General features: G+C 36.2%; 1 long non-coding RNA gene across 1 annotated transcript; it reads right to left on the bottom strand.

The window, feature by feature from the left end:
* Positions 1 to 28,803: 28,803 nt before the first annotated feature.
* On the bottom strand, positions 28,804 to 60,463 carry LOC123000463 (uncharacterized). Its single transcript, XR_007188743.2, has 3 exons — positions 60,310 to 60,463; positions 39,373 to 39,657; positions 28,804 to 29,125 (listed from the first exon to the last, which is right to left on the bottom strand). It is a non-coding gene; the product is annotated as an uncharacterized LOC123000463 (long non-coding RNA).
* Between the last annotated feature and the right edge of the window lie 11,626 nt (positions 60,464 to 72,089).

Below are 72,089 nucleotides of genomic sequence, written 5' to 3'. Positions count from 1 at the left end.
TTTTAAATTCCTTTTTTTTCTCCATGATTTGTTTGGGTGTTGACTTGTCTTCTAGTTTACTATCCTTTCATTTTTTTTACTGTTAAAACCATTTATTTATATTTTAATGTCATATATTGATATTTTAATTTTATTTTTTCAACTCTAGAATATCCATTTGAGTATTTTCATAAATAGCAATTCTGTATTAAAATTCTACATCCTTGCCTTTTATTTCTACTTTTCCTCAGTTGTCATTAACATTTTAATTATAATTAAAGTTACTGCCAATATGTAAATTATTGTGCATCTACTTGGATTATCTTTTCTTTCTCTTTATATTTTTCTGCCCCTTTACATGTTTAGTAATTTTTATGATATGTTGAAAATTGTGATGAAGGAACCACAGAGTCTCTAAATAATGTTATCTTCCATCAGAAAGGGTTTGGCCCTTTCCTTTGTTAGACACATTTAATGAGGAACTGGTGACCTCAACCATTTAGGGATTGAAATCTTTCAGGGTTGGGTTGAAGTTTTGGTAAGACTCAGTTTACCTGTTGGTTAACCCCTGCTCCTAAGGCATGGTCTCCCCAGGTTTTCGGCAGAAAGTCTGGCAAATATCCTTTCTTCATCCCTCAAAGACTTGGGAGATCAAGCTCTGCTGTTACAGGTTTCAAGGTCAGTTCTTCAGCCACTTAACCTTCAAATCCTGGCACTTCTATTCAGGGGGAGATTAACTGTGTGTTTGAGTAAATTACCCTCTTTCTTTGGTGATTTTTGTTTTCTTAATCTCCACAAGGCTGCAGGAAATTTCACTCTGACTTTTTTGACTTAGCTCCTCAACCTCTTGAGTAGTCCCTGAACTCAGCCATGTGTTAAGAGTTCTCTCAAGTTTACAGTTCATCACTCTAGCTTTCCAAGATACCTGAAAGCTTTGTTGATTTCTTTTTTCCTAGTAGTAGCCCTCTACTTGGACTGAGTTGATTCTCTGCCCTCATTCAGAATTGACCAGTGCCTTAGGGAGTTAAAACCACCTGATGATCTTCAGATCATTTCAGAATGGCTCTACCCTCTCCGATATCTAGTCCTTATTTTTCTATTATACCTTTACAAATATTATTTTTGTAATTTATCTTCCTTTTTCTGATAGCTATAATGCCAGCTGTGGATCGGGGCCCACATAGGAACAATGAATGAACAGGAGATTTCAGGCTTAAAATCTACAGTGAGATGAAACCTCTGCTTGCACTTACTTGCACATGGATTTGACTGAGGCTATTACATTTTTATGTAAATTGTCTTTTCTAAAAAACCACAAGGGAGATTCACAAAAAGGCTGTGACTTTTCAACTGTCAAAGCAACCTCAAGGTCACCAGATCTATGCTAGTAGGAAATGGACTGTGAAATCTGTATTTTTCCAAAGGAGGACATACATTCCAACACTCACTTAAGACATGGCCATGAGGAATAATGGATAAAAACAAACAAAAAACTTCCCAGATGGAAAAATCTAGGAGCCTTGAAGGACAATAGATAAAAATAATTATCCCCAGAAAGCAAAATAGTTGTGATCAGTTTAGGAAGATCTAACAATTCTTGCTTAGCAGGATTTGATAACTCCAATGAACTAGTGACATTATATAGTCATGGATTTTCTGAAAAAGAAAATTTTATGTACTATTCTGTCCCATTGTGTAAGAGTTTGTATGTAGAGTCAGGAAAGAGGTAATTAATAACTCTTCCTTTAGTTTATGTGCTTCTGGATCACAATTTGCTTTATATCACCCAATGAAAAGAATTAAACCCCTTTGAGCTTGATCAAGTAATTAAAAAAAGACTTTGTATCATCTCATGTGGGGTGGAAAAAGTGTATTTTAAATATACCAAAACAAAACAAAAACAAAAACAAACAAAAAACCATGGCTCATGGGTATATGGGTGATCAGGCTATGAGAGAATGGTATTTGTCAACCAATATCCACTCTCTCATTCCGCTCTTTTAGTAACAGAACCCCTAAATATTTAACTGAATGTATACCTGCTAGGAGAAATCATGTAAGTAAGAAATAGCCTCCAGAATGTGAACCAAAATGGTGTGAAATGTGAGCAGAAAAGTACACAGCCTTGAAAGGAAGCCATTTGTCTTCAACTTCTTCCTCTTTTTCCTTGTGCCAGTATATAAGTAAGCCAGTTTTGTCTATGCAGACAAGAGAAACATTCAAGGGAGTGATAAAGTAGAAACATAAAAGAAACTTGGGATGCTGAACGACCTCAACGAGCAGAACATCTCTGTCTGTCCCCTTTCTGCAGCCCCCTCCCCTGCCCCTCAAGACCACAACCACAACAGATTGTCATCTTGGACTTTTACTGGAGAAAGACATAAAGTTTCTGTCTTGTTTAAGCCATTGCCCATTTGGTCTCTGTTAAAGCACTGAAACCAATATTCTACTTAATATATTAGCTTTGTAAAATTATATGCTTTTAAAAAATACGTGCAATTACTATTTATTATTTTGATAAAAGCTGAAATTATATTTTATAAGAAAAAAAATGCTAACCTGAAAAAATCTTGAATACATCAAGTATTTCTAAATTATATATAATTACCTTAGTGTTATTTTGGTAAAGTTAAATAACATTTTTAAGTTCTGTTTATAGAGACATAATTCAAAAAGGACTTTCACATATGTCTACTTAAATGTGCTAGTATCATTTATTAAAAATTATGATATTCGTGGCCATAGTCAAGATTGATAATCTTGAGAAAATTCCCTATTGTGGAATATCTAAGCTCCAACTGCCGTCAAAGGTAATATGATGTTAGTGGAAAGAGTGAATGTCTTGGAAGTCAAAGGAACCAGGCAAGTTCTAACTCCACCCACCCCATTCTCTTCAGCAGTGTGCCCAAAGGCAAGTCACAGATTCTCTTTGAACCTCAGGGTCCTCATCTATATTTTGAAGATAATAGTTGCCTATCATTTTTTAATGTCAGTCACGTTCAAATGAAATAATATATATGAAAGTAATTTGCAAGTGTTGTAAATCAAACATTAAAAGCCTTAGAAAATAAGTGAATAGTAACTCAATAGATGATGGGTCTTTTATAACAAGTTACTTCTAGAGTAGAATGAGGGATAATCTGCAGCACAAGAACAAGAAGAAGCAGTCAACAAAGCTAGGTCTAAGAGTAAAAGTAGGTAATGTCTAAATTCAGATAAAAAGCTAAAACTTTTTAAATGCATTTACTACAAATAACATTAAGCTACGTGGAGTTAAACAGCATTTGTTTCTCAAAATAACACGAATAAGACATTATAATACATTTTACTGAATATCAAATATATTGCAGAATTTGGAACTTGCTGGGAAAACACCATCACTCTCCTGAAAAATTTTGATCTAAGATTTAGAGGAAGGTCTTTTCCCAGCAGTTCCTTCTGTCTCTGAATAAATCATGGACACTTTCTTGAACTGCTTCTCATCTCACAAATAGTCAGGCTCTGCATGCTGACTCAAGTCTTGAATCTCCCAGGGCAGGAATGACCACTCCCGCTTCCCCTCTGCTCTTCTCTCCCATCCCACAGCTTATAAAAGCTGGTAATTCTATTGTGATAAATTCCTTTTAAATGGATAAACAGGCATCCTTTCACCTGTTGACTCTATTCTCACATTCTCCTAACATTCTCCAGCTTAGTGAGAGACCATGTCCAGTGTTTGATGCTGAAAGGCTAAGACCAAAATGGCTGGTAAAATTTTCTTCTTAATGGGTATTGCAGAGTGATCTGAAGGGATATCCTAGTTTCTTTTAGAAGGAAGGTTAAGAAAGGGACTGGAATTGGTTTACACTCCCTTGATTCTTTCTTTTCTTCCCTCAATATTTCTTGTTTTCAATTTTGACAGCAGAGCTCTAGTAGGTACTTAATAACTTCTGATAAAGATAATTGCAAAAGGAGAATCTGTTAGGAACCAACCACCTTGCAGCTAAAACTGTGCCATTTAGCTAGTCAGGGTAACACTGGAGTTAGTTAATTCCAGTAGATTTTTCCCCTTCACTATGAAATAAATGAAATATGATGAAATAAATAAAAAACATATATGAGCATAGAGAGAAAAACAATTATTAGAATGGTGGCAATTATTATGAAAAGTATCTTAGTAAATACATAATGGTGGCAATTATTATGAAAAGTATCTTAGTAAATACATAATCCTCTTAATATAAAAAGGAGTTATAGGATTATTGGAGGTAACAAAACAAAAGCAAAGTTAAACTTGTTAAAGTGAAACAAGCAGATTGCATTTTTTAAAAAGTATGGGGGCTCCTGGGTGGCTCAGTCAGTTAAGCATCTGACTGTTGATTTCCACTCAGGTCACGATCTCAGGGTCATGGGATCGAGACACAGGGTCTGTGTTGGGTGTGGAGACTGCTTGGGATTCTCTCTCTGCCCCTCCTCCCCCAAAAAATGTATGAAGTGAACAAATAGATGAAAATGTCTTTCTCCTAAAAATCACCCAATATACAAACAAAAAATATATTACTTCAAAATGCAAATACAAATAATGAAATTGAACACTAATTAAAGAACTTAAAATGGGCGGAAATTACTTCTCAAAGTACTTTTTCTAAACTATATAATTATCACTGATTCTTTTAAACCTAAAAACAATAAGTTTTTATTCATAATGCATAAAGAATCTTGGCATATTTATTCTGGATGCTTTTGTTCCCTAAAACAGACTTAATATCCAAAAATCAATTTGCTTTCAGGTAATTTTAGTCATAGCTACAGTAAATATGCCAGTAAGTCTCAAAACCAATACTGTACTCACTCACCTGAATTTAATTATAATTTGGACAATTTAGTTTCATTTCTTTTAAAAAGAATACCATGGAAATAATATTAATAAAGAAATGAGAAATTATTTCTCTTTTTAGATATTTTAAACCCTTCGAACTAAGTTTTCCTGAGCAAATTTTTAAAAATTGAACACTGAACATTCACGTTCTGTATTATCACAAACAACACTATAATATTTCCTGTCATCATGTTTTTAGTGATTTCACTAGATATGTTGCAATGATATAGGATTGTCTCTCCTCCACACCACAGATTTTTTTTCTTAAAAAATGATACAACACTTGAGTAGTAAGAGAGAACAAACTAGAGGAACATTTACCCATCAATGCAAACTTTTACCTTTCTCTTTTAAGCAATACCCAATTATCCAGCAATGTGTTGAGACAAATTGCTCTGCCTTGGAAATCAACCCCCAATTCAACTATGTTCCATAAAGTCCAAGCTACCACCATGAAACACATGCCTGTCCCAAGCTACTTACCACAATTAGCCTGCTAGCCATTGTATTGGTCTGCTGGGACTACCATAAGAAAATATGACAGATAGGATGTCTTGAAGGACAGAGATTGATTTTCTCACCATTCTGGAGGCTGGACATATAAGATAAAAGTGCTGGCAGGGTTGGGTTTTTCTGAGACCTCTCCCTTCAGTTTGCAGATGGCCAGCCTCTTGCAGCCCCTTCACACGTGGTGGTTCTGTGCCCATTATCTCTCTGGTGTCTTTTCCATGCATCCTAATCTCTTGTTCTTAGGACACCAGTCAGATTGGATTAGGGCATATCCTAATAGCCTCAATTTAACTTAATTATCTCTTTAAAGGTTCTATCTCTAAATACAGTCACATTCTGATGTTTGGGGGTTAGACCCTAAGGTACGCATTGTGAGGGGAAACAATTCAGTCCATAACATGTACACACACACACACACACACACACACACACACAAAATACACTTACACAGAGATGATTTTCATTATTTGTGATAGTTACGTACTACAAAGATGCTGTAAACACTTTATTAGCATATATGAAACCATTGCTCCTAGGGGAAATGCAGAGTTCTATTCTTGCATGCCTCTGGTCACATTTTCGTCAATCCATAAATACATACTCTTGTTTCATGTGTATTTCTGTATAAAGACACTTTATTTAACATACATTTCTTAGAGGGGTTCCTGGGTGGCTCAGTCAGGTCATGATTCCGTGGTCCTGGGATCCAGCCCTTCACGAGTCTCCCTGCTCAGTGAGGAGACTGCTTCTCTCTCTCCCTCTGCCCCACCCCACTCCCACCCCTCCCCCTGTGTGCATGCTCTGCTTCTCTCTCTCTCTCTCTCAAATAAATAAGTAAAATCTAAAAAAAAAAAAAAAAAAAAAAAAAAAAACAACCCATGTATTTCTTACAAATAATTAATTCCATGGTCCTCGAATGACTTAAAGCCAGAGACTTTGGAGGACTTCTGAATAATACAGGTTTGTTTGCCAATGTCACTGTAAAACAAACCAGTGTCAGTAGCATCAAGAACCTATTCTTCCATGTAATCCTTTTCCTGTATAACTTGTAGTAGGTATTTTTAAAAATTCCTAAGCCTCCTGATCTGTAGAAGTTGCTTTGCCTGCAAGTTTAAGATTTTTTTACACCACATTTCCTTTTGAAATGTGTGAACCAGCTAGCACTAGCTGAGAAGGGTTTAACATTTTCCTGACCCTGGGTAACATGACTGTAAATTTCTGTGGCCTTTCACTTCCCAACAATCCTGTCTACCATGGCTTTTTTTTATTGCTGCCATCTCATTAATCCACAAATTGACTTGTCATCTTTTCCATAGCTTCATCATGCCCTATAGATGTTACTTAACACTTTCCAGAACTGTCTCACATACAGATTGGCAAACATCCTTCTCCTTTTTCTGGATGCTTTGTACTGTTGATTCCTTAACATTTAACTCGCAACCGAGAGCGCTGTAACTCATACTGAATGGAGCTGATCTAAAACATGTATTTCTTCTATAAGGCACATCATGGCTCTCTTGCACTTAGTAACACCAGAAAGCACTTTAGCACTATGCCTGGGACCAATTTTAAACAATAAAATCACTAACAAAAAGCACAAAAATGCAAACAACATGGCACCAAATAGACCACAGAAAGGACACTTGTTTACTGTACAAGAGCTGAAACAGGAGAGCAGAGAGAGAGTTCTCTTATTTGACCTCATATGGGCACAGTCCACAGCATACATTTCAAATTTGTTTGCCATTCTGAACAGGCACATGTCTGTGGGTTACTGGGGCTTACAAATAATTTTACCAGGCACGCAAATTCACAAATAGGAAACCTGCAAATAGTGAGGATCAACTATATATATATAAAACTGATTTAACCCTCACCTCTGCCACCATAGTCTATATTGAATACAAGAGCCAGATAATTCTAAAATATAAATTAGATAATGTTATTTGTCAAAACCCTCAGAATAAAAGCCAATGTGTTGACAATGGCCTATAGGGTCCCCCACAACTAGACCCTGCCTATTGCTTTGAGCCCATTTCCAGCAGCTTTTTCCTGTCACCATGCTGGCCTCCCTGCTGTTACTTAAACTTGCTGAGTACCCTTTGGTGTCACATCCTGTCCTTGCTACTCCCTGTGCCTGCAAAGTCTTCCTTCTGAGTATTTGTGTGACTCTCTCTCATCTCATCTTTTTATTCAGGTCTTTCTAAACCATCCTGTTTGAAATAGCCCTTCATCCTCATTCCCTTTTCCTCTTTTCTGCTTTCTTTATTCTCCAAAGCACTTATCAGCATCTGATCGGTTATAGGTTTTACTTTTATCTACTCCCTTTGGTCCACGAGGGCAAAGAGTCTTCCTTCTTTATATGCCCACTGCCTAGGACAGTGCCTGACATATTGTGGACACTTAATAAGTATTTGTTAATAAATAATTGAAGGAATGAGATGTATTTGGTTAACTTTATTTAAAATTGTAGATAAAAGAAGAAATACAAAGTTGTGGAAAATATGCAAACTTTCATAAATTTTGTCTAACTTCCTTTATATACTAAGTTTGCTTTAGATCAAAATTAAAAACCTTTCTCGTTAAAATAGAAAATAAAAAAGTCAGAAAAAATTGGCCACAAAAATATTTACTGAATTGTTGGGAAAATTTTTCTTTGACTTTCAAATCAAAATTTCATCAAATGAGTTCAGCTTTTACTTGAGTACCATATAGTCCTCACTTTTCCCTCTTTCCTGTTGTTTTAGGAGGATAACACCTTCAGAAGGCCTTTTTCCGTTATAACCAGTAAATCAAACGAGGAACCTCCCAGTTTGTATTTATAACTAATAAATACAGTTCCTATAACTTACTCATCAAAACACAAGCACTGGATGAGTTAATTCTCTAGACTTTTGGGAAAAAATTTTTCAAAGATAGTATCTAGAATGAGATATCTGTTGTGGTTATTGTGACACTTTACTTGCCAAAATCATTTTGCTGAACAATCTGGTTGTAGCTTGCCTTCAATTAAATTGATAAATGTATTTCAGCCAACCTCTCTTCAACCTGATTCCTGCTTTCTTTATTTTGGGCTCTGTAAGAATCAAGAAAATCTATTTGCTTGATTCTGTTTCAAAACAAACAAAAAAAATGAAGTACTGTTGTGTAAGTTTAGAATAAAAAATACTCAGGATACAAAATGCTTCATACAGGAATAGCACATCACCTAAAGGGATTCTTAATTATGTTTGACAAATACATTAAATGTATTTGTAGGAACTTGATCTAAACCCCAGTATGTATATCTGACATTGTGTGGCCAAGCACTGTAGATTGACATACTGAGTTCCTACTACATTTTTTCTGGTACTAAGGATTTTTTATTTTATTTTGTTAGAAGAAAGGTCTATATCAAGAGGGAGATTTATTTTCATTGTATAGCTAATTGTTTATGTATTAATTTCTCAAGAAAAATAAAAAATAATAAAACAATACATAAGGCTTTGAAATTATGTGTCTTATAATTCTTTTTCGGTTGATAATCAATGAGTGTGTGATGAGAAAGTAAGTACAAGTTTAGAAAGAAAAAAGAACGTGTATTTTAAATCTTTTCCTCATACTATAACATTGAAAATCTCAAAGATTAAAAAAGTATGAAATAAAGAATTTACAGTTCTACCTTTACTTTTGCCTCAGAAGTCACTTCTGTGAAATGAGAAAGACACAAAGTCAAGATGAAGAAGCAGATCTGTTAATTTTGCTGTTTTCCTACACCGAGAATTTAATGAAAACATTGGCCCTGTGACAGCACAGGGCACTCACTACATTGTGGAACGAGGATGATTCAAGAAGATGGAGGAAATGAGGGCCCAAATTTCTACCTGCGACTTAATTTTGATCACATTTTAGCTGATGGAATAAAAGAAACATGAATTTTAGGATAAAACTATTATGTCATCTTAGATTTTTGTTATTCAAGAAATTCATTCATTCATTCATTTCATAACGATTATTCACCAATATGTCATAGTATGAAAAATTGAAGGCAATTTTTTCTGACTATATGACATTGTGCTTATGTCTCTGAAGTAGGAGATTATTACTAAGCCCATTTGTGGGAATGGAAATTCAGGCTGAGAAAAGTCTAGTGACTTGTGCATAGGAATAGAAACAGAATTTCAACTCCGTTCAGTGCGCCTTCAGAAACAAGGTCTGCCCTTAGAGCACTGTCTCTGTGTATCAGCATTAGGTTCGATGGTAAGCACAGAAAGATGGTCACATAAAATCCTACTTCAAAAACTTACAGTCTGACAGGGAAATACTACAGTCATTGTGATCTAAATTTCAGGAAAATATTTAATCATTATATTCTTGTAGACAAGATTGGGCAGTGTCAGCTTAAGAAGAATACAGTTAGGAAGACAGAGCAATGATGAGAACTCATAAAATACTTACTATATGCCATGCATTTTACTAACTTAGCTTATGTAATTCTAATAATAGCTTCTGAAGCTTCTCCCTTAAAGACCAAACAAAAAACAAAAAGCTACAGATGATACACTGTGGTAAAGCACATAGCAGTTCACTGATTCTGGGGGCACACCATGTTTTACACCCACAAATGTGTAAATGGCTGGGTGGCCCTTCCTACGAGCGTGGGGGCCAATGGGCAGTCAGTGAGATGTTTCTAGTAGCATACTGCCAGTCTTCATCTTCTATCTTGATGCACTTAAGGATTCATTAGTCCCATTAAATAGGAATGGAAGAGAGCTCAAAAAGGTGATGAAGGAGATGCAAAAATAACTTATTTGGAGACAGAGTCAGAGATTAGATTCAGTAGTCACAACAATGATTCAAATCGAAGGAAGTTAAATTTAACAGGAACAATTGTAAAATTCAGCTATTAGAATTTGGAAAACAATACTGCAAGGGTACAGAAAAGCATCATAGAGTGAGCATGAATGATAGAGTTTTTACTGGACTTCAAGTTCCATTTAGGCAATAATATGACATGTGACGAAAGGCAAAAATATCTAGTACAAACCGAAGCTAAAGATATAAAAAGAACAAAGAAGGCAAAAACTCCACAGTCATAGGCCCTTGTACTTCACCAATGAGACATTTATTCAATTTAGGACAGTTTTGCAAATAAGAATGATCCATCCTTCTACAGAAGAGATTTTTGCATTCTGAAGACTGCTGAAATTTGGTTTCTGAGGTCCCTTACAACTCATAATTGTGTGAAACCCTTATGCTGTGGAAAATTCTGTTCCTTTGTTCTCTCACCAGAATGTGAAGTGTTACTTCCAAAACTCTAACCTAATGGTGTATAAGTAATTCCCTGCTCAGTTTCAACCACTTCTTCAATCACTCTGGATTTAGATAAGATATAAGAAAGGAAAAGCCTATCACGTGATAATCTGTGCAGGTCAATTTGGGAAGACTTGTAGTGTAACCCTCAAATCAGTGACCATCTGAAGAGGATGAATGATGGCACTTGACAAAGATGATAGCAAGGTGGAATTCTCTTTAAATATTTTTTGGTTTATTAGTTATAAGTAAAATATTAAAAAGAAATGTTTCTTTAATCTTATACAGTGAAACAATATTAAAAAATACAAACCTCTTTCAAGGCTTTGCTTACATGTCACCTACCTTAATCACCCTATTTAATGCTATAAACACCCGCTCCAATTCTTTTTTCTTAGTTCTTATTACCTCCTAGCATGGTATAAAATGTCCTTACTTTTTTCCGGTTAATTGTTTATTGTCCGTCTCATCCCACTAGCATGTAAGTTCCATGAGGTGATGGCTTTGGTCTGTTTGTTACCAATGACTCTCAGGCACATAGGAATGAATACATTTATAATACCAGCTGACACGTTTTGAGTGCTTACTATGCAACGAGCAGTATTCTAAATGCTTTACTTATTGTATTTGTTATGCATTAGTTACAGAGAAAGGAATTTACACCTTACATTTTAAACCCCAAATGATTTATTGCTGGGTATTAAATGGCTTACAGAATCACCAGGAAGGGGAAAAAAACCACACTTTATGTTGAACGTTCAGGAAGAACTCCTAAAGCCACTGTTTAGAACTAGGACATGAGAGAAACCATTGCTCCTTCTACAATAGGTAGTTGCCTGGCACGTTGGGAAGCTTTCAGTAGCTTCCACTAGCTTCCAGCTAGCCCCAAAACCACATCATCAAAGACATAATGAGTTAGCCACCAAGATTAATAAACTGACAAAATCAGAGTCATTACCAACAGGAAACCACATCTGCTGTTGCTGGATTCAACGCTGAATCTTATTTGCTAGATTATCCACAGCGCAACCAGGAACTTGTTCTCTTTCTGAACTGTTAATATTCCTCATTTCTTCTCCATCCTACTCATCTGTTCTGTTATTCTTTGCTGCAGAGTGACTTTTCTGTCCCCAATTCACCTATAGGAAATTATGGCTTTTAACAGCTCCTGAATTTTACACACCCCGATCCAGGCACTCAGAAAAACTGAGCCGGCTCCCAATCCCAATTATAAAACCAAGGGAAGAATATCAATTGGGTAATATGCTCACTGCTGATTAACACTCACCTCTGTCTTCACAGAGGCCATGCGATAAGCAGGATTATGTTTTAGGAAAATGCCACTATGAATGGAGAGGAATAGAAGGGGGAAATTCCAAGACAAGAAGGTACAGTGGTAAACAATAAAAATGTGGATGCCTGCTACAATAACATCTGCCAAATACTGCCCAACACAACTCCCGAAGCTACAGGTGGCAGAGATAAAGTTTAGCATGCCTTCAAATAGCAATAGTTAAGCTTTTGAATCCTTTTTTATTAAGATTATGCGTTGACTTGCTCTTTCTCTAAACTTGACGCAAGCTCATCTCCTGACACTAAGTGGCCAAGACTTCTAAATGGCTCCAAGGAGAGCACTAGCAAACCCAGGGGAGGGTAACAATCATAAGGAATGTGACGGAAAAAAATTTATCATCTTTACACCTTCAGAGAAATAAAAATGAAAGCCATAATTGTGAAATAGAAGTGTAAAGGCTGGGCAAAATATAGAAAAGCATGAGATAAGTTCTTTCAATCTACATGGAGAAGTTTTTAAAAAAATAACCTTTTCAAGAATTCCTTCAAATTGTCATAATTATTTTAAAGTTTTAGTGCAACTCAGTCAATTCCTAACTAACAAATGACTGTAAGAAGGACATGTCATCCACATCAAGTATGAGCTCAAGGGTTAAACAGCAAAATGCAAGAACTGGACCTCAACAGCTGTAGATTTTTGAAGCTGTTTGCCTCTCTGTTTTTTCTTTAATTATAAAAAGCACTGAGAAATAGCCCTATTTTTTAAAGTGATTTTAGAAAAGACAATAACCACAGTTAATATCAAGAACACAAGTAATACATGACTTTAGGAAGTCAGCTCCACACCAGATATATCTGGGTATCTCAAGATTAGAGTGACACACTTCTGCCTCCAGTCAAATCCTGGTCCAAGATGGACTATAGAGGAGCCACCAAATAGTTAATGGCGAAACCATTTAGTTGAAGTGCTGGAGGCTAATATAAATTATATCCAACACTGAAAGCTAAAAGGCGCAATAGCCAGCTCAAATATCCTAGGGAAAAAAAGCATGTATGCAATCGCATACCATTACAAATACTGGATGACTTTGTCAACCATCATGATGAATCTACCTTAAAGCCTATGCCACAATGTCCTCAAATTTAATGAATCCTACCTGTCGAGCTCAGGTTCCCATTTCTTCAGATTTCCAAACATCCTCCATTAACATCTAAAGCTTTTAGACAGTCAGCTACTGCTTAATGGGTTTTACAATGATGAATCTTGTCTAATAAATGAAAATATATCTTTGCCCAGAGGCAGAAGAAATGTGATGTTCTATTTTAAACAAAGCAATACATAAATATTTTTAAAAATGCAGCTTGTTTCCCTATATCTTAGAGTATACATTAAAATGTCTAATACGTGAACCTCTGCCCCCGAAATAGCTACTATGACAGATTTTAAAGGAAAATTGTCACAAGTGTAAATTACTTCTAGTTAACAAGTAGAATGACAACATCCATAAGTAGGAAAGAGAAATATTTTCTGGGCTTTACTTTTCTTATACAGAACTACTTAATTGCAGGCTATGGAGAGAAACTTTTCTATAACATGCTTTTATAGACACTGCTTTAGCTTATAGCTGCTAATTAAAATATAATATTAAAAACTGGAGAAAGAGTTCTTTATATGTTAAATGTAACTTCAAATGAAGTTCTTTAAAAGTGTAATAGAAAGGATAAAAGCAACTAATAGACTTTGTGACACAAATTCCAAGGGCAATTAACAGTGAGCTTGCTAAGATACATTTTGACAAAAGCCTTCACCAAATCAAAATCCAAAGTTCAAAACAAATATTCTTGATTCATAAAAATATAAGAGAAAGAAAGAAATTCAATTGTATGGTTTTCCTGAATAAATTCTGCTTAGTAATTATTATGTCTAAATATCAGAACTTTTAAAGTAAATCAGCCCTACTGACAGTATTTTGAACATAATAATTTCTTGATAAAGTTCAAAGATTAATATGTATTCATTCAACAAATTTACCCTGAGTACCTATTCTGTACTGGGCATTATTCTAGGTACTAGAAATAAAGCAATACACAAATAGAACAAACATTTCCTGGTCCTGCAGAGTGAGTAGAAATAGATATCAAATATTCACACACACACAAAGCACATATGTATTGCATAAGTATAAGTAAGAAAGGTAAGTATATTTTGTGAAACTCTGTTTTAGGAACATATGTATGTGTATTTATGTATCTACACATGTACTGAATGATGATGCAAAATATATTTCTTACTGTGATCAAAAAAACTCAAAAGGTACTGATCTAATAAATAAATGTGGGTAGATATGTTTGCAGGAAGAAGACCATGAATATTAGACATATTAGGAATTTCAGGCAGACACCAAACGTTTTTAAGCAGGAAGCAATATTATGATCATATTTCTATTTCTAAAACATCTTTTACATGTTATGTGGAAAAGAGATTATAGAGGAACACGAGCAGTAGTAGAAACACCAGTGAAGACATTACCATTCAGGCTGAAATGACAGAATTTAGTAGAGACAGTAGAGATGGTGGGAGGTGGACAAATTCTGTATACATTGGGGAAGCCGAGATGAAAGGATTTTATTAAGAGATGCACACGCTGAAATAGACACACACACACATGCACACGCACACACACACACACACACTGAAGGAAATGAGGGAGGAAAGTGGAAAGATAAGGAGAAAAATGGCAAATCTCAATATCGTCATACTGCCAAACTTTGTTTAGCGTAGACCATAATAAGATCATTCACAATAAACACCCTCTGGTTAATATTAATCATCAGCTATGGGATCCGCACAGCAAGGGAATCCTTTTCAACTCTGTCAGAAATGACCTATTTTGGGGCACCTGGGTGGTTCAGTTGGTTAAGCACCTGACTCCTGATTTCAGCTCAGGTCATGACCTCAGGGTCATGAGATCAAACCCCACATCCAGCTCTATGCGGGGCATGCAGTCCACTTAAGATTCTCTCTCTCTTAAGCTTCTCCCTCTCCCTCTATCCCCCTCCCCACCCTGCTTGCACAGGCATGCACTCTCTCTTTCTCTCTCTCTGTCTAAAAAAAAGACCTATTTTGCATCACAGTGGAAAACATCTATCCCTACATCCCATGTTAAGACAGTGGCAACCATAGCTTTTGCCATAGCTCTCTCCATCACAGACAAACCCACACAGTAAAAAATGGAGCTACCAAGAGGGTTATGGAGGAAAAATGACAACATGTAAAGCCACTGCTATTTTCACAGTCCCTGGTGTCCTCACCACAGACAATAGCATCAAGGTTTAAGAAAACACTGCATGAAGCCCAAAGCTTACTCCTTTTCTACTGCCTGTTAAACAAGATCCCAAGGAGAGGCAAGGACCCAGACTTTACTAACTAGAGGGAAAAGAGCACTGAAGGGACTGGTCTTTCTGAGATCGGACCTAAAAATTATAAACCAATTTTTTCTCTCTGAGACTACACCTTGATTTCGGAATTTGAAATCCTCTAGAGGGGTCATGACTGAAAAAAATTCTAAGCATGCAGATCACTGCAATAATTCTAATGAAAACTGATCTGCTCTGAGAAAAAAAAATTCAATCATGTTATATAACCAAACAATGTGTACCAGGTGTTGTAACCAATATGGTTACTAAATTGCTTTGTGAGCGCTAAAAAATAAAGTCGTTCTCACAATTAGTGATAAGGACTGCTGGTTCTCAAGATAAGCTGTATAGGCTAATCTTCTGATTAGTTGTGTGACCTTTATGTTTCTAAGCTTCAGTGTCCTCATCTTTAAAATGGGGATAAAGATTATTCCCCCATCACGGTTCACTGTGAGAACTAAATGAGATTCATTCATAAACACCTAGTCTAGAGCTTGGTATATAAATACTCTGTAAATGTTAGTTATCAGTAGTAGTATGATAGTTGTTATTATTAAAATAGAATATGACATGTGTTCATTTAATAAGTATTTATCAAAAATCTGCTATTGATAAGAAAGCTAAAAAAATATGTCTGCTTTCAAAAACTATTGAGACAAGTTTACGAGTTATGAATCATTCTGATACCAGCAAAACAAGTAATGCCATTTTTATACATTATTTTTTAAAATAAAATTAACTCTAGGGGCTCCTGGGTGACTCAGTCGGTTGGGCATCTGCCTTTGGCTCAGGTCATGATCCCAGAGTCCCGGGATTGAGCCCCATATCGGGCTCCCTGCTCAGCGGGAAGCCTGCTTCTCCCTCTACCCTTCCTTGTGTTCTCTCTCGCTGTTTCTCTCTCTGTCAAATGAATAAATCTCAAAAAATTAAATTAAATTAACTCCAAATCATAACCACAATAGCTTAGTGTATGGGAAGTCCAATACTGATCCACTTTCCCTGATCTCCCAAAAGTCATACAAAATCACAGAACAATCTCAGGTCTATGCGATCCAGGATATACAGAGGTCTATGGTCTCAGACCATAGCCTCTGCCAGAACTTCTTCTTCTTCTTCTTCTTTTTTTTTTTTGCATTCATTGATTGATTGAGGTATAATTGGCATCACATTATATTAGTTTCAGGTGTACACTGTAATGATTCAATATTTGTCTATATTGCAAAATGATCACCACAATAAGTCCAGGCAACATCCGTCACCATACATAGTTACAAAACATTTTTTTCTTGTGATGAGAAATTTTAATATCTACTCTCCTAGCTACTTCCAAAGGTGCAATACAATATTTAGTAGTCACCATACTGTGTGTTACATCTCCATGACGTATTCACTGCCAGAACTCTTGACCTAGATCCATACGGAGGCAGGAATTGTCACTCATGTTTTGCTCAGCCCTGAAGACCATCAAAGACAGATATCCTGGTGTTAAGCTTACATTGGGTTCTGACATCTCTGACACCTTATTCACATTGCCTCCAAGAACCTAAAGCCTTTCTTCTCCACCAGCCCAGAGAAATGTATGTTCCTCATCTCAGCAGCGGGTCTTCCATTTTTACTGCTAGAAGATTCACTCCTTCCCATTCTTTGGTAAGATACCTTAGTTCCCCTTCAAGAGTTAAGAAATTAAAAATCAAAACATGGTTGGGGTTCTATCCCAAGTGGTCTATTCTGTCCATCAATCCCTTTCTCTTTTTCCTATGCTAGAACATAAGAACACTTTTATCTTGTCTCTGGGAATGAGGCAACATAGAAGTGACCACCCACCTAAATTGGGATGGGGGAGAGGGAAATGTCATTCTATTCCTCTCAAGAAGACAACAGTGATGAGTAATGAGAATTTAATTTTTGAAGGTTATTCTCTGTAATTTTTTTTTTGCTGAAGTTGCTATCTATCATACAAATATATGAATGAGAAAACTTATTTTTAAAACAATCATTTTTGATGCTTTTGGAAATATTACACTCATATGAAAAATAATATAGTTATGAGGATTAAGTAAAATAATCTGTGTAAAAGAATTTAGTCAATATTAAAACATTAAATAAGCATTAAGTGTGTATACATGGCTACAATTATTCCCTTCCCTGATTATAGAGCTGATACAGTAAAAGGTGAAAGAGAGTTTTATCAAATTGATTCCACCAAATTTTTGAAATCCATCAGAGAAATATCAATGTCCAAAGAGCCAAATGATTTGGAAAAAAAAAAGGAAAATTATAATCTTAAATATATTTGAGTATGGAAAAGTACAGCCATCTTTCAGAGGTAATTGTTCCCATCTTTCTTTCATAGTTTAAAAAAAAGAACCAAACAACTCACTATGGATGGTCCAAGGCAACCTAAAGGTAATTTACTTCAAAGTATATTGTAAATTATAAATACTATGTCTTCTGAACTGGTGTTTCCAAAGTATACATAGTTTGTACTCTTTGATTAAAAATAATCATAATAGCTAACATTTACTGAATACTATGTATCAGGCACTGTTACAAGTAATTTATATGTACTAAGTCAATTGAGTCTCACAAGCAAACCTGTGAAGACCTTTTATTTCTCCTTTTTATAGACAGAAATGAACATGTGCAAAGTCAGGAATGAGATAATAAGCATGAGGTACCTTGTTATGGCTGGAGAATCAAGTGCAATGAGATGAGGTCAGCAAATAATGAAGGACCAGGTCATTAAACTATACAGACATTTATCATGACTTTGGACTTCACCTGGAGGGAGCCATTGAAAGGTTTTAAGCAACAGAGAAGCATGACCATATTTGCACTTTAAGAAACCTTTTTTTTTTTTTTTTTTTTTTTTTTGGCTATGTGGATACAGTTTGGAAGGGAGAAACACAGAAGCAGAGACCCTGGTTATGAAGATGTACCAATGCAAGGCATGATTCACAAAGTGTGCCACAGAGTCTACAGGAGTCTACAGTTTATAAAATTCTTTTATAGGACTTTTGTTTCTGACCAAGATAATGAGAACTGAATTTGCCTTCCCAAATTCATCAACTAGAAAACCAAACAGAATAGGTACAAGACAAGAGTTTTCATATGTTGGACAACAGCTAATGCAGGAGTGTGATACACGAAAGAAGAAACATTCGAGGTGCGATCTAAGACTGTTGTGGCTTATCTCCTGGAAGTGGATTCCAGGTCACAGAGCAAAGAGGGTAAACTCAATTACAGCCTGACAGTCTCTCTGAGTTGAGGAATGAAGAGTTGAAATTTGGAGATGTCACACAGGGTAGAATTTGCGCAAGGAGTTACAGAAAGAGAGAGACCTAGAGATGTACAGAAGGGATCTCCTTGAGTCTTTGGCTAAGTACTAATCCATGCATGCATGAGAGGAATCTATGAAAGACTTGGGGGGGGGGGACACTCAAAAGGATTGAACAGAACAAGTCCTAAAACTCACAGGGGACTACAAATAAATTATGTTCCCACCAGCCAGAGTGAAAATTCCTTATAATACACATGAACTGGGCAGAGTCCTCAGAAGAATATCATCTTGGTGGTGATAGATACTGGTGCAGGAATAAGTATCTAACACCAAGCTTAAAACTATATAGAGTCCAACTGATTCTAAGTAACTTAATACTAGGCAAAAATAAAAATGCACACATTTAAAGTACTGCAACAAAATCAAGCCACAAACGACATGAAAAGAACAATATTTAACATCTGCTATGAACTGACTGCACAGCAAGAAGGTGGCAGTTTCAAGCCAAGAAGAGAACTCTCGTCAGAAACAGATCCTGCTGGACCTTGAACTGGGGCCTCCAGCTTCCAGAACTGTAAGAAAATAAGTTCCAATGTTTACGCCATCCAGTCTCTGGTATTTTGCTATGGCAGCCTGAGCAGATGAATACAACATCCAATAAAAAAAAAAATTGCAAAGCATGTAAAAAGCAGAAAAATATGACTCTAAAAAGAACAGAAACAGACTCATAAATGACAGAAATTTTGGAACTATTAGAAAGCATTTTATAACAGCTCCATAAATGTATCCTGTATGTTCAAGATAAAGAAAAGGGAGTGCGCCAGAAGGAGTCTGAGCGAAGTACCTTGTCCTCAGCACTGAGGGGAGGGGCCTCATATCTCTTCCCTCTCAACCATGAGCCCCAGGGGTAGGGGGCTTCTCCTCTAGGCCTGCCCAGGCCCCTCTAAAACAGCTTTCTTCCTGCTGTTCCTCATTCCCAAGCCCCAAGAATACTCACTTTTCCACCTCCCCCCTTCCAAGTTCAAGACCAAATCTGCTAACTGCCCCCTGCCCTTCCACCATTTCCCTATGTGTTTTCTGAAGCTGAATCTGCCCCCAGGAGCCACGAACCCCTGGGCTTGGTATAGTTGGCACCCATCCCTGTTAATTCCTGGAGTCTAAAAGTGATGAACAAGAAAGAAAAGAAAAGAAAAAAGAAAAGAAAAGAAAAGAAAAGAAAAGAAAAGAAAAGAAAGAAAGAAAGAAAGAAAGAAAGAAAGAAAGAAAGAAAGAAAGAAGAAAGGAAGGAAGGAAGGAAGGAAGGAAGGAAGGAAGGAAGAAAAAAGAAAGAAAGAAAAAAGAAAGAAAGAAAGAAAGAAAGAAAGAGAGAGAGAGAAGGAGAAAAGGAGAAAAGGGAAGGGAAGGAAAATAGAAGCTTTATAACAAGAGAAATGGAAAGGATTTTTAAAAGACATGAATGAGACTTCTAGAGGTGAAAATACTATACCTGAACTGAAAATTCACTGGGTATAATTAACAGTATATTATACATTACAGAAGGAAAAAACCATTGAATTTGAAGGCATAGCAATAGAGACTATAAAGTGAAGCACAGAGAGGAAAAAACACTTTTTAAAAAGTTAGTGAAGGGGCACCTGGACGGCTCAGTTGGTTGAGGCATGGGATTCTTGATTTCAACTCAGGGTCATGATCTCAAGGTCCTGAGATCAAGCTCTGTGTCAAGCCCTGCGTTGGGCTCCAAGTTCAGTGGGGAGTCAGCTGGGGATTCTCTCTCCCTCTCCCTCTGCCCCTTCCCCTATTCACGTATGCACATGTGTGCGTACATACACTCTCTCTCAAATATTTTTTTGAAAAGTCAGTGTACAGAGAAGTGACCTGTGAGAAAATGTCATGTAGTCTACCTTATATGTAACTGTAGTCCCAGAATGAGAAGAGGCAGAAGGAACAGAAAATATAGTTTGAAGAAATAAATGCCAAATTTTTCTGATATTGATAAAATTCATCAAACCACAGATTCTGAAACCTCAACAAATCCCAAGCAGAATAAAAGTAAAGAAAAACACAATTAATATAATAAAACCACATCGATGAAAGTCACCAATAAAGTGAAAATCTTAAAAGCAGCTGTAGAATAAAAGACGCATAACATACAAAGGAACAAAGATAAGAATTACAGCAGACTTCTCCTAAAAAATTATTTAAACCAAACACAATAGAGAGAACTATTTCAAGTTCTGAATGGAAAAAAGAACTGCTACCTGTAATTCTTTACCCAGAGAAAGTGTGTTCAAAATGGAGGCAAACTTAAGACTTTTTTAGAGAAACCACCACCGAAGGAATTAATCACTAGCAGAACTGCACTACAAGAAATGTCAAAGGATGTCCTCTAGGCAGAAAGACAATCATACCAGAAAAAAAAAAATCTGTCTGTACAAAGGAACGAAAAACAATGGAAATGGCAATCAAGTAGGAAAATATAAACATTTTTATCATAAAAAGTAATATAATGCTTTAAAAATATATTGTGTTGTTTATAGCATTTGGGGAAATAAAATGTTCCACACGAATAGCACAAAGGGAGAGTATATACTGTTAGGGAATAGAAGTGCACTATTACGGGTTCTGACTATGCACATGACCTGATGTAATATTAATCGGAAGTATATTGTTGTATGGAAAAGATGTATATTATAAACTCTAGGGCAACCAATAAAAATTAAAACAGAGATAAAGCCAAGAGTGAAAATAAAAATAATTTTAAAAAATTACCCTACCTGAAAGAAGGAGAGCAAAAGGGAAAAAAAAGGAACAAAAACCAGATGGGACAAGTAGAAAAAATAGTAACATCATAGATGTCAACCCAACTATACCAAAATTATATTTATTGTAAATTTTCTGAACACTTCACTTAAAAGTAATGAAAAACCAGGGGCACCTGGGTCGCTCAGTCAGTTAAGTTTCTGACTTTTGATTTCAGCTCAGGTCATAATCTCAGGGTTGTGAGATGGAGCCCCTCATCATGCTCCACACTGGGTGTGGACCCTGTTTGGGACTCTCTCTCCCTCTCTGACTGCCCCTTTCCCCCACGCTCTCGCGCGTGCTCTCTCTCTCTAAAATAATAAATAAATAAAGTAATAAATAAATAAATCTTTAAAAAAAAAAAGTAAGGAAAAAACAGAGATTGTCAGATAGACTCAAAAAGCAAGACCCAACTATGATATTGTCTAGAAGAAACCTACTTTAAATATAAGACATGCATAGTTTAAAAGCAAAATGATTAAAATAAACATGCCAACCAAACAAAATTTTTAAAGAAGCCAGGATGTCTGTATTCATATCAGACAGAATAGAGTTTACGATAAGGAATGTTATGTAAAGAATGGCATTCAAAACAATAAAGGGAGCAATTCATCAGCACATATAAAAAAGCCTAAATATGGATAGACTGGTAACAGAAATCTAAAACACATGAGGGGAAGTGGGTTACTTTAAAAGTTAATCACGTATTTACCATACAACCCAGCAAGACCATTTCTATACATTATGTTCACCTATGACATATAAAAACTATATCCACACAAAGACTTGTACTTGAATATTCACAGAAGCTTTATTTTTAATTGCCCCAAACTGGAAATAACCCAAATGTCCATCAAATGATGGTATATTCATTTAATACCGAATACAGCTTGGCAATAATTAGGAATGAACTGTTGATACCCTCAGTGATGTGGATGGTCTCAAAAGCACTACGTTGAATTTTAAAAGCCAGACATTAATTACTATCTCCTGTATGATTCCACTTATATGAAATTCCAGACAGTGCACAACTATAATAGAGAATGTAAATCAACGGTTGATGGAAGTGAAGATGAGTGAAGGCTGCTACCTAGAAAAGAACACAAGGGAACTTTTGGAGGTGAAGGAAATGTTCTCTATCATGACTAGGGTGATGGTTCTATGACTGTATGGATTTGTCAAAACAATAACCTGTACACACAAAATTTTAGTATTTTATTATATATAAACTCAAAAATAAAGCTGATTTTTTAAAAATCTGTTTATATAAGAGATCCCATTTAACCCTTATAGTATTTTTACAGGTTAAATGTTATAAATATCATTATGTAACTAGGAAATTAAGTTTATATGATATATATCTATATCTATCTATCTATCTACCACTCTATAAAATGACAGAAACAGGACTATTCCTTTTAATATGCTGTTTCTGTCTACATTGGAATATAAATCAAATGCTTAAATTAAGTTAAATGCCACCTACATGCCACTGATACAAGAGGTAAAAACAACAACAACAGCAACCAACAATCCAATTAGATAAACCTTATTTCCGATGCCCCCCACAAATAAGCAGCACTAGATCTATCTTCTTAATTATTTTATATCATTTAATATGAACAAAAAATATATATGAATTCAAGGAAATTGGTACAATATATAAACAATCGGTTGTAATCTGCTTAATTTCTTTAATTTTACTAAAAATACAATCTGTACCAAATAAATTAATTCTTTTTTTTTCTTTCAATTACATATTCGATAATTTTTTTAAAAATAACTTCGTTTGGCTTCCTCTTCCTAATCAGAGATGTGAATTAATTACATTCTGAAGTATGAAACAGAAAGGGAATCCTTCTCCTTTCCTACAAATCCTGCAAAGCATATTAAAAGATCATACAGGAATGACATCTGCACAAAGAAAATAAGGTTCGTTTAACATGCTGCTTCTCCCTAGTCTCAACAAACAAGCCAATAAAAAGCATTTTTTTAGTCCTAACATTGGCTCCATAAGTTCTATTTATTAGGATTACCTTTCTTGAAGTTAACCTGTCAACCTAAGATATTCACCTCTTCTTTGAACAGCAGGCTGCTCGGTTCTCTGGAAACTGGAGTTACATTGTTATCTGAAGTGTCAGAGCAAAGAACTTCAAAGGGAGACAGCTGCAGAACATATCTTCACGGCTCCTTGATCTCTGGCTTGGAGTGTGTACATACACTTCTAAATTGTCTAAAGGGAAATTTAGAGTTTACTTTTGGAATGTTTAAAGGTAATTTGTTCTGATAAAGGTGAAATGGGGAGACTGTTATTCCAAGAGATAGTATCCATTTAATGTGGCCAAATGCCAGCATGTTAAACTTCAACCCAAACCTATTTTGACAAGTTTTTGTTAAACATATATGATAATATGGAAAGCACATAATAGTACATTTATCAAAGAGTATCCATCATTTGGAGATTAATGCTTAAACGTGTAAGGATGAAATGATAGGATATCTGGATTTACTTCAAAATAATATGGAGGAAAAAATTAGACGGGAGTACGGATAGGATAGAACTGGTCATTGGCAGATGTTTGCTTGGATTAAGCTAATAGCTAAATAGTGGTTTAATATGCTATTACCCACTTTTGGTATCTTCAAATTTTCAAATAAAAAATAAAAATTAATATTACTAATAATGAAAGCTACATTTAAAAACCACTGTTTATGCCCAAATGAAAAAGTAACTATTTCTAAAATTCCTTGGTAACTGGAAACTAGACCACATTTTTCATTTGATGTAATATTTTATATACATGATGATTAGGCATCTGCGCCAATCCACAAAAACTTATAAATTTTAATTTTACATCTACTAATCACTACCGTATAGCTCAGTTATGGATTTTAAAATCTTCTGCAGGCTGGCCTGGGCATCTAACATCCCCATATAATGTTATTTTCATGCAGTGATATATTCCCCAGAACTGAGAAAGGAAATCTAGCTATACACAATACATGTTTTCCAAACAATCACCGATCAGTCTGGCCCCAAGGTCATATGATACAACGTACTGTCCAATTTCACCCAATCTTTGAATGGAAGGGCATGCTAATATAATGACCAGACAATGTGCATAAACGGAGACTGCCCCAAGCAAACCAGGATATAACAGCCATCTTTATAAGGTGCACACGTTTATGTTCTTAGGCTGAAAGAGCTCATGTGTCATAGAACTTAATTGATTTTCTAGTTACACAACATTGTTACTTTAAAAATAAAAAGAGAACTATAAAATTATATACTGATCTTTTAAACCGCAAACTGTAAAATATTACAGATTTTTCCTTCTCTTCTTATAAGAATTCCTACTGATTATATTTGGTGGCTAAAATAATTCTACAGGTTCTGAACAATTTTCCACATTTTAGTCAAATTAAAAATTATTTGTACAATACACTAATTTCAAGTCTTTTCTAGTTTTAAGCAATAACCTGTCTCATTCAGTACTTGCTGGAAAGCATCTGAGCAATGACAAGGATTAAACTAAGTCAGAAAGTTAAGTTAAATTATAAAACTAAATTTCATATATTCCCTATATTAGTCAAGAAGGGCCAGATTACACTATGGGAGCAAATAAGCCCTGAAATATTAGTGACTTGTGGCATACAAGTATTTCCCCTTCAGTTCGTACTCAGAATATTTCTGTCTCTCTGTTTCACTTCAGTATAGCTCCTTTCTAAGCAGTCTTGGGAATCCCGGTTATTTCTGCCTTAGGGCTCTGCCAGGTCAGTACACTGCCCCACCACTATTATGGCTGAAAGAACACGGAGAATGGGCACAGGGGCTCCTGAAGGCTCTCAGAGGAAGTGATGCGATGACTTCTGATCACATTCATTAGCCAGAACTATTACATAGCCACCTAATTTCTAGAGCTAAGAAATCTACTCTTCCTTTGTACTCCGGAGGAGAAACGTAAAATGGGGTTTGGTAAACAGAAGTGTGACTTTCACAGAGCCATAGAAGGTTTTCAACCAAGTAAGTGGCTATTCCAATGCTTTCTCTATTCAAAGTAGGGAGGCCGTTACGTTCACTGCCCCCCAACTCAGCATGATGATGTCCAAAATACCAGCAAGTGAAATAAATGATTTGCAGAGGAAAGGATTTACACAAATGTTTCTAGGAACCCACCCTGATAGCAGGATTCATGAAATTATTCTAAACAAAATGCTTCGAATTATAGTTAAACCTTTCTTTAGGGTGGTCTACTTAGAGGTGGTCAAAAAGGTCATCGCCATTCTCTCTAAAAAGAAAACAAAACAAAACAAAACAAAAAAAACCTTTACATTTTGAGGAACAGTAACAATCTCTTTGGGGGAAACATTTCAAACAGTCACTTAATATTTGTTCATTATCAACCTGTTCTGAGGGGAAAAAAAAGGTTTTATAATCTACGATTTGCTATATTAAGTGTATTCAATTAAAATAATAGAGGACTAATGTGGAGAAAAGAGTATTTAAAGATCTAAAGATATGATTATTTGAGAGAATTTTGGGCAATGACTTGGATGGAAAGATAACTAATTCCCATACATTTAAGTAGTGGTGTGAATTATTATCGAATGATAATTAGAAGACTCAATCTACCATTTATGCATAAGAAATTGTGAGTGAACCATCTTTAGAGCTCTAATCTTGGAATTTTCTCCAATATTTGTAATGTAATACAGGCAAGCCATTTAAATTCTTTTCTAGCTTTACAATATCCTTATTAATGAAAATGATATTCTCTTTTCCACAATGCATTAAAGAAAACTGTATCTAGTGGATGAAATTGAACTAATAAGGTAGGAACTTGAATTTAAAGTTAGCTTTTTTCTTTAAATTCTTTTTTTCTTTATTCTAAGGACTACATAATTGGCAGTCCATACAGCTCTAAATGCCTGTGCCCCACAACCTCTTCCCGAGAAAGTGACTTTGGGCAATACTTTTCCAATTAGCTAAATCTTGTGCCACATGACCTTGGCCCGAAGAGCAGGAATTAGTGCTCAAGGCAAACATGACTATGTGTTCAGGTAATACTGTAATTTATCATCCTAATTGGGAAAACTGTAAGAGTAAAATGGGGAGCTGTTATTAATTTCACCTGGAAACAGGCAAAAACTTAGATCTTCTCCCCTGAACGTTTTAGGCATAAACTGCTTCCAATGAGATCCCACCAGCTTTATGGAACTGTAGTCAGAGACTGCCCATAAAGGATGATCTATGTAACATTACAACAAATCGACTCAATCAGTTCTTCTCTCTTGAAAGTATAAATAAGTCATGCCAAAAAAGATGAGCAGAGGACAACTTCCAAGGGCCCAACATTGGCAGGAAGTTACCACAGCTGTTGGCCCTGGAAACCCGCTGAATCTTGAAGAAAGGAGTTGTTCTGTCTCTCCATAAGGCTGCTATACACTCAAACTTGAAAGTACTTAAGCAATCTCCTGATGTACCTCGCTTCCCTAGTTATCCTTATTATGAACTTCCATCACCTAATATGACCTGAAAGCATATCCTCCTTGCAACATTAATATGCAGCACAATGCACACTCCCATGATCACCGGAATTTCAGTGCTCTGCAAGTGGGTAGGTGATAGGGTAGGAAAGATGAGGAACCAGGTCACCATCACCTTTGGGTTAAATATTAGGCTTCTAATAAAGCTGGAGAATCAAGTGGTATTACTAATAAATTTAGATGCTTAGGTAAATGTATTCATTTGAATATTATCCAATTTTTAAGCAATCCCCACAACCAGAGCAAGTAATATTTTACCAGGCATCATACTGTTAGGACTAACCAGTAATTCCACAATGTCTTAAAAACAGGACAGAAAGCAAGAAAAAATTAAGAGGCTGGTCAAGTATCTTAAAGTGTGAAATATGAGAAAATGGAATTTTTCTGAAAGTTTTGTAAGTTATCCAAATGTGCTTAAATATTGGACCCAAGATCGTTGATTGAAATTTTTAGAACAAAGATTTGATCTACTGCCATCTAGTGGAGATTTAATTTCTATTTATCAATCAGCTGCTGAGAAAACCTAAAGCAAAAACAAAAACAAAAAATAAGTCTAATTTCCGGGGCACCTGGGTGGCGCAGAGGTTAAGCGTCTACCTTCGGCTCAGGGCGTGATCCCGGGGTTCTGGGATAGAGTCCCACATCAGGCTCCTCTGCTGGGAGCCTGCTTCTTCTTCTCCCACTCCCCCTGCCTGTGTTCCCTCTCTGGCTGGCTGTCTCTCTGTCAAATAAATAAATAAAATCTTTAAAAAAAAAAGTCTAATTTCAAATCGTACAGAACCTAAGTGATTATCTACTCCAGTGGCCTCAGTCTCATGGAGCTCTGAGACTGTCGTCAAGACAAGGGCACCACCTGAAGTTCAGGAGGCGGGAAAAACTAAGGCTCTGAGGTCCCACCCTTAATCCAACCAGGGCAGCTGCAATATTACATATTCTAAATGTTGAGCCACTGACTTGATTTCATTTGAAGAAAGGATTTCACTTTGAAAAAGAAAAAAATAATGCTGAAAGACCTTATCTGACATCATGACCATCATTCTATAAACTGATATACCAACAAACATTGGTTTTCTTTTTATTTTATTTTATATTTTATTTTATTTTATTTTATTTTATTTTATTTTATTTTATTTTATTTTATTTTATTTTATTTTATTTTATTTTTATTTTGTCAGAGAGAGAGAAAGAGAACAAGCAAGGGGAGCACCAGGCAGAGGGAGAAGCAGGCTCCCCACTGAGCAGGGAGCCCGATATGGGGCTCGATCCCAGGACCCTGCGATCATGACCTGAGCTGAAGGCAGATGCTTAAGTGACTGAGCCATCCAGGCATCCCAAACATTGATTTTCTAATGTCACACAAATGGCTAGTTGCACAACTAGCAGAACTAAGATCTTTGATTCCTGTTCTCATTCAAATAATCTTGGATAACTTCAAGTCCAGTAGACTTCAAGTCTGGTGGTCTTTGTTCAACAGCACCAAGAGCTTATTTCGTTTAAAAACAGATTATTTCCATGATCCTTATTTAAAATAATTTGACTTTACTATCTCCCTTGTATCATTAGAAACATGAGTTGGTATAGAATCCCAAAGTAAATCAATGGAAATGAGAGCATAACTGTAAACTGTAATTATATCATGTCAAATACATATTTAGAATTAATCTAGAACTCCCTTAACATAATAATGAGAATGTAACTTTTGAGGGATATTTTCTCTCCTCTCCTTTAGAGTCACTTAATTTTAATGGTGAAAGAGACACCACAAATCATTTAATAAAACTATCATTTTAAAATTATTTTATGTTTTATAAAGCATAAAACTGGGGCACCTGCATGGCTCAGTTGGTTAAGCACTCAACTCCTGATTTCAGATCAGATCATGATCTTGGGGTTGTGAGATTGAGCCCCACGACAGGCTCCACACTCACTGCAGAGTCAGCTTGGGATTCTCTCTTCCTCTCCCTCTGCTCCTCCCACTTGCACACACGTACGCTCCCTCTCTCTAAATAAATAAATAAATAAATTCTTTAAAAAAATAAAAAGGCATAAAATTACCAACTCTCTGGGTTGCAGAGAAGTCCCACTACTAGTTCCAAGTTAGTCGGCATGTTTCTCCAGCTCTCCTGACCTCGCATTCAGCAAAAGGATGGCTGAGTGAGAGATAAAGAACAGACAGGTTTATGGGAGGTGGTTGTGGTTGTTTTGTCTGTTTATGACAGGTAAAAAGTTGCGGATTTTTGAGCTCTGGGAGAAAAGAGCTGGTTGAAGTGAGATGATACGGGAAAAAAGAAGGATCATCAGTAAAGCAAGTTCCTTAAGGATTTGAGAGAAAATAGAATCCAAAATGCATGTGGAAGAGATGTTACTTGCCAGGAGGGAGATGGGGCATTCAGATCTGCAATAGCATTGTCACTGTGATAGATCTCACTTGAATTTGCCACCAACAGATATTTTTATCAAATGACATCAGGTTTTCATATTATACATTTGTCCTATTACATCTCATTATAATTTGTAAATTTGTAATTCAAAAATCTAGGGTTTTCTCCTGTATCTATGTTATAAGCTACTCCCTCCATCTTTAATCCAAATGTACATTCCTCATATGATATCATGTAATATTATGTTTTCTTTTAGCATTTAAAAGTAAGATATACGATTGGTAATAAGGTGAAACTTCAGTATTATTCAAAAGATGTATATATTTTTAAATAGAGTTTATGTAACCATGGTAACATATAAAGTTAACTAGACATTTTAATTTTCTTCCATATCCTTCTTGAATTTTTCAAATTTATAACAGATAAAGAATCACTTGTATAAGCAGAATTCTTTTTAAAAAGAAACATTAAATAAAATCTTGGTTCTCTTTCTGAATCTATTCTGTGAACGTAGGCAAGTCAAATACCATTTCTTTTCCATACTTCCTGTGCCCATTTGAAAAATAAGGGAATGAAACTAGATCATTTTATTCTACTTCAAATGCTAAATGGTTCTGATTTTACGATATGATTATTCCCATTTTGAATAAGGATGCTTATTTGGTATATAAATTGCTGATTATTTCTTTTATGCCCATAAGTCAATAAAATTTTAAAATATTCATGGGATTTATGAAGAACTAAATAACAAGAGAAGGTGCTTTCTCTAAAGAGAGAAATCATTTCAGAAGCTCTGGGATACATTTTAAAAGATGAATTATATATGTTAGTAGAAAATGACAATAACCCATCCCTCCCCATAAGGAAAAATAAAAGTTTTCAAAGACAAATGAAGTAATAAGTTTTCTATATGCCCTTACATATTGACTAGAACATGGCAGATACCAAGACTAGCGGGAATTTGATTTTCTGTGTTTCTTCTTTATTAAATTGTCACATAAAAGTCATGGGCAAGTGGCACATCAACTCCAGGAGGGCCTAAGATGTCAGGTAAGCTATTGAGTGAAAGAAAAAAGAAGGTACCCAGTAGGAATTTATGGTCTAAAGTTAGCCTCGGTCATGGAGCCATCTTATTAAGAATGCGCCGGGTTTTAAATGAAGCTTTCTATTTCTCAAAGCAATTTGTATAAGAGGGCAAAACCTCATCAATGTAACTTAATGAATATATATTATTACCATATAAAGGATTTCTAGAACAAAACTTCATGAAAGCATAGGATTTTGCCTATTTGCTTTACTGCTATGTCCTTCATTGCTTATAGCAAATTGGCACAGAGATAGTGCTTAAACAATATTTGTCAGAAGAATTAACATTCAGGACTCCATCCTGATTTCAGTGGAGACCAGCATACTAATGAAATCCGATGCTCAAATGAGAGTTTAATTCAGCAATTACTCATTGAGTGTCTAACACATGTTAACAAAATGACCTATCACTATTGCAACCATACTTTCAAAACCAAAACTCGGTTTGCATGGTCTGCTAAGTATAAATAACCTTATGAAGACAACAGATTAGAACATCTGTTGTTGAAAATAAATTTAGGAGTTAAATTTAAATTATAGAGGGCCACATAATGTCTAACCTAAAAAGGGTCACTATGGAAAATGAAAGGGGGCATCCTCAATATTTACCCTGGGCTATCATGCATTAACTAGACGTGTCCCTGGGGAAACAGTGTGTATAGTTTCTTTAATAGACTCCAAGCAAAGTCTGTACCTAGTGAAAAGGTATGTTTCTACAATGGTAAAACCTCAGTCAATTCCAGAAAAACAGTTATTAAATAACAAAGGTAAAAAACTAAACTTAATGAAATTTGAAAGAATCTGAGACCATCAGGGCTAAGGTAAAGGCAAAGTTTAACTCCATTGCAAAATGAATAGCTTCTAAGAACTGAAAAACTAAGTAGATCCTAGTCCCCAATGACACTGATACCCAAGACTATTTTTGGTGATATTCAACAGAATGTTAGCTCATTGTTGTTTAAAAGGACAAGGGGGCCCAGGAATTATTAAAAGACGGCATTGCTATAAGATACCCAAAACAGAATGTGTAATTTCTTTGTTTTTTTATGCACACAGTTTAAGCAATAACTACCCCTACAAGGTATCATGCCACAGTTCATCTAATTGCCATCCTCATTATTGACACCATGGAAAAAAACACAAAAAGAGCCTGAAGGAAGTAGTAACAAACCTTAATGATAAGATGGAATTATAAAACATCACAAAATTGGCACACAGGAGTTCAAATATGATACTGCATATAGAATATCATCTCTTCACCCTAATGATACTCCCGACAATTTGTTGCATCTAAAAATCTATATGCCTTTGAACATGCCTCCAACTCAATCACCGGAAATCCTTTCTGATTCGCTTCTCTATTCAAATATGTTAAAGTCCACTAAGAGAGAGAGAAAGAGAAAGACAGTGACAGAGAGAAAAAGAGAGAGAGAGAGGTTCTTGTACTTCTTTTTAAAATGCACCAATCTTCAGTCTCAGTCATCATTCCCAGGTTAAGATTAGAAAACAATCTGATTTAATAAGTTGCATTAACAATCCCCTTAATTCAGCCAAATTGATGGGAGCTTTTATTTGCAATGTAAACAAAAGCAATCTTATTCGCTAATCTAGAACACATAATACTAGAGGTCGTCTCCTGAGAGCCGGAATTTTATTGAAATCATACTGATCTTATTGACATTTACACACACACTCAAACAGGGCTCGTAAAGTCTACAGAAGAAAGAAAATGTTACTCCACAGGTCTTCTTACTTCACCCGCACAACCTACTTTCCTTGGTAGTCATTATAATTATCCCTATTTTATAATAAGAAAAGTGAGGCTTAGAGAATTTACACAGGGTTCTAACTAGATTAGAATCAATTTTTTTCTTCCTGAGCATAATGGAGATTACTATAGGAAAATCCATGTGTATCAATTATCTGATTGATGAGCATTAGACATTTGGACTCTGAGTTAAGCTTATGGGCAGAATGCCACTGATTAGGAAGCTATCCATTGATCATTCTAGGGTATCATGATCTGAAATATTAGCTCTACCACAGAGCTCTGAAAAAATAAAAATAAGTGGTTTCAAGCATATTTACATATGACTTAGGAATTTTTTTTTCCCTGACACATCCAGCCAGTGAGGGAGAGAAAAGGAGAATCAAGGAACGAAATATTATTAATTGCCTGTAATTATAAAATTATACCAGTATAATTAAAAGATGATATGGTTTTTTAAAAAACTTTTAAAATGAAGCCAATATTTGATGAGATAAATCTGATAATTATATTAAAACCATAGTTTGATAACTTGGTCAAATAAAAGAAAAAACTGATGGAATAGGTAGAGTGAATAAACAAAGTATTTATACAAGCATGAACATATCTGTTAAAACATCGAACTACACTGTCTTAATATTTAAACACACACACACTCGCTCACTCACACTCCCCAACTGCATTTTGCACTTTGAAGAAGAGAGACCATGAATTTGCCCATCCTTATATTATCGTCCCTTGCAAAAATGCACAGAATCCTCAAATCTTATAAGGTAGGTACTATTATAAGATGAGAAAACTGAGACACAGAGAAATTATTTAACTTGCCCAAGGTTATGTATGTAGCAAGTAATGGAGTCTAGTTTCAGGACCAGGCATATGGCCAGAGATTCCTGTGCTCCTAACCCCTTCTGTATGGCCCCACAGAATTAAGTGATCATTAAGTAATAACTGACATAGTTTTCCTTATTATTAGCTCTGGTTTCCATTGTGTAAAAATAAACATTTTGAAAATAAGTACACCTTAAATACATTACTACTGAGGCACTATCTTTGTAGGTTCAGAAAGCAATGAGAAAATCCGCTGCATTGACCTTCATTCTTGCCCACAAATAGAAAATTGTTAGTAACATGAAGTAAAGGAGTTTTAGGAGGAAAAAAAATTATCAGCTGTTGAACATAGAAGAGGATAACGGAGGGCATAGGTGAAATCACAGCATGACCCTGAAAACGGCTAATGAGCCTGTAGACAGTATTAATGGGCCTGTGTCTTTAGAGCAGATAGCGTTGCTTCAGCCTGCATTCGCTAGACCTTCCGATGAGAGCATTCTCTTGAGTTTCATGTGTCAAGATCATAGAAGAACCACAGATAAAGTAAACTCAAATGAGAATCACAGGGCTCCCACCTATTGCTTTTCTAGGATTTTTGAGGAGATGAGTCCATAAATTATGCGACAAGAATAAACACTTTAATTATACACTAATATATATTGGTATGTAGCATTTCCAAAATAAATACCAAAAATAATGCTGAAGTTCAAGAGGCTAGGTCTATTGCCTGAAGTTTCCAACATGTGTTTGAGAAAGAAATAGTCAGAAAATTAAGGAAGAGACTGGACAAGGATTCATCCGGAAAGGGAAGAAACTAACCACACTGTTTTCTCCTTTGCCTTCACTAAATTAAACCGATTCTGTCAAACTCCACAACTTGTTGACTCTATCCCTTAGGCCTGACCACTAGGTAAAAACTAGAAAATCTAACATCAGGCATGGGATTTTTAGTAAATACTGGCTGCAAGATTCTTCTCTTTTAGCACCCCGTGGATTGCAGTGGGTTGGACACAAAATGTGTAATCAGGGCTGAGGAAGCGGAGATGCCTCAAATGTCTGGATCGTCAGGATCTAGTGACACTAAGTGACATTCTGCAATTGCCAAATCAATAAGTATTAATTTTCTCATAAAATAGGTGACATATTTAATAAGTAATGTATCTAGAGGAAAGAGGAAATGGAAACATTTAGCCTAATAATCATTTTTAGTAATTCAGACTTACGAAGGCATTTTCATAAAATCATGACCTTCCATTTAGATGGTACTTAACTATTCTGAAATTGCTTTTGTGTGCATTACCTTAAGTGATCTGAATTGTTGCATAAATACAAAAACATAAGGAAAATATTAATCTAGATATTATATCTAGGTCAATAACTTTGAAACAGATTTATAAAATACCAAGGGAAAAATATATGTGCACATCTAACAAAATGAAACAGAGAAACTCTTTATGGATATAGCATAAGAAAAATCATTCTGTTCCCACAACCAAGCAGCAAAATCACATGTAGTGATTACTCGACTTGGGTACAATGCTTAAGAATATGGGTTCTCAAGTGAGAATCTTTGCTCTGAATCCCAGTTTGGCTGCTTTTTAGTCATGGGACTTTGACAAGTTGCTCTACTTTTCTGAAACTCTGTCTTCTCATCTGTAAATTAAAGATAACAACCAAAGACTGATTTGAGAATTAATGAAGTAATGCCTGCATACTGCATAGCATAGCCTAAGGCATATAACCCATCCCAAGTGGATATTAGCTGTTAATCTGTATTGTTTTGTTCCTCCTCTTATGCCAGCAACCAGAGCAGTGTCCCTGTTCAGTAACAGTAAGACACGTGATCATCAGTGTCATGAAAATACTCATTAAGCCCCTAAATATACTTGATAATTACTCTTGACATTGAGCTGTTTGAAGGTTTAAGTAGGAAGAATTGCTTGAGTATGAAAACTGTGTAGGTCAGTTTCATCTGTTTCTTTGCCATCTTACAAATAAGTGATCATCACAGATCCCGTACCTTTATTGTACAAGCATAGGTCCCAGTATTTACTCCCGCTTTTCTAATTCAAGAGTTCATTTTGGAATAAGAATCATATGATCGTCCTATAAAAACTGTCAACATAAAGGGGACTGTCCCATTAGTTTTTTCTCACTTATCACTACTTTAATATGTTTAGAAAAGACAATAATATTCAGATGCAAATGGCTTTCAGTTACCATGTCTCAAACCATGATGCAAAGTAACATTTTTCTTTAACTAAGATGATCCGTATTTACTCAATCACTCTGAGCTCTTAAATATCATTGTCTGAACAGAAGAAGCTCAACAGCCTCCTACTATTTTTCCTGTCTTTGAGAAACATTTGTTCCCTAAGAGGGCACAATTCATCTCATATATTTATGAGATTCAGAATTCTATTTTTAAATACTGGGGTGAAAGGAAATACCCTCATTGAGACACCTGAAGATTTCAGCAGGACAAAAGGAAAAAAAAAAAAGGGGGTCAGTAATAATTGCTCAATTCATTGGTTAAAAAACAAAACAAAACAAAACAAAACAACCCAAGGTACAACTGGCCCTACCCAAATCTTATTTAACCAGTCCTATAATGTAAGATATAATATTCATGTTAACTGAATTCAAAGCCACTGCAAAGTGAACCCAAATAGGAGGTTTCCATTTTTTGCAATCAAAATCAGATTTTAAAAAATACTAACTTAAATGGTGATTTATTAGTAGTTGATTACATTCTTGTAGGGTAGTAGAAAAAAATACACCTCAATAAGTTTCAGTCTCCTTGTTTTCAACCAGAAAATAAGAATACTATACACTCACAGTGAATTACAGTGAATGTAATTTATAAAATTATATAATCCTGTGTAGCTGATTTTCAAAGTACGGATTATTTGGTGGAGTAGAAAGAATATTGAACCAGTCTTTCTGAATTCTGGATACCAGTCTCAGCTGTTCTGAGGAACTTGACAGAACATAATCTTGGGCAAGATACTTTTCCTCTCTAAGACTTGTATAAAACATGGACTTCAGACTAGCCAATTTCCTGTGCTAAAATTTCTGTTTTTAACATATATAAAAAGTAAAAATGTATATATTTTCTGGTTACTTCATTCCCTTCTCATAACGTGTACTGGGCAAAGAGTTTGAAATGGGATCTTAAAATTCTAAGCACAATTTGCAAACATATTGATAAGAATATCATTGTTTGCAAAAAAATTAATCTCTACTTAACATAGTACAGTAGCCAAAAGTATAAATGTAAATGAGCAGCTTAAAACTGAAACAAGATTTTTTTGGCATTACCAGATTACACCAGGTGCATCTGGAAATACACTCTTAAAAGATTGTTGTACTAGTTTACAGATTAAAAATACATAATTATAACACTAAGAATAAGACTCAGGATTCCATATTTTCTGATTTATTATGCTTTATAAAGCATTTCAACACCCAACATTAATTGCTTACCTCTTCCAAGTAATTAATTCTTCCATATCATTAACAGTAGAGCTTGATACTATAATTTGCTTATCACGGCTGCTTTGGCGATTAATTTACATCCATTTCACTTACGTTTTAGTCTTAAAACACCAAACCACGTTGGCTTAATTCCATATCTGATAAATTGGGAATTTACAATTCCCTATAACCGGTTATTTAAGAAAAATAATGCAGCAACCATTTATTCTGGGCTTTATAATGTAGGACCCATGCAATGAAAGGCTTAACATTGATAAGGCGAAACTGACATCAGCCGGTACCTGGTCCTAATAGTTGACAACAATAGTAACCCTTGGAATTTGTAAATACTCCCTTCACAATTTACAATGAACATTTAACTCATTAATTAGATCATTGATTTAAAACTTTGGAGCATAATTCATTATTCTTAGAGCAGAGGGTGGAGGGTGAATTCGACACGGTCTCTGTCCCCAAGGGGCTTTCAGTCTAGTGGCAAAGATATGCACACATGTGGCCCCACAGCAGCGCTGACTGCCTCACAGACAATAATGGAGACACAAAGAGAATGATGGAGAAGTGAGAGATTCTGGCCATGATGATCTGAAAAGACTTCACAAAAGAGGGAATACTGAATCTGGTCCTTGAAGCAAAGAAGGATTTCAGATGTTTAAAAAAGAAAGGGGGAGTTTTCCACTCGCAGAGAATATCTCTGTGCTGGCAGTTTATTTAATTTTTACAGATAAGGAAAAACAGAGAAATTACGTGATCTGATTCAAGTCAGAACAAGAGAGAATCAAAGCCATTCCCTGAGCCTTTAACTCCTGGGTCAAATGGTTCCTCATCGCTTCCTTCCCAAGGTGAGACAAGGTTTCCCTGTTTTCACAGCCATCCACGCCCTCCATTTATCCCTCCTGTTGCCACACCCTTTGCAGGACCTTGCGAGGATATCCAGAGAAACGCACAGAGGCAGCCATGTCTTCCTAGAACACATTACCTTTCAGCTTGTGTCTAAAACTCAAACACATCGAGGTCCATTTGGGGCCCCCCTTCCCCACCCTTCTCCATCATTTCAAAGGAATGGGAGCTTGCGCTTTTGCCACATGTCATGCTCAATAAGACTGTGATCCATTCCTCTAAACCTTCCATTTTTCTACTTCAGTTTTGTCAAGTGTTCCCAGTTCCAAGAAATCGTAATTCAGAACGTGGGGGAGGTTGCAGATTTTTGGCTCAGGAGGTCGTGCAGATGTTATTCCTTAAGGAAGCCGATCATGATTGCCCATGTGAGTAATGGCTGTGAGTCGGCTAGGAGCCAAAAGTTCTCTTATAGCAGAATGTATAAACCATTCTCCTACTGAAAGAAGGCCCCCAGTAGGATAATATATTATTACACATGATTCAAATTACAGGATCTGCAGCAGGGGAGCTCATGACTGATGCAGGACAGTCGCTCCCTGAATACTGATGATGGGATGATGGAATGCCTCATGAATTAAAAGGGCTGTGGTTTAGCGCCTAAATCCTTCATATGCTTCAAAAAGTGTCTATGCCTATCATTGTACTCTTTAAGCTTCTTAAACGAATCATGCACTGTTATGAAACCCTTGTCGATGCTTTAAAAATTCCATGTCTTTGAATAATTATATTCAAAATACTCTTTAAAAAAAAAAGACAATGAAACTTTACCTTCTCTGCCAGAAAACTGTATCCCTTTAATGCCAATATGCAATAAAGATATGGCTTAAGACAAATCGCATTTAAGTGTGACCCAGTTTCCGCTCTTTGGGATTCTCTAAAGCAACCTGAAAATCTTCACATGCCACACGTTCCAGCCTGTTTAAGTTATCTATACGACAAATAAGTTTATCTCTGACAAACCAAATACAAACGGATAGTACGAGACAAAATTATGGTTCCAGAGGTTTTCTGCTGACAATCGAACTCATTCGTGAATATTATTTCATTTGGTCTATTTTAGTTATATAACAAACCAATAAATTAGCTAAAGGTATTACACTGGGAACAGAGATCAGGCGTTTTTATAGAAACACTAAGGCAGATGTTAAATATTATGCAGTCTAAAACACAAATGCTGCGACATATTCTAAAATAATATGTAAGCTGGTCCCTTAACTTCTTTTCAAGCTGGTTCTTGTATTCAGTTTTTCTAGTAAATGGATGCAAATCAGGTGCATTGTGCTGGGATGGGAAGAGAGAGATTTGTCCAGAAATGACCTCAGTTCTATTCATTAATAAAATGACATGTTGGCTGAGCGCAGTGAAGAATGAAATATAACAAGAGTGAACTTTCCTCCATGTGACAGATGCACATACGTGCTTTTGGGATACAACACTATATGTAAAATGGCCACTGCAGCATAAAATCTGAACACATTAAAGGAAGCTCTAAGATGCAGATTGCTTGGAAACACTGCAAGTTCCACAGCAATGGCAACGCACTCCCTTATTCTCTATTACCTTGTACAATTCTGAATCTCAACTTGCAAAAAGCATGCTATTCATAAGGGGGGAGTGCAGTCAGATAAAATAAACAAAGGTTTAATTTTTTCCAAGACTTTTTTTTTTTTTAAGAAAGAGACGGTAATTTTGCAAGGTCAAAACAAAACAGAATTGTACCCAGAATCACTTTCAGTGACAGCAGACACCAATGGGTGGGGCGGGAGGGGAAGGTAAAAGCTATCAGAGAGAATGTAGCCACATTTTTGCATAGAGATTTAAATGATGCCACCAGAATAATTAATAGAAGGCCCTAATATGGGGGGGGGGTAACAGGAAAGGGGGGAGGCTATGTTAAACAAAGTTCATTACTGCATGATGTAAATGAGTTTCTCACCAGTGATGTCACTGATTGGCTGAGCCGCAGAGCTGGCTTCGAGCATGGCCGGATTGGCTGCTAGCTCTTCTGGTGCCTGCCTGTTTGGGCAGCGGTTGAACCAGATACTTTCTGTCTCTCTTGTTGTCGTTTGAAGCAAATCTTGTTCAGCCCAGCTGTGTCTCCATAGTAGTGGCACCCTAAGAGAGAGTCTCCCTCCTGCTTCCCACAGCTCGTCTGTGAGGCGGTCGCTGCTATGAAATACCAGCGCTTGGCACCAAGCCCAGACAGCGTTCTCAGATCCATCTATAACACACACATACAAAAAGAAAATAAAAAAAAAAAAGCAGTTCTTTCATCTGAATTGCATCCTAAGGAGGATTAAGAAGGCTTCTATTGCTACTGATTTGTGTCCTTTCAATTTGATGGCTAAAATAGTTTTTGAAATACAGTATCCTCTCATCGGCAGTAGAACACCATTGGTTAAAATTGGTTAAAAAAGATAGGGGGGAACCCCCCTCTCCCATGTTTACCTTGATTACAGAAAAATAATTCTTCATTTCCCTCCTAAGCACCGTAACTGATGGTTTTGGTCCCCTACCAGAATTTTAAACTCTCGCCAGATTTCTAATTACATCCGAGTCATTATTTTCAGGTTAAGACAAGGGATCTTAATTAGCATTATTTTTTAGCTATGCGAAATGAGACAGGGCATGAAACAGAAACGATCTATGGAGAGGCAGAGAGAGAGAGAAAGAACAAATCTGTGCAGCTTTTACAGTTGAGCTGACACCCCCTCCTTCCCCGCTCTCCCTCCACCCCCCTTGCAAAAAAAGAATGCAGTCATATGAACTTTACCAGACAATGGAGTACCTACAGGCTCTCCCCTAGACAAGTCCTTTATAACCAGCCAGTGCTATGTGCTGCAGACAGTGGCCAATCGGCAGGCTCCTTTCTGCAGCAGGGACACAATAGGTGCATTGGCCACACTGTCCTCCTAGCCCCTGACAGCAGTTCAGGTTCATTTATTGTACACTGGAAGGCACATATGTCTTTAATATTCACTGTGAAATTATCAGTGAGGCTGCCTTTACTTCACCGTAATTACATCCACCTAATTACCGCACACGAGCTGCAATGGCACTGTTTGCACAGGGTGGCGCATAGGCATGCACGCCGTAAAAATATGCATGAACATGCTTGCTTATTTCAATAATAAAATCCCCCAATTATTTCCTTCCCCGAGCTTAATGTTTCATCCAGAATACTTCAGCGGATATAGTCATCATTTCTCCCCTTCAAAAGAAAAAAAGTGTGTGTGCATATGTGTGTGTGTGTGTGTGTGTCTGTGTGCATATATACATGTATGTGTACATGCATAATTTACACATTGTTTCAGTCATATATTGGGGTGAGGTATGGAAGTGGGACCTAGTCAGCAAATAAAAGGTTACCGAGGACCTAAGGCATTTTCCCCTTATCACTAGGCATCGGAATGAAGTCATAAGTGAATCTGCATGCATCGCCATAGCCGTGCATAGATGCCGATTTATTAGGAGTCCAACGAGCATGAGCACCTACATATGTCTCATTTAGGTATTTCCATGTTGCATAATTATAGCATTCCTTGCAACACTGACTCAAAATGGGTGAAAAATTGAATCTGCTTTCTGTGTGTTAGTTAAACAGAGTTGGGAACAGTCTGCAATGGGAACCGCCCGCTAATTTTTTTTTTATTTTATGCATGTTGCATTTACATATTCATGAACAGAATAGCTGTTATGACCGCTGGTTCTGCAGCAGGAGATGAAAAGACAGAAGCCAGCAGACAGAGTGTATTAATTTCTAGGGGAAGAATGGCAGTGTATGATGACCAGGAACAGGAGATGCTTGGGGTTTCATTGGGGGGTTACCTCATTGTGTAATAAAGGATCTGGGTAGACAACTTACCAAAATATGTGTAAGTATAATAAACTTAGAAAGTAAAAGCGATTTGCATTGTTCACAGCCATTCAGCCACACTGTAAAGAAATAAGCATTTTGAAATGGAGATTTCTGGCTCGGGTCTTTGCAGGTAAATAAAATTGTATTTTCTTTTATGGCTACTTAGAATATCAACAAAATGGAATGTGCTCAGCAGCTCTGAATTTTCTTATTACTCTATGATTTATATGTTTCTTATTCCAAATCAGAATGCTAAGCTTTAAGCACTGATTATTTCCTAAGGTGGAATTTCACCAATGTTTACCGATGTTTACGGGTATATTTTGGTGTTTAGCTCATGATTCTCTAATCAGGAATGGAATTCATCATCGTACCAGGCACATGAGGAGAAACAGTATATCCATATAGATACATGCATATAACACGTAGTTCACCCATGCTAGAGAGAAAGGATCCTAATGTTATTTTTATCAATTTATATTTTATAGTTCTTTTTATTAATATTTGTAAGATTTGTATCACAAAATACATTCAAATTTATTTTTTATAAGCATATTTTTTAAAAACCACAGTTCTTCTATCTATACTTTCCAAAAATCAGGTTTCAGTAGGAAGGATGAGTGAGGCAAAATCCAAACTAGACCAGTAAGAGATCACAAGACTCAATTATAAAAAACTCAAATGATATAAGAAAATACTATATTTTTATTCCTGAACTACTACATATATTGAAATCAAAACACCAGAAATCAAAGATGTAGATTAATTACTTGATATATAATGCAAGATACTTCTTTTCTAGGTGATTGCTGAAAAACCTGAGAAGTTATTTGCCTCACCTTGTTGATGGTTTTTCTATCAAAAGCCAGTTTTTCTAAATCTTCAAGTAAATCACAAAAAAAAATTTACTGGTAATCAAATTAAGATATGTATACCTCATCTCCATCTCTCTCTCTCTTTCTCTCTCTCTCTCTCTCAAACACACACACACACACACACACACACACACACATAAATACACACATATACAACCATGGCTGTTCTCTTTTTCTGTAAGAATGTACAACTTTTCTACCTAATCATCTCAGTTCTTTGATCTGGCATTTACAAAAAAGCCCAAGAAAATCAAAAAGATAACACTTAATTTCTAATGGTCCATTTTGCTAAGTAAAAATAAAAACAGGATAAACTCTCATACTATTAATAAACTTACATATATTTAGATTCCACTAACACATAAAATGTACTTAGAAATTCACTGTAATATGAAGTATTTTGATGAATATAATAATTTTATAAAAAGATTAGTAGATGGTCTATATCTGACCTCTTTAAACAAATAAGGATTTGTAAACAATGAATACCAAAAATAAAAGAGGCTTTCTTAAGTACCATAATACATTAAGCCTAGCAAGTTAGGCTTCCCACTTCCTACTATAACATTCTGTCATAGTTTGAATTATTAGATATATTGGAAAACAACATTGTATTTTTCACTGTATCTTAGTACTAGGATTTACTGTTCTTCTCACACCCCAAATACAAAATGCAATTGTGAGATTTTAATATACTACTCAAACCAAAATAGTTTTTCAATAAAATTTTATTTGAAATCATTTTGCTAGAGAACTTAGTCCTTCAATATATCTTAGAAATTTTAACTCAATTTTAGACATGACATCCAAAGAAAATTAGTAACTAGTTAGTGTATTTCCACTCATCACGCTACCATACTTTATTAAAAAATACAGTTCTGATCTGCTGTTAGGACATTCTTAATTGGTTGAGTTTTACTGAAGATAAGGAATTTATGGTGTCTTCCCATAAGATCAAAGACAAGCATTTATAAAATCAGTGTATGGAGAATATGAGTGCCATCTGTGTTCCCAGGATGGAAGTAAGCAAACTTCTTTATAAAGATCAAAAGCATAACCTTAGACTTATAATCACGATGATCTCATCAAAAGAGTCAAGTCAGCACAAGTTGGCTGTAAGAATGTAAAATAGCAGCCAATCACATTAACTTTAAAAATAATACAATGCGTTCTATATGTAGAGCCAACTTGGAGAGAGATGCAAAAATAATAAATGAAAAAGCAACTTGTCAGTCTCCTGATGTGACTCATTCTTTAAAAAAAAAAAAACCTTAAGCCACTTTAATAAGTGTGGAAATTATTCATAGTATAATCAACATCAAGAAACCACTGTTTATGTCTCTGTCTACACAATGACAAGCATCCAGATGACAAAATAAGATGCAGTTAATCATCACAATAACTAAATATCTGGCTGCTTTTGTGCCCACAAATTCAATGCTTAAAATTTCAGTGTCTGTATTTGGGATTCCAAAAGAGCAATTCTTGAACTCTTTAACAATGATCATGTTTATAAGATATGAGAATCATACGATTTTCAAAGGTGCCACTTTCGGATTACCCAGTGCATGAATCTATTTCCAAAGGATACTTTTTGAGCATAGCTGTGATCGATCTCAGTTATATTGACCTCCAAAAAAGGTTAGCAGTGCATCCATTGCGGAATAAAACACTTAATACCTCAGTTTTTAAAACTTGTTGTTTTAAATTAAGATTGTTTATTAAAGGTGTACTTGATGGGGGGAAAAACCCATAATAAATCATGACATCTAAACACCCAATGGAACAGAAAAACTTCAAGCAGATTAATCACCTAAAGAGAAATATTCTATTAGAAAAACAGCCACAGGTTTTACCAACTGTTAACACGATGCTCTATAATTACTATTATTTGTTATTCTATATAGAAGGAATAACAGAAAACTTGAAAAGGAAAACAAAAACCTTTCATCTGAGAAGTTGTCACCAAGAATCTAGAATTATCTGTCTTTGCGTAATGATTTTCATCTAAATAAAAATTGTTTTTAACATCCAGGATGAATAAGAGAGAAACATTCTACTCAAGCCATGATAGATGGCCAGAATTATACTAAATCTGTGATTAATAAGATAGTTATCAAATTGTATCTCATAATATACATGCAGTGAAGTAAAAAATTTATTCACTCTACAGGACTGATGTGCAAAGGAAACATGGCTTCTTTACTTTAAAAGTTATCTAATTTTCTTCATATGCCGATCCCATTTGGGTGATTAGGGATAGGAAGGGGAAATTAAATTTGCCAACTTATCACATTCCTTTATAGTTTCAATAGTCTCTTTTGAGCTATTTCCCCTGTGGTAAACACAATAATGGCCCTCCAAAAATGTCCACAGACTAATACCCAGAACCTATGAATATGTTACCTTACATGGCAAAGGGGAATTAAAGTTGTTGATAGAATTAAGGTTGCTAATCAGCCAATCTTCAAATAGGGACATTATCCTAGATCATCTGCCTTGGCCCAAAGTAATCACAAGGGCCCTTACAAGTGGAAGAGGGAAGCATAAGGAAAGGGTTAGAGATGTGACTACAGAAGAATCATATGAGAGAGGCAACACTGTTGACTTTTAAGGTGAATAGGGAAGAAAAGCAGCCTTTAGAGGCTGGAAAAGAAAAGAAAAAGCGACACAGCTCTGCCAATAATTTGATTTTAGCCTGGCGATACCTATTTTGGGTTTCCAATCTCAAGAACTATAAGATAACATATTTGTGTTGTTTTAAGCCACTAAATTTGTGTCCATTTGTTCCAGTAGCAATAGGAAACCAATAAATGCTATCTTTTGAGTAAATGAAGGTTTTACGTTAACTGTGCTTCCCCTCCAAAATGATGGGGAAGAGATGGACTTATAGATCTTATGATTCTGAGGAATGGGAACTGTGTCCTTGATGATCTCTTCTTCGAATGTGTGCCTTGTCTGATTTCTGGACTCCTACGTAGGGTTCGCTGAGGTAACATAGCTGATTATTCTGGGCCTGTTGGAGCATTGCATTGGCTCTCAAAGCTGAAATCCATACATTTTAGCATGTTACCCTGGTCTTAATACCCTCATGCTATGTCGCCTCTTAAATCTACCTTCAGGCTTCTTTGGAAGATCAGCCCTCTCAACCTCCGTGCATGTACCTATCAGGGCATGTGAAATGTCTGGATCCTCTATAAACTGTGTGGTCATAATGAACCTCCTCCATATTGTTCTGACATGATTCTTAACATGACTCTGAGCATTGAAAGGGGATTACAATGTTCTCAATTCATGTCCAGTCAATCCCTATGCCATGGGAAGGCTACCCCACCCCCCACCATGGAATCACCAAATTTATCTGGTGGTATATTGAATAAAAACTCCCCTTGGGACTTCAGCCCAGAGAAAGGAAAGCAAGAGCATACACATATACACTTGCTTCTTCTTCCATTTGTTTTCTTCTCCTACACTCACCCATGTCAGAAAGATTGGTATTTTTTGTTCTCACATGATAGATTTCCTTTTACATCATATCCTCTTCCTTCATGAGGTGGCACCCATAAATCCTCCTTTCACTGAGTCCAAATGGTAAAAGGGCTGTAGAGGAATATGGCAAATATGATTTCAAGGGATAAAAATGTACTTTTTTATTATTTCAAAATATTATGACCATGGACTACTGGTTAAAACGATAAATTTGATCTCAACATCTTACTAACACTACAGAAAACATATTCTTTTTTCTCTGTGGGGGTGGCAGAGAGAACAAAGGAGGAAAACAAAACAAAAATTTGAAAGGTAGAAACAGAATAAGATTTTGAGAAGTGGAACAACATCTGGAAAGATGGATAACTGGTGACTGACTTCCCAGACTGAGGAAAACTAGTTCCTAAGCCAGCAATAGATAGAACCAGAAACCATATCAAGAAAGTTTCAAGAATCAGAAGCACCAGATATTTGGGACATGGCAATAGAGAAGGGTAGTATTAAGAAAATTATTAGAATATATTGACAAAGAATTTAAATCCCTACATCTCATCCACTACTCCATGTTTATAGGCAAATTACCCCCCACTCCCAACCTCCCTCACTACAGCAGAAGACTGAGGTTTATTATCTAAAGCTTTATTATCTAAAACAGAGTTGACACAGTTGATGGTAGAGTTCTCATACTCTAAACAGAATCTTTAAATTAATACATGCATTCTAGATATTGAGACTCTTCCCACACTACTTTCTTCCCTAACTAGGTTGGCTCTCAAAATCCTAGCTTCTGCATCTTCTTTTCTCAGCAAACTGACTAAGCAAGAAAAACTAAAGTAAAATAAACATAGAATGTAGAAGTGATGGCTAGCTATACAACAAAAATTATCATCTGCTTCCATAGTATAGATTTGTCCCTATGAGGTGGATGCCATGCAAGAAACTGTAATTCCCATCACCCTCTAAATGTATATGCAAAATGATGGTGATGGGATATGAGTGGAATCAATGTGTACCTCCTCTTGGCCTGGCAGGTCCATAAAACCTTGTCATAGAGTTTTTCTTTATGTTATTTTCCCTTTTAAGCTGTTTGAAATGTAGATGACCTCCAGGGTGATCATGAACATCACATATTAAAGAGGACAAAGCCTCTGTTGGTCCAGAGCACTAAATGACGGTGTGTAGAAGGGATGCTCTCCAACATGATTATCTACAAAAAATAATTTTTTATGTGTATTTCAATCATTGAACACTTTGGATCTACTGCGTCTATTAAGAGTAGTATGCTATAGCAAAAATCTTAATATAAGTAATATATACAACAATTATACCAGCCATATTACATATAGTGAAACTTATTCATAAGCCTCATTCGTGCACTCAGAGCCTCTAGCAACTTTGTAGTCCTTATCTCTTAATCTTAAGTTAAAATGAGATATAGAGGACACTGACAATATAACATGGAAATTAGAGAAAAAAAAAAGGAACAAGAAAAGAGGCAAAATGGAGGCAATAAGACTACGTCACTTAAAGCTTTTTAAAAGATTCTCATTAAGGCTACAAAATATTTCAGAAATATGAAAAACTTTCTCCATGAGAGAGTAGAAGATGTTACAAAAAGAATCTAAATAACCAAAAAAAGTTACCAACACTTCACTTAAATTCATGATAATAAAAATGGAAAACTAATAAGAAATTAGAAGTTAAACTTGAGAAGAGTCTTTCACAAAGTACAGAAAAAAGACAAATCTACAACAGAAGAGAAACTATGAAAAGTTAAAAAAGAGTCTTAGAAAGTGCAAAATTTAAACAATAGAGAAGTTTATGGAAAGAGAAGTAAAGATAATGAAGAAAGAAAATCATTAATGATATAATCAAGGAAATATTCTGGAACTAGAGAACACAAGTTCCCAGAAAGAGTTCCCTAACTGCCCGGCAAAATAAATGAATATAGATTCACACCATGGCATATTAGTACATAATTTCCAATCGCTTGGGACAGGAACTTCTAGCTCTGGCAATGGATGGAGTGGCTGACGTTAAATGCTCCTCCTAAAAACAATTATAAATTTGAACAGAATATAAAAATTACCCCTTGAGAGCACTGGAGTACAACCAACATACACACGAATTGTGTGCGTGTGTGTATGATGCTATAATCCTTGAGAAAAGGGAAGCATATACTAAGAGGTGTCCTTGTTCACCCCAGCTTCTTTTTTATGTGTCTTTCTCAATGTGTGCTGCAGGAGATTTGAGCCCAAGCAGAAAACAATAGTCTTACTGGCTAACAAGATATAATTCAAGGTTAGAGCTGATAGAGCACTGAAACTTGAGAGGCATGAGCACAGAGAGGGAAAAAAAATAGATTAAAGAGTTTCAAAATCCATGTGTGATCGCCTTTCCAGTCATTGACTGACATCTGGGCTGAGTAGGAGCATGTGCAAGGTGAGAATTCAAGAAATCTAGCAAAAAACAGCAGTTGGGAAACTGAAAATCTAAACAGCTACTTCAGTTAATGAGTGATGATGGTAAGACGGAGATAGGAGTTCAAATCTCACTAAGATGTAGAATTTGCTGAGCTTTCTATTCAGCCCTCTGATGGCTCATTCCCCAGGGAGTTTGATCTCATCCTGAGGTTACAAGCCATGACCTAGAACTGAGGGCTTTTTCTAGTATTAAGGGTAGAAATAAAATATAACAACGCTAATAAACCCTAAAGCTAAACTTGTAGTAGACCATGTTGATCCATCATTCTATTTTTCACCCCAAATTTCTTGTATCCAATAAAAACTTACAATGCATGTTTTTAAAAATACAGGACAAATTTATGGAGAAATAATAAAAAAAAGAAACAGAAAACAGAAAAGACCCACAATTGATTCAGGTATGGAATCAACAGACAGGTGCTCTAAAATAATGATAACTGATGCTTTCATGAAATTAGAGGAAATATGGAGAATGTCACCAAAGACAAGGCATCCATTAAAAAGGGATTACAATGGAAATAGCAGAACTGAGAAAACAAAAAAACTAAAATAAAGAATAAATTTATATTTAATAAAATATTAGAAACAATAGACCAGAAGATCAGTGAACTGGAAGACGGATCTGAAGGAAAGAAAGGATAAAGAGGAAAAAGACACAGGAGACACCGTAAATGTCTAAGATAAGTGTTATAGGGTTCCAGAAAGTAGGAAGAATGAGAATGGGGCAGAAGCATTATGTGAAAACATTCTGGCCAAGTATTTTCTAAACTGATGGAAGAAACCAACTCATAAATTCAAAAAACCATACAAAAGTAAGCATAAAAAAATACACACAGGTACATCATAGTCTAACCATGAAAACCAAGAAAACACTTTCAGTGCAGCACCAATAAGAATTACAGCTGACTTTTCAATTGAAATAATGAAGACCAGAAGACAATGGAACACACATTCAAAGTGCTGAAAGAAAGAGGGGAATGACTGCCAAACTAAAATTCTACATGTGGCGAATACATCCCTCAAAAAAATGAAAGCAAATTAACAAACTAAACATACCAAAGACTTTGACACTAGCATATGTGTATTAGTAGAAATACTAATGAGCCCCCTTCAGATAAAGGAAAATAATCACTGATGAAAGTACCAGTGAGAGTAATATGTGAGTAATTATAAAAGATTAGTGACTGTTAAATACAACAACAATAATAATGGCTTGTGGAATTTGAAACATTTGTAAAGTAAAATATATGCCAATATATAGGTTAGAGGGCATAAATAGAATTAAACTATGATGAGATTCTTGTTTCAATGTGGAAAGTGGTAAAAGTACTAAACTCATGTAGACTGTAATAATTCAGTGATGATATTGTAATATGTGGGAAAACCTCAAAAACATTAATGTAAGAATGTATAACTTAAAAGGTTAATCAAAAGATAAATAAAATTAAAAATCCTGATTAATCCAGAGAAAGGCAAAAGAAGAAATGATAAACAAATAGAACTAGAAGACAACTGCAAGATTAATTTAAAACCAATTATATCATTAATGTATATTTACTAATATTCAAGATTCAACATGGTATATGCTGTTTGTGAGTCACAAACTTTAAATGTAAGCATGGATACAAATTGAAAGTAAAAGGATGGAGAAAGGCACCCCAAAACAGTACAGTAAAAAAAAAAAAAAAAAAAAAAAAAACAGTGAGACTATAATGAAACAAAGTAAAACTCAAAGGAGACAAATAAGACATTTCACAAGAATAAATAGGTTAATTCAATAGGAAGATATCATGGTAGTAAATTTATATCAATCTAGTATCTTAGTTTCATAATATTTATTAAATGCAAAGAATTGAAAGAAGAAATCGATGAATGCAAAATTAGAGATGGTAATTTTAATATACTTTTTCAGAAGGATTTGAGCTTTCATTAAAAGAAGTTAGAAAATAAAAATAATCTCAAATGAAAGTAGAAATATAAATAATTAATCAATGAAACAAAAAGCAGTCATGAAATTGGGAAACTCAGTTAAGAAACAAGTCTTCAAGAATATTTTAAAATTTGCCAATTTTATCAAGCCCTCACAATACTGACCATGAAAAAAAAATCATAATACCCCTATCAGCATTAATAAAGGGAATATAGATACAGACACTAAAGTCATTAAAACTGTATAAAGAGAATATTAGAAATAGCATTATGTCTATGACTTGGAAAACATATGTGCAATATATACATAGAGGTCATATTTGAAATATATAAAGAACTCTATAAGTAAATAAGGAAAAATAAAAGCAGCCTGATTAAAAATGGAAAATAGAATGGAATAAGCAATTTATAGAAGAGGGTATCTACATGACCAATAAACATATGAATATTGCTCAGCATCATTTCCTATTAAGGATATAAAAATTAAAACCACGATGAGATACTACTACAAATTCACCACAATGGCTGACAAATTCAAGTGTTTTCAAGAATGTGAACCAATGAAGACTATGGTACTTTGCTGGCTGAGGTATAAATAGGTACACCCACTTTGAAAAACTGCCAAAGATCTACTAAATATAAATATATATTTATCTAATGCTCCAATAATTCTATCTCAAGGTGTATACTCAAATGAAAAAGATATGTATGTCTACCAGAAGACAAGTACAAAAATATTTGGGAAATAACCCAAATGTTAATTGGCAGAATAATGGACAAAATAATTCTACTACACAGCAATAAAAACAAATGAACTTTGTCCATGTTCAACAATGCAGATAAAATGTTGAGCCAAAGGAGTCAGTCACAATATATATATATATATATATATATATATATATATATATATAGTGTGGTTCAGTCATATGAAGTTCAATAACAAGTACAATTCGGCAATCGTGATAGAGATCAGAATGATGTTTACTTTTGGTGGAGAAGGATATTAACTAAAAAGGGACACAAGGAGACTTTTTGGGCTCAGTAAATGTTTTATATCTGAATTTGGATGGTAGTTACACAGATGTGTACAAGTGTGAAAACTTATCAAGATGTATACTTTTTGAGATAGGCCAGTGATGGGTATTAAGGAGGGCACGTATTGCATGGAGCACTGGGTGTTATACACAAACAATGAATCATGGAACACTACATCAAAAACTAATGATGTGCTGTATGGTGACTAACATAACATAATAAAAAATTTAAAAAAAGAAGATGTGTACTTTTTATGGCCCTTCAAATTATCTTCTCCATGAGGGGGAATGAAGGAAAAGACCACCCATTTTGTAGAAGGTGGAGATCCTGGCAACGGGGAAGACCAGATCAATAGGCTCATTAGAAGGATGAACTAAGGTCTCTACCCTCATTATTTTTTGTAATCTGGTCAGTTAATAAATAACTACTCTCAAATGGAAAAAAAAATAGATGTACACTTTAGATTCAGCAATCTACTATACATGTGTTCCACCCGAATAGAAATCTTTTTAAAATAGTGGAAGACAAGTTTCACCAAAATGAAAGGAAAACAAAACAAAAAGGATAATATGAGATAATATGAGTTGGGGAACTCAACATGGAAGAGAGGTCAAGGAAATCTCAGAGGGTAAGTGAAGGAAAATCCCACGTGACAGTTGTTCGCCACATAAGGAGTCGACAAGGCAGATTTCAAGCAGTACGACACGACAGGTAAAGAAGATGAAGGCTATCCCAGAGATCTCCCCTGCCACTGCCCTATATTCTTTTCTTATACTTAAGACATAATGTCAGGTTGAACTCTGTCTTGACATGGGTTGGTGAAGATTCTGGTTTCCCTTCTAGGCCCTGTTGCCTTTTAGGCTGAATGTCCTTGTTCAACCCCAAGCACTATCCTGCTTTGACATTCTGCTGAGAACCAAGAGCCTCTTTTGAGCTTACAAGAAGATGACTCCTTTTACCACACCCCTAGTTCGTATCCCTGAAAGGTGTTCAGTAGCTGAATCATGAGTAGCTTCTTACAGGATGAGAACAACAAAAAATCTTTTAATTTTTTGAAGTCATAATTTGTTACATTTAATAAAATACAATCCTTACTTTTGTAATCTTAATACTAGCCAGTAAAAACTTGCAGCAAATAAAGTGTAACATCATGTTTAGAAATGCTGCAATTCATAAGTGAATATGGACATGAAACATAAAATAAATTATATACACTTCTTTATTCTTATTAATCTTAACATTTTCTGTGAAATAGAACAAGATTTTGAGCACATTGATGACTGCTTCAAAAGCGTTACAAGATTATACCATCTTGAACCGTCTAAATGACAAATCACAACCAAATAACATTCAAACGTTAAAAGATGAGGTAGTTATCTACAATAGAAAAAACATCAACAAAATACCCTTAAGTGTTAGAAATCAAAAGCAGACCTCAGAACTTGTAAGCAGAATTCCACTTGTTCATGTGCATACTGTATTCATAAGCATAAGTTTAAAAATATCTGGGAGGATACCCACCAACATGTTGAGTGGCCATTCCTTGATAAAAGAGTTGGGGAAGAATGAGGACTTCTTTCTTCACTGTATTTTTTATACTAAACATAACCAAATAAAATATTAAAAAAAAAATAAATGACACTAAGCAAATGCATTAGTAAGGTAGATGATGCCAAATGTGGCTTACCCATTATTTCCCTACATTCTTCCAGGTGGTTAAGATCATGTAGACAGTTCCTCACAGTTAGTATTTAAGAAGAGTTAAAATTTGTAGCATCCCTTTTCTCATGGGGTTATAGATATTATAGTCCTTTCCCACATTTATTTCTCCCTAAAATAGCGATGAGTATTTCTGAGGTGGAAATTAAATACAATAAATAGTAAAGTAATATAATGGGGAAAGTATAGGCATGGAGAGGAAGCATGGATTTGAGTCTTGGCTTCTCTGCTCTGAGATAAAATGTATTCACTTACAGAACAGAGAGAATCAAACCTGGTTTGGAATGTTGTTGTAACAATGAAATGAAGTAACATGTTAAAATATCTTCCTTGGTATGCAGCACAAAATATGTACTTGATGTCTGTCTTCTCCCTTAGTCTCCTGATAATCAATATCTTATTCTAAATAGCTCTTAGAATAAAATCATTTTTTTCTATTCAGATGATTCAAAATTTTGAAGATAAATATGCCATGGTGATGCAGAAGTAAGAAAAAAAGCTGGAAACTTTAAAAAATCCTTCTTAGAATTAAAAGAGAGAGAGAGAGATGAACTGGTCCCTTCCATGAATTACTGTAAGACAGATTTTGGTCAGGAGAATGTTGTGTCTTTGGCTCTTGCGTTGATGCCTCCACCAATGTTAGGGAAAATGTATGATTTTCACCTGACTCCACAAAGTAGAATTTGGCCAAAGATTGTCTTACAACAGATATGGATTTAGACTCTTCAAGGATTTAGTTTTGGTGTTTTTTAGTTGCTTATTTTAGTCAGAAGCTGGTGATTAAACACCCATCCAAGTATCTAAATCAGCAGCCACCAGTATGTAACCAAACCCTCCTTTTTCAGGTCTTCAGACTCTGGCCTAGACTAGATGAAGGTGGTAGCATTAGATACAGAGCAGATATAATTATAGTGGTGTTTCACCTGCTGGCACTTGCTGCTGAAAATCTGGTTCTTGCTCTTTGCACATGTAAAAGGACCCATGGTTTAGGCAACATGCCCACTTCTAGCAACAGCTGTTCAGGCTGCCTTGTTTGAAGTGATGAGAAATAGTACCCCTGAACTTTCCTCTTCGTTGGGAGAGGAGAACCTTCATCTTTCTCCTTCACTGGGATGTGCCAAGAGCAGAAAGTGTTCCACTTTCATAAGCTTGTCTCTGTCTAAAAGACTTCTTTTCCAAAGAGAAAAGCCCGTGCTTTACTCTCTGCACACCCAGAACATCGACTTTTTATCAGCTAGATTAACTTTCCTTTCAGGTCTCTCTCCAGGAAGCATCTCCACATTAAGGAAGACTATCAAAAAGCGAAGTTCCTGAATATATCACCTTGAAGTTTCTTTGAGTTGCCTTCAAGAGTCACAACAAAGACTTTGCTCCTTTTAAGATCCAATAAGAAAACTCGTATCTTTTCCTAAACCCTGGTTAAAACAACGGTCTTCAGTGTTCCTCATTCTAAGCAAGGTCACTTCAATAAATCCCAGCTCTGCTACAGTCCAGAGAAAAATGTTACATCTACAGGTGTATGTGCATACCCTCATCAGAACACAACATCTATGTAATTGACAATGTTTCTCTTTTTGCCTCTGACGTCAGAGAAGAGTCAAACAAAAGTTGCCGTGCACCTGTTGTTGGCACCTGCTCTGCTGCAGTCACTTGGGTCTTTGTACTTTCAAATGTCCCCCGTGCACGGTGCCTTAACCTCTAATCTCCCAAGTCTTTTCTTAAACAGACGGAGGGCTTTATTATTTCCTTTTGCCACTACAACAAATTTTGTGGCTTAAATCAACACAAATTTATCATTTTATAGTTTCGGAAGTTCAGAATGGTCTCAGTGAGCTAAAATCGAGGTGTTGGCAGGGCTTCTTTGTCCTGAAAGGTCCAGGGGAATATGTGTTTCCTTGCCTTTTCCAGCTTCTACAGGGCCACCCACATTCCCTACCGCATGGCCTCCTCTTCCATCTTCAAAGCAAAGAAGATTTCATCTCCTTGGCCATTCTTCCCTAATCACATCTCCCTCAGACCCTGAAACCTTCTACCCCCTTCTTGGTCCCAACCAGTTAGTCCAGGATGATGTCAGCATCTGCTGATTAGCATCCTTAATTCCATCTGCGATCATAATTCACCTGTGTCATACAATGTAACATGTCTCCAGGTTCTGGGAATTGGGACATGGACACATTTCTGGAGACCCATTATTCAGTCCACCATAGAGGACAAGTCTTCAATTAACAATGGAGAATTAATATTCTGAGTTGGGGAATTAGTTAGTTTAGGGTCAAGAGTAATAATCAAGATTCCCACCGAAAAAATGGGTAGCATTTGAGGTGAGATTACCAGACAGAAGTCATCTGTCCACGGGTATGGGAATGGAGGGTATATTCAGACAGACAACAGGAGAGGCCTGGGAAGCAGATCATCAGGCCTATCAGAAAGGGCCAGGAAGTCAAATTCCAAGCCATTTCCCTCGTCTTCCTCCTCCATGAGACCCAAAAGTTTTTTTCTCTGGCCACAGCTCTCTCACTGGCCTTGACCCTAGATTTCATGACTTGATTGGCTTATGCTGGATGGAGGAAGTGCGTGCAAATACTAACTATGCATCTGAACAAGCCTTACCCCCACAGCATAGGTAGCTCCATGACAGCTGTGCACCATTAGTTACCCAGGGCTCAACTGAATCTAAGTACTCAGGCTACCAGATTAGAGTATTTATTCATTTACCAATGGCTCAGGACTGCCGAATCCAAATATAGAAAGAATTTAAATAGATCTGGGGACCAAAAGCATGGATGTCACTGAAAATACATGGCAGGCTATTGATGGGCTTGATATTTAGTCCCTTCTCTTGCGTAAGTACGGCAGTTTCCTTTAGTAAAAATCTGTCACAAACATGCAGCTTAAAACAACAGAGTTTTGGTCGGGCTGGTTCCTTTTGGAAGCTCCCTGGAGAGATGCCATTGCCTTGTATTCTCCAGCATCTGGAGTCTACCTGCATTCTACGGGTCTTCACTCCTTCCTCCAGCTACCAGCACTTCACTTCTACCACCCATCTCCTTCTTTGAACTGGCAGCACTCTTTTGAGGGCCCTTGTGATTCCACTGGGCCCATCTAGATAACCCAGGATAACCCTCCCCTCTGCAGATTGGTAATCACATCAGCGAAATCGCTTTTGTCAGATAAAGTAGCATATTTGTAGGTTGTAAAAATTAAGACATGAATATCTTTCAGGGTAGGAGACATTACTCTACTTCCCATGGTAAAATAATTCTGATTGTCACCTTAGTACATGGTCAGATGGGATAAAAACCACATATCACAGTCTCCTTTGTAATTAGGTATGACCATGATGAAAGTGATAAGATATAAACTGAAGTATTGTGTGAAAATTGTAGGAAGTGCGCCTAACAAAAACCAGTATGCTCCATTGCCTTCTTCCATCCTGATGATTGGAATGCAAATACAGTGGTTGAAATATCAGTAGCCATCTGGTATCAAAGCGGAAACCCTTGACAATGGAAGCCACATATAGTGGAACAATGAGATAGGAGGAATTTGGGGCTCTTTTGGAATACCAAAACAAGCCTGAACTGACCTCTTAAATGTGAGACATCTTGAATGTGAGAGAGAAATATATTTCTATGATTATTTGGAGTTTCCTATTATGCATAGCCAGATTTAATGCTAACTAATACAAATATATTTTTGCATTATATGGATTAGTATTAAACTTTCATCTTTTAGAAAATTTCTACACTGGCTCTATGTATACAAAATATTTTTCGTAACAGAGGGATTTTGTTATAATGATAGCTAATGTGTTTATACGTAAGGAACCAAAAGGAAGTCTCTAGATAAAGATGGATTTAGGAAGATTAAATATAAATTTCTATCATTGGTTAATTTCCTTTTTACTACTCCTTTTTCCTTTGCAAAAATCCTAACAAATTTACAACTTGAAAGGATCGGTCTAAAGGCTAGCACCAACTACTGACCAAACAACAATGCCAATTCAGAAAGGCACATTTAAGGATCTTTGCATAGGTCTTCTGTGTCCCTGATAAGGACCAGTATAATTCGGTTTTTGAATCTGTGGGCTTAAAAACAAAGCTATTATTTAAAAATTTTAAAAGAACAAGCATACCAGCAATGCTATATATTTTTATCTTTTTTTATAATAATTTTTTATTATGTTATGTTAGTCACCATACAGTATATCCTTAGTTTTTGATGCAATGTTCCATGATTCATTATTTGCGTATAACACGCAGGGCACCATGCCATATGTTCCCTCCTTAATACCCATCACCTGCCTATCCCAGTCCCCCATCCCCCTCCCCTCTGAAGCCCTCAGTTTGTTTCTCAGAGTCCACAGTCTCTCATGGTTCATTCCCCTTCTGTTTACCCCCCCTTCATTCTTCCTTTCCTTCTCCTACCAATCTTCCTGCTATTTCTTATGTTCCATAAATGAATCAAACCATATGATAATTGTCTTTCTCTGCTTGACTTATTTCACTTAACAATCTCCTCCAGTCCCGTCCATGTTGCTGCAAATGTTGGGTAATCGTTCTTTCTGATGGCTGAGTAATATTCCATTGTATATATGGGCCACATCTTCTTCATCCAGTCATCTGGAAGAAGGGTATCTCGGCTCCTTCCACAATTTAACTATTATGGACAATGCTGCTATGAACACTGGGGTGCACATGGCCCTTCTCTTCACTGCATATGTATCTTTGGGGTAAATACCCAGTAGTGCAATTGTTGGATCATAGGGTAGCTCAATTTTTAATTTTTTAAGGGACCTCCACACTGTTTTCCAGAGTGGCTATACCAACTTGCATTCCCACCAACAGTGTAAGAGGGATCCCCTTTCTCCACATCCTCTCCAACATTTGTTTTTTCTTGCCTTGTCAATTTTTGCCATTCTAACTGATGTAAGGTGGTATCTCAATGTGGTTTTGATTTGAATTTCCCTGTTGGCTAATGATTTTGAACATTTTTTCATGTGTCTGTTAGCCATTTGTATGTCTTCATTGGAAAAGTGTCTGTTCATATCTTCTGCCCATTTCCCTAGCAGGTTGTTGAATATATACTGCCTCTAGCATTTTACACTCCATTTATGAGCCCATAAAAAGAAAAATCCTATATTTGAACATGTCAACATAGTAAACATGCATTACCATATAGAATTTCTCAAGCCAATTATTTCTATATTTAGTACACACACACACACACATACACACAACACTTCACTGAAATATGTATTTTCCCCATATCAAATACAAGTGTATAATGGAAACCTTTCTGCTATGTATTTATCCCATCTCTACTCATTCCAGTATTACTGAAGAGAGAACAGCTGGCTACCATCTTCTTAACATTTAATTTGTATATCTGCATATAACAGACATATTTCATACATGTGAATATATGTATTGATAGTAATAGTATTTGTGAAAGCTGTACTTTTGCTTCCATATAAATAAATTCTTCAAATATTACACCTACATATGAATAAAATGTTAAAGGTGAACAATATGGGATATAATATTTAGGAGAAAACATAATAAAATATCATAATTCATAGAAACAAACTTAGAGACAAGATGATTAAAAGCACAAGAAAAAAAATCATTGAATGTTACAAATGGACTTGCATAAATCCTAACATTTGACTATTTTGCATCTCCATTAATTATACCAGGGAAAACAGATATATAAAATGAGTAATAAGGGAGCATATACTGACAGCTTCCAACATGCAAAGAAATGATGCTCTGAAAGCTTCTCTGTAAGTAGATCGCCGGAATCTCAGAACTTATTTTCATTGTTTTCTTTCCAATGTTGAATCATAAAAATTCTAAGCTTTCAACAAAGTTGAAAGAATTTCACAATGAATAAGTGTCTCCTCCCCCACCTAGATTATCTCATTAATGTTTATTATAGTCACTATAGCATATATCTCAAAATAATTAAATAATTACATTTTCCTTCCGATGGCAGGCTGCTGTTCTAGGTCACATAAATTGAATGAAGCTAACAGCACGGCAAGAATTTACATTAGGTTGTTTAACCTTCTCCAAGAGAGAGTTTAAGTGGTGGTGGTGCATTTGTGTGATAGAAAACTGGGAAACGTAAGAAAGTAGAAGAGATGGGCCATCCATAACTATATCAGCAAACATAACCACTGCAAATACTTACAAAGCATTTGAAACGTTTTTATTTTGCTTTACATAGAACTAATTTTTTATATAATCGCGATTATGTTTGGTAATTTTCGTAAGATTTACATATAACTTCTGCTCTCATTTTAAATACAGTGTATTAACAACATATTGAAGGCTAATAGCCTCTTGAATGCTTGTCCAAAACTTACTTAACCATTACTGAACCATTACTTAATTCCCTTGTAATGCACCATTTGGGTGGTTTTCATTTCTTACTATCATAAAAATGCTGCAGTGAATTATTTTGCGCTTCAATTTTTCTCCCTCATCCGGTTTTTCTTAGATTCAGAAGTGAAATTACTGTTCTAGTAGGAGAAAAAATTATTCTTATTTACCCAATTCATATAATGCATTAATAAACACTCCATTTTTTATCTATTTGTAAACTTCCACTTTTGATATCAAAGGATGAAAAAAACCAATAACATCCATCTTCTGATATTTAAGATATGTCTCTTTTAGGGCACATATGGCATGGTGCACTGGGTGTTATACGCAAATAAGGAATCATGGAACATTACATTAAAAACTAAGGATATACTGTATTGTGACTAACATACATAATAAAAAATTATTATTTAAAAAAAAGATATGTCTCTTTCCCATTTCAACAAAAATGTTCTATTTCATACTTCTTTACAGGAGGAGGGCTAGTAATCCAAAAATATAGTATGTTTTTGAAGTATACAGAGAAAAAAATCTGGAAGGAGTATCTGTTGCCACAGATGGAGATGGAAAGATAGGAATACGACCACTCTCTACACTGGAGAGCCATCCATATATCACAAGAGATACATTAAGGTAACCTGTACTCAACAACACTGCTGTGTGTTTCAATTTGACTTGGTGCTCATAAGCTATTAAAATTATGGAAAATAAAAACATCAAAAACTTTAAAGTAATTTATGGCAGCTTTTAAGTTGCTGTTTTAAGTTGCTGTTTTAAGTTGCTGCAGTGTGAGAGTTGTGTTAAGAGTAAAAAGAGGAATGATTTAAAGACGATAGGAAATAAATTATTGGGTGAGAAATACAGTAGTCCTCTCTTATCTGTGGAAGATACTTTCTAAGATCCCCAGGAGATGCCTGAAGCCGCGGGTACTACTGAACCCAATATATACTATTGGACCTGTGATAAAGTTTAATTAGTAATTAGGCACAGGATGAGATTAACATTACTAATAAGATAGAACAATTATAACAATATACTGTAGTAAATGTTATGTGAATCTGGTCTCTCGCTCAGAATATCTTATACTGTACTCACATTCCTTCTTGTGGTGATGTGGACGACAGCCTGCCTACGTGATGAGATGGAGTGCGTCTACTTATTCAAAGTAGATGTTCGGAAGCAGCAGACGCTACTCTGGCCTCCTGACCAGGAGCCCAAAGGAGGATCATCTGCTTTCAGACTTGGTTGACTGGGGTAACTAAACCCAAACCAAAGAAAGCGAAACTGCGAAAGCGAAAGCTCAGATAAGGGGGACTAAGGGTAAAAGTGAGAGGAAGTGTCTGGCAGATTCAACACCAGAGGAAGCAGTACATTCACAACCAAAGGACAGAAACCTCAAAACCTCTCTGTTACACATCGTAAGACTGTTACATCATTATGATTGTTGCCTCGGAATGTGCAAAGGTTTGTACCAGTGATTAAAAACCTTGTTGTCTGTACAATGGAGGAAGAGTTCTTCAAACTCATTAATAAAAAGCATTCTCAGTCCTAAACACGTTTATCCAATTCCAAGGTCTTAAAGCAACTTTTGGAAATCCTTTCAGTGATAATCATTAGAGAAACGGAAAGCTTACTTTATACTGGCTCACAGGGAAAGATGTCCCACCCAGTGTCACAACTGCAGGCTCCATATAGAATACTGCTTCATAAAACGTTACATTAAGGCCTGCACACTGCCTGCTTACATCTGTCCCCAGCCCCAAGACACATCATTTGAACTCAACCATCACTACCTAAAATCTAAATTTTAAAAAATTGTGACTATATCACATTGATGGGCAGCTAACCTCCTTCTCCGTGTGCTACATTTCCCCATTCTTAATGGAAATTCTCATCGATTACTTAATCTTGTTGTGCTTTTGCTAAGTGAATTAATATGCTTAGGATGTTAAATTGAAGGATCCCTGTTCATCTGCTTTAACTTTATATTTTCACCAGGTTGACAGATTAATTTCTAAGATAAAACCATTAGCAATAGTCTCCTCCCTGCTATTAAACATGACATATGAAATGAAAATAATTTGAAACAGCTGGAGCAAGACTTTCCAGGATAATACTTAAGGACTATGCCAAGTGAAACATGAATCCATATTATTATGCTGGAATAAGTTTTGCTATACAATACAAAGTTCGACATAACTTTTAGAGAATTGTCACGTATCACTGGAATGGAATGTACAGCAATGGAAAGGAGTGACAGGTCTCCACTGACCCTAGCCAACTACAGAAAAGAAGAGACTAGAAACTCAGGAGAAGTGACTAAAAGGATAATAAAAAGATATTTGATACACTTTCATTATAACTGCTTTTTGCTACAAATCATTGCTATTTGTCGAATGTCAATCAAATTTTAGTTTTCATATTTAGAAATCACTCAAAGTACTATCTTAAGTCAAAGAAGTATTAGAAGTTCATTTCCTAACATAAATTTTTACAAACCAATTGGACTCTTTAAAAGGAAGTGCTGACTGGAGGAGATAATGCTAAGTGAAATAAGTCAAGCAGAGAAAGACAACTATCATATGATTTCTCTCATCTATGGAACATAAGAACTAGGATGATCGGTAGGGGAAGAAAGGGATAAAGAAAGGGGGGGTAATCAGAAGGGGGAATGAAACATGAGAGACTATGGACTATGAGAAACAAACTGAGGACTTCAGAGGGGAGGGGGGTGGGGGAATGGGATAGACCGGTGATGGGTAGTAAGGAGGGCACGTATTGCATGGTGCACTGGGTGTTATACACAACTAATGAATCATCGAGCCTTACATCGGAAACCGGGGATGTACTGTATGGTGACTAACATAATATAATAAAAAATCATTTAAAAAAAAATAAAAAAATAAAAAAATAAAAGGAAGTGCTGAGTCCTTGAACCTTAGAGTTGGTGAAAAAATACTGAAGTATTTACAGACAAATTGATATGATTGATACTTAAGATTTGCTTATTTCAAATAAACACAGCAGGGTGAGAGGATTGAGAGGAGTGCAGAAGGTCAAGTTAGCCATGTGTGGACAGTTGTGGAAACCAGGCAATGAGTACATGAGGGTTTTCATATCCTCCTATCTTATATATTCATCATCCACAAAATGGGTGTTTTTTTAAAGAAGTACCTTTACAGCATTTATTTAAACCAACTCTAGTGACAACATATGTAAACATACGTGTGAGAGAGAAACAAAGAAAAGAATACCCAAAATGCAAAAATACTTTGTTTCCTAATAGACAAGAAAGCACTCCTCAAGAAAATACTGAAGCCAGAAAGGCAAACTAAACTAATGACCAGGTCAACGAAAGTAATCTAGAGATCAATGCTAAAACTCTACAAGTAGTGAGAACTTCAGGAATTCTCTCTTCTGGTTCCTTCTGAGCAAACTGCACCCAAGAAGTAAACTCCACATGGTTGGCAGTTAGTTTTTTGGTTAACAAAATGTTGTTGAGTACGGAACATGTGCTAAACACGGTACTAGGTGTTGAGGATACCAAGAAGAATAAAACCATCCCCTTCCGTGAGAGAGACAGGTATTCAAATAGATGATTACAATATATATAGTAAGTAATGTAGTAGGATTATGAAGAGTACTCCAGGAGGAGAGAGAACAACCTAATTCTTTACGGTAAGACCACAGCAAATTTATGACGGAGCTGAACCTGGAACACATGATTTCTTATTCCTAGTTTAAGGTTATCTTTGTCAGAACCTATTGGTTCAGGGGAAAAAAATCCTCTTCAAATTCGATTTTCAAAAAGATATGTCATAAGGATACAGAGAACACAACTGCAGAAAATATAGGAATAATTGCAGAAACTAGAGGAGCACAACTGCAGAAAATGTGAGAAATATAGTAAAATAAAGGATTTATCAGACAGGAACTCTGGGGCCACATTGTTTCTCATCTCCACATGTTTCCTGTGCTTGTTTCTGTTTCTACAAGCGAGTATCTCTCCTCACTTATATGCTTTTATATGAACCATATCATGGCTACCCTGAAGTAAAAGGAAATCTGTTTAATCCCAGCCCAATCTCCTACAATTAATGGACTTAGTCTAGGACTTCATTCCAAATTTCCTGGAGAGGGAATGTTATGAGTCATATTTACATCAAGTGCTCTCCCTCACGTCATCTGCTATGGAAAAAGAGACTATTGGAGCTAAGCCCTTCCAAGCTGTGGCTGAGATGCAGTCTCTCAGAAAGGAGCCTGGTAATGGTAACTATTTCCTGGTGAAGAGCTGTGTCCACTCCTTCCTCAATAAGTGTGTTATGCAAATTAATACAACCCTAACAGTAAGCTCTCTGAAACTGCTAAAGAAGAGAGTTCTCTGGTAATATTATATTACACTATGTTAACATAAGCTTGTCTTTTGAAAAAAAAATCAAATGATAAAAAAACTAAATCAAGAGAGATATAAAGTACCTTGTTCTGTTCAAAGGAGATTGGCTGATACTTTTTGAAAGGTCATCAAAGCAAAACAAAGGTAACAACAACAACAAAACAATACAACAATAGGGGTAAGGTTTAATTCATGTTAATGAAATTTCCCCAACCCCAATTCCTTAGGGTTCATAAAGGATTAGAAAATAATTATATAGGGGCACCCGAGTGGCTCAGTTGGTTAAGCATCCAACTCTTGTCTCAGCTCAGGTCTTGACCTCAATGTCTTGAGGTCAAGCCCTGCATTGGGTTCCACGGTGGGTGTGGAGCCTACTTAAAAAAAATGATGATAAAAAATAATTACATAAAGATACAAACATTATGGTGTTATACTCCATCTTTCTTAAATCTACAGATTATATGATATTGTATTCAGAAAGGGCAATGTTTTTCAACACAGAGAAAGGTTATAAATTATGCCTTTACCATATACTTGTTCAACAAAATAGATTTTGTAAACAAAAAAGGAAAAAAAATTAAAATGTATTCAGGATCAAATGTGCTTCATTTTCTTTGCCAGGAGCAGTTTGGTTGACATTTCTCTGATACTTCAGGCTATAAAACACATATTCCTAAGTAGTTTGCAGCAATGAGATCATAGGAGGGATTATGTGTGCGAGAAAGAATCTCAGATCAACAGAGGGGGAATTAGGAAGAATCTCATGCTGGGGAAGAGATAACCCCAAAATAACATCTGCCCACAGAGTATGGGAATGAATTCGAGTAGAACAAATTAAGTCAAAGGACATGCACATGCGCACAAACATCGCCACCACCAACGAAATATTAGGGATGGCTATCATCTAGATTATCAAGCTACAGAGTTCTAGAAAGTTGCCGGTCACTTGTGAAAGGGAATTCTGATAAAAATGGAAATTTAAGAACTAGCTTACAAATAACCCTATACCAAAAATTAACTGAAAAGACCAAGTAGAAACTAGAAGAGAAAGAGAAACCCTTCTAATACTCACTTAGAAAAATATTAAAACCACATGTCATAACTTAAAGGGACTTTTATCAAATACACACGATTTGGATAAAACTGAAAAAAATATAATAAACTGAAACACAAGAAAGTGTTTTATAGTAAATAAGCAAAGAAAGTTCCAATGAAGCTAATACCCCCAGCTTGGAAAAACAAAAGAAGGGGGTGTTATACAGGGCATGGGAGACTCAGGCCCTCCTTTCCCTCCCACTGATCAACAGCCTTCCACGGGCTTGGCACGTGATGACAGCGGGCCCGTCCTCCAACCCAAATCCCAGGAGGAGAGGATGGATTGTCCCATGACTGCAGAGGACCCAGGCCTACCTGCAGAAGCGAGATCTGGGGGCAAGCAGAAGTCTGAAGTCATCAGAAATAAGAACTAACTTGGAATAATTTTATACTTGCAGACAGAGAGCAGCAAAAGACGTTGGGACAAAAATATGTGGAGTCTTAAAACAAACAAACAAACTAGTAGTCCATAGCCTTCTATGTTTGTCTCTCCAGTGTGGTTAGTCAAAGAATTAGAATCCTGAAAGTCACCCGCCAATGAAATAGCTACCCCTCCCCAAACCAAGAGACATTTAAGTATAATCATTTCTATGAACATAGAGGAGTAGTTTTCAAAGACCAGTTTCTTCAGCTGTGACTATTCATGGCTGTACGGTTTCCTCATGTCCCACAAGCCGTGAAACAATTCAAGAGGATCCTCCAGGGATCTTGGAAGAAAATATAAATGGGGGCAGTCATCAAGAAAGTTGACTAACATTGTTTTGGGGCAGGTAGACCTAAATAATCCTGGATAAACCAAGTCCCAATGTACACACACACACACACACACACACACACACACACAGTAGGACTCACACAAAAAATTCTGCAGAACAAGAAGTAAAGAAGTAAACAGCAGGGCCTGACAAGTGGCTTCAGAAAATTAATTGGCATTTTTTTCCCTGCGTACTTCTTCAGCCATCCAGATGTACGGAAAACACTGTGTCTTCACTGACAACAGCCACCCTTCTGGAGACAGTGCTCCGAACCCCGCATGGTGGCCAAAATGTGTTTGAGGAGAGGGACTGATGAGAGCCCCGCATTCGAAGGAATACTTTTAGGACAAATAGTTGTCTGTCCAGGAATAGAGTAAGCCCATGGGTGTTTTGAGGTTTCAAAGGGAAAGTAACACAACAGGGAGGTGGATTCTGGGGATGCAGGAAAAGAGGACTGTGGAACTGAGTACACACACAAAAAAAGAACCTTATGTCAACTCCAACACAGCACCCTAGACCTGACAGCTGAAGGAGTGAGTTTTCCAGGCAAAGCAAATGAAGAATGTCTGTGAGAGAAATTGTTTTTATGGATCCTGTGGAGGCAGGATCCAGTCCCTACCACTACACTCTGATCTTGAATTTTTAGACCAGCTACTAGATACGGAATGAATATGACAGGGAGATAAGGTGATCAGCATGGGGCATATAGTCATGGTACTGTAATAGTGTGTATGGTGACTGAGGGTAGCTATCCTTGTGGTGAGCATAGCAGCAGGTATAGACTTATTGGAATTACTATGTGGTACATCTGAAACTAATTTAATGCGGTGTGTCAAATGTACCTCAATTTAAAAAAACACAACCCAGAGGCGCCTGGGTGGCACAGCGGTTAAGCGTCTGCCTTCGGCTCAGGGCGTGATCCCGGCATTGTGGGATCGAGCCCCACATCAGGCTCCTCCACTATGAGCCTGCTTCTTCCTCTCCCACTCCCCCTGCTTGTGTTCCCTCTCTCGCTGGCTGTCTCTATCTCTGTCAAATAAATAAATAAAATCTTAAAAAATAAATAAATAAAATAAAAATAAAAAACACAACCCAGATACTAGGATCTTCCCTGCTCCCAGGCTCCGGACAAACGCTGGGGCTGCCTTGGCTACACTGTGAGACAGGGGCAATAATGAGCTCCGGACATCGGCACTAGCACAAATACCTGAAGTCACCCTTCCCTGCAGTCACTGCGGAACCATACACAAAACATACATAAATACGATTGTACTCAATTCTCCCGCACAGATAATCCTAAAAGGACTTCCCAGGACACGACAGATAGGGTGTTACTCTGATCATGCTACTAGTACCTGAAACTGGCAAACAGAGGTGGTGGGCAGTGCACATGCTTTTGAACTCAGAGGCAGAACTCTTGCAAATTAGCTACACTTTTGATTACATGGCTTGTCTTAGTCTGTTCCAGTGGCTACAACAGGATTACATAGACTGAGTGGCTCATACACAACAGGAATTTGTTTCTCTCAATTCTGGGGTCTGGGAAGTCCACGATCAAAGTGTCTGCACATTCAGCATCTGGTGAGGAGGGAATGCTTTCCGGTTGACTGATGACACCTTCTAGTCTGATTTCCCATGGCAGAAGGATAAAGGATCTCTCTTGGGCCTCTTTTACAGGGCACTCATCCCATTCATGAGGGCTCTACCCTTGTGACCTAACTACTTCCCAAAGGTCTCACTTCTAAACACCAGCACATTGGGGTATGAGGTTCAATACACGGATATGAGGGGAGGGACACAAACATTCAGTCCAAAGCATGGTTATAGCGGGAGGCACACTATTTGCAGGTATAAAGAGGAAAATCTTACCTGTGAAGATGTAGCCCGAAAAGGAAAAAAATTTTAAACAGTGACTGCTTTGATCTTTCAATATTTTAAGGGTTAAATATTTTAAGGGTCCTATATACAAAAGATATGGAAAAAGAGATAATAAAGGATCTCAAAACAAGGGACAGCCAGGAAACAAATTAAAAGGATAAAGAACCCATTCAAATCAATAATAAAAAAAAAAAGACAAACAGCCCAATTAAAAGGGGGCAAAACCCTTGAATAGGCACTTCATAAAAGAATATATCCAAATGGTGTCTAATATATGAAATATGCATTGGGGAAAAAATAAAACTGCAATAAGCTATTACTAGACACCAAAAATGACTGCTATGAAAAAGATCATAAATGATAATGCAGAGGAAGTTGAACTCTTTCTGACTGCTGGGGGGGATATAAGCTGGGACAAGCGCTTCAGAAAGCATTTGACATTAAATGCCAAAGACGTACATTCATATAACCTATGACCCGGTAATGTTATCTCTAGAAAGGCACTCATGTATGCAACAAGACATCTCAAACACGTGCATAGCTTTATTCTTACTGGTCTCAAACTTGCAGCAACCCAAATGTCCATCAACAACAGAATGGATAAATAAATTCATACAAAAATACTAGATATCATTGAAAATAAACACACTAGTGCTACATTCAAATATCAAACAGATGTAATATTAGGCAAAAGCAGCCAGACACAAAAGAGTACATATTCTAGGATTCCTTTAAGTGAAGTTCAAAACAGACAAAACTAATCTGTGGTAAAAGAGGTCAAATGGCTGTCATTGGGTGGTGGTTCTACAGGCTTACCCATTCATAAAAATTCATCTAGCCTGCACATAAGACTTATCAACTTTACTATAATTATACCATACTTAATTAGAAAATTAAGAAAATGATTTAAGGAATTAAAAACACTTGGATCTGCACTAAAAATGGCCATAGAAGGAGGCAAGTGCAGAATCACTGTTACAGAAAATTAAATCCATCGAATCAAACCGTCCAACAATACAAATGGAAATGAAAATGAAAAAAAACGTATTGCATGGTGCACCAGGTGTTATACACAACTAATGAATCATCGAACTTTACATCAAAAAATAAAAAATAATAAATAAATGTGGTCTATTAGAAGATAAGATTATGGAAGGCATATAACCATGATGCAATCTACAATTGTTAATTTTTTTTAAAAATAACATAGCAAAAGAAACTAAAAAAAATAGTCAAATACATAATAGATAAAATCCTGACCAAAGTAAAAATGTGAATCTTCAGATCAAAAGCATTCACAGTGTGGTGGGGCTAAATGGCAAAACACGAAGCACCCAGAGAGTCTGGTAACGTATTAAGTTTTAAGGATAAACGAGGGATTCTACAAGCTTCTGTTCATTAGCACGACTCATCAGAAGTCTACCTTCACCCACGCTCTTCCCTGGAAAGCTGGCAGAACAAAGAGCTACTTGCTGAGGACAAAAATCAAACACGTGCCAGACTTCCTCATCACTCTTAGAAGCCAGGAGATGGGACAGCTGAAGATAACTGACAGAGTGAGTAGATTTGAGAACGCTATTGTCATTCCAGTTGACATTCCTTTAGTAGAGCGACACAAAGATTGAAAAATACAGGAAAGTAGGAACTATATATCTTCACTGTTTCTCCTCCATGAGAAAAAAAAAAAAAACTTATCTGAGAAAATCTAAGAATAAATCCAAATATTGAACAAACAATTTTAGAAGTTGACAGAAAAAAACTACCTATAATAATTTGCTATATGGAGGGTGCATGGGTAGCTCAGCTGGTTAAGCATCTGCTTTCGGCTCAAGTTATGATCGCAAGGTCCTAGGATCGAGTCCTGCATCAGGCTTCCTGCTCGGTAGAGAGTCTGTTTCTCCCTCTCCCTCTGCCTGCCACTCCCCCTGCTTATGCTCTCTCTCTCTTTATCTCTCTGTCAAATATATAAATAAAGTATTTTTAAAAATTTAATAATTTATTATATGGAATTGTTACTTTGAATTTTAAGACAAGAGTCTAGGTGAATTAAATCAGATCTTTAGTTTGAATTATAGATTGTCACCAACTTACAACAGTTTGACTGATGATTTTTCAACTTTACAGTGGTGTGAAAGCTATACACATTCAGTAGAAAATATACTTCAAATTTTGAATTTGAATCTTTTCCTGGGCTAGCAATATGTGATATGCTAGCATGATGCTGGCGATGGCGGTGAGCCACAGCTCCTAGGGAGCCACGTGATCACAAGGGTAAATAACTGATCCACTTATAACCATTCTGTACTCACACAAACAACCTGTTTTTCACTTATAGTACAGAATTCAATAACTCATGAGATAGTCAACATTTTATTCTAAAGTAGGCTTTGTGTTAGATGATCTTGCCCAACCGCAGGCTAATGTAAGTGTTCTGAGCATGTTTAAGGTAGGCTAGGCTTAGCTATGGTTGGAGGGGTAAGTGTATTAAATGCATTTTTGTCTTAACAGTATTTTCAACTTATAATGGGCTTATCAGGACACAAATCCATTGTAAATCAAGAAGTTCTGTATATTGTTCAGTAGGGAGGTCCGGGGGGAGGAATAAGAAAAAAACATTAAGTTTGCTGTAATTGTGTTTATAGGATGCGGCTGTAGCTGATCAATTTCAGGGAATTTGATCTTCAAAATCTGAAGACTTGGGTGGTTGTCCCATAGGTACTTTGTTGCAGCAGGAGATAGTTTCCTGGGCTGTCTATAGGGTTTTGCTTTGAGGGTAACCTCTTGGATGGAAAAGATGGTATAATTCTCCAGACTCAGGATTTTTGAGATGACCTGGTCAGAGAACCCTGTGATTTACAGCAGCACAGAAGTGACTGTTGTGCCCTGTGCCTGCCCCCTAGCTTTGTGCCTTTTCCCCATCGACTTATCACACAGACCTCACAAAAGATACAACTTCTTTCCTATATCTTATGTTTTACTTCCCCCTCACTGTATGATAGTTAAAATACTTACAGCGGCAACCAAGCATCAAATTCATTTTTTAAAAGTAATAAACATGTAAAAATGGTTATACAGTAAATGCCAACATTAAAATGATATACCCTGTATGATAACATTCAATGTGAAAATGATCATTTTAGTCAAACGGACGGGGGCCCAAATCTCAGAGCATATCAAAATGTGAGATGTGAAGGAAGCAGGAGCAGATAAGAGGAAACATAAGTGTGTTAGCTATCTAAAATTCCATAGAAGAAATTAATACAATTTAGTCCTGAAATTAATAAGTTGCTGAATACAAGTAGAAGCATGTTACTTAAATCTATAAAAGAGCCATTCATACAACAACAACAACAATAACATCTAAAGTCTGTGTGCCTTCCGTTAACAGATGACACGGATCAACACAGATCCGCTACAAAAGGTTGTATGCCAGCTGTACCCGGGCTAACTAGATTGGGCAAGTTATTTCTACCTTCCCAAGCACACTGTATAGGAAAACACCTGTAGGACTGTGGGAGCAATATTTAAGTCTCAGAAATATTCATGAATCTGACATAGCTGGTGAGAATGTAGAGTCCCTTTAACCACAGCGAGAACTCGCATTGCTCACAAATCAATATATCTATCATTAAAGGAATGGTATTTAAATACTTGCTTGTGTCTTAGAGATGCAGAAGGGCACTATATTATTCTTAAGGGAAGTATTCAACAAGTGGATATGACAATTATAAATATATATGCCCCCAACAGGGGAGCAGCAAGATACACAAGCCAACTCTTAACCAGAATAAAGAGACATAGAAATAAAAATACATTAATAGTAGGGGACCTCAACACTCCACTATCAGAAATAGACAGAACACCCTGGCAAAAACTAAGCAAAGAATCAAAGGCTTTGAATGCCATACTCGACGAGTTGGACCTCATAGATATATATAGAACACTACACCCCAGAACCAAAGAATACTCATTCTATTCTAATGCCCATGGAACATTCTCAAGAATAGACCATGTTCTGGGACACAAAACAGGTCTCAACCGATACCAAAAGATTGAAATTATCCCCTGCATATTCTCAGACCACAACGCTCTGAAATTGGAACTCAACCACAAGGAAAAATTTGGAAGAAACTCAAACACTTGGAGACTAAGAACCATCCTGCTCAGGAATGACTCGATAAACCAGGAAATCAAAAATCAAATTAAACAATTTATGGAGACCAATGAGAATGAAAATACAACAGTCCAAAACCTATGGGATACTGCAAAGGCAGTCCTAAGGGGGAAATACATAGCCATCCAAGCCTCACTCAAAAGAATAGAAAAATCTAAAATGCAGTTTTTATATTCTCACCTCAAGAAGCTGGAACAGCAACAGAGGGACAGGCCTAATCCACGCACGAGGAAGCAGTTGACCAAAATTAGAGCTGAAATCAATCAAGCAGAAACCAGAAGTACAGTAGAGCAGATCAACAGGACTAGAAGCTGGTTCTTTGAGAGAATCAATAAAATTGACAGACCACTGGCAAGACTTATCCAAAAGAAAAGAGAAAGGACCCAGATTATTAAAATTATGAATGAAAAAGGAGAGGTCACGACGAGCACCATTGAAATTGGAAGGATTATTAGAAATTTTTATCAACAGCTATATGCCAATAAACTAAGCAATCTGGAAGAGATGGAATCCTTCCTGGAAACCTATAAACTACCAAGATTGAAACCGGAAGAAATTGATTCCTTAAACAGGCCAATTA

The sequence above is a fragment of the Ursus arctos genome, unplaced genomic scaffold (genome assembly GCF_023065955.2).
Source record: "Ursus arctos isolate Adak ecotype North America unplaced genomic scaffold, UrsArc2.0 scaffold_4, whole genome shotgun sequence".
Classification (NCBI taxonomy): Eukaryota; Metazoa; Chordata; class Mammalia; order Carnivora; family Ursidae; genus Ursus; species Ursus arctos.
This window is presented reverse-complemented; position numbering and strand designations above follow the sequence as displayed.